The 72089-nt window shown below is 47.9% G+C and overlaps 3 protein-coding genes and 1 pseudogene across 3 annotated transcripts; 2 read left to right on the top strand and 2 right to left on the bottom strand.

The window, feature by feature from the left end:
* Positions 1-14185: 14185 nt before the first annotated feature.
* LOC124684562 lies at positions 14186-15247 on the bottom strand (annotated as a pseudogene).
* Positions 15248-24232: 8985 nt separating this feature from the next.
* On the bottom strand, positions 24233-25324 carry LOC124664716. Its single transcript, XM_047202169.1, has one exon. The coding sequence runs from the start codon at positions 25322-25324 to the stop codon at positions 24275-24277; it is 1050 nt and encodes a 349-aa protein (XP_047058125.1). The 3' UTR covers positions 24233-24274.
* Positions 25325-43152: 17828 nt separating this feature from the next.
* LOC124684563 lies at positions 43153-47283 on the top strand. The gene is made up of 2 exons (XM_047218845.1): positions 43153-44455; positions 46971-47283. The coding sequence occupies exon 1, from the start codon at positions 43198-43200 to the stop codon at positions 44449-44451; it is 1254 nt and encodes a 417-aa protein (XP_047074801.1). The 5' UTR covers positions 43153-43197; the 3' UTR covers positions 44452-44455; positions 46971-47283.
* Positions 47284-69698: 22415 nt separating this feature from the next.
* LOC124684564 lies at positions 69699-70343 on the top strand. The gene has a single exon (XM_047218846.1). It carries the CDS (start codon positions 69758-69760, stop codon positions 70115-70117), a length of 360 nt encoding a protein of 119 aa, XP_047074802.1. The 5' UTR covers positions 69699-69757; the 3' UTR covers positions 70118-70343.
* The last annotated feature ends 1746 nt before the right edge of the window (positions 70344-72089 follow it).

Below are 72089 nucleotides of genomic sequence, written 5' to 3' on the forward strand. Positions count from 1 at the left end.
CATGGGGTGCTCTTCAAAGTAGTGCTTGAGCTTTGTGGCGGCCATGAACACGCCGTAGGTCATTTTCTCGGAAGTGAGGGTAGTTTTGTTTTGAGAGGGAGAGCACCTCGCTCAAGTAGTATACCGGCCTTTGCACGGTTTTTCCTTTCTCTTTTCTTTCTACCACAACCACAACACTCACGACCCGGTTTGTTGCTGCTATGTACAACAGCATGGGTTCCCTTTCCAAAGGCGAAGCCAATACCGGTGCAGTTGCTAGCATTTTCTTTAGTTCTTTGAATGCAGCGTCTGCCTGCGGGGTCCAGACAAATGTATCGGATTTTTTCATCAGAGCATAGAGTGGCAGAGCCTTTTCTCCCAACCTCGCTTATGAACCGGCTTAGCGATGCTAAGCTTCCGGTAAATTTTTGCACATCTTTGAGATCTCGCGGTATAGTCATTCTTTCGATGGCCCGGATTTTTACCGGATTAACCTCTATCCCACGGCTTGACACGAGAAAGCCAAGCAGTTTGCCGGCAGGAACACCGAAAGTGCATTTTGCCGGATTGAGTTTCATCCGGAACCTCCGCAAGTTGTCAAATGTTTGCCTTAGATCATCGATCAAGGTTTCTTTTACCTTAGTTTTTATCATGACATCGTCCACATAGACTTGCACATTTTTTCCAATTTGATCAAACAAACACTTTTGCATACAGCGCTGGTACGTTGCACCAGCGTTGCGCAAACCGAAAGGCATAGTGACATAGCAATAAGCCCCGTGCGGGGTAATGAACGCAGTTTTTATTTGATCTTCCTTTTTCAAGGGAATTTGATGGAAACCGGAATAAGCATCCGGAAAAGACAATAGCTCACAGCCAGCGGTAGAATCGATCACTTGATCAATCCGGGGTAATGGGAAAGGATCTTTTGGGCAAGCCTTGTTCAGGTTTGTGTAGTCGATGCACATGCGCCACACCTTTGGAGCTTTGGGTTCCTCCTCTTTTTTCTTTTCGACCAGCACCGGATTGGCTAGCCACTCGGTATGCAGTACTTCCACGATGAAACCGGCAACTAGCAACTTTGTCACTTCTTCTCCAATGATCTTTCTCCTGTCTTCAGAGAACCGGCGTAAGGGTTGTCGTACCGGCTTCGCATCCTTCCGGACATTCAAAGAGTGCTCAGCCAACTCCCTCGGAACACCTACCAAGTCATCGGTAGACCAGGCAAAGATATTCCGATTCTCACGGAGGAAGTTGACGAGCGCGCTTTCCTATGCCTCACTCAGGCCAGCACCGATACGAACGGTACGCTCAGGGTATGCCAGGTCCAGCACGATGTCCTTTGCCTCCTTGGTGGGCTTGAATGCCGGTGTGCCCAAGTTGCCACTCATTGCTGCTAAGCTCAACTGTGAGGACTGAGCCAGCGCAACCGCAGTTTGCATCCTTCTTTTTTCCTCTGCAATCACCAGCGATTCTGCCAGATTTGATCCGGCGGAAGTGGTTTCCAGCGAGACCCTATAGTTTCCCACCACATTCAAGGGTCCACGAGGTGCCAGCATCTTCATCTTAAGATACGCCGTATGAGTTGAGGCCATGAACGCAGCCAATGCCGGTCTCCCCAGCAGTGCATGGTAAGGACTGTCTAGGTCCACCACCTCGAACAGAAGGTTTTCGACCCGGCAATTATCACGTCCTCCAAACGATACATCCACCCGGACTTTTCCCATGGGCGAACAGGACAATCCCGGAACGATTCCGTGGAACGTTGTGTGAGTTGGCTGGAGCATGTTTTCTGTTATCCCAAGCGTATGCATGGTGTGCCGGTACATGATATTTATGCTGCTCCCATTGTCTATCAGCACTTTACTGAATTTGACTCGAGTCGTTGGCCCATGCATGATCGGGTCCACAATGAGAGCGTAGCCACCCGGATTTGGCATTATCTTAGGGTGATCTTTGAACGACCAGGCAATCTCCTGATCCGACCATAGCATGTATTTTGGTAATGCCGGCATGACCGCGTTCACTTCCATGGAACGACGATGCACGCTTTGCTTGTCAGTTGGCTCAGTAACGAACACAACGCAAGCACATGTCCGGGTCCCGATAAGTATTCCGGCCTAAAGGTGCCGGCGGTGGCGCTTGGCTATTACCTTGTGCCACCCGATGAACTTGTTGTTGTTGCTGCCGGTTCGGCTGAGGCTGTACCGGTAGAGCATTTGCTCCGGTAAGCGGTGGTGGTGGTGGTAGGTAGGTCTTGCGATGGTGGTAGCCACGTAGTACGCCTTGTGCATGCGTTTCATCACTGCACTCTTTCAACATCAAGTCTTTTGGTCCAAGTGCAATCTTTTGTCAAATGGTTCGCAGGCCTTGCGGGATTCGGTGTGTGCCACCGGCACGGCTGATCCATAGCGGATTCCATGGTGTATCTTGTATGTTCTTGCCAATTCATTTTCGCTCACCCGGTTTCTTTTCAACCCATTGTTTTTTAGGACCCGCCCATGGCTGCGATCCGGTTTTTTGCCTCTGGCTTCCGCTGGCGCCGGAATTATCCTGCACCGCGGCTACTTGCTGCGGACCATACCTCCGATCCGGAAAATCTTCCCTTCTTTTGTTGTGCCGGTTGTCCCGGTATTGATCTTGGCGCGGTTGGCTTGTTTGCGCCGGTTCAGCTTGAACCGCCGGTTGCATTGGGTCTCCCAATGCGTAGCTATCTGCCACACGTATCATTTCTGCCAAAGTTGTTGGCATGTTTCTCTGTAGCTTTTGCCATAGCGGTGAACCTCTTCTGCACCCATTGCAAAACCAAGCAATGGCCTGTGCCTCGATTACTCCTTCACAAGAGTTTCTAGTGGAGTTCCACCGGGTCAGGTAATCCCGATCTGTTTCATTGGAGCGCTGCACGCACAGAGCGAGCCTGCTGCGGTCCTGTTTGGCCTCCGGTAGGTGCTCGCTGAAGTTGCTCACAAAAGCTTCCTCAAAGTCCAACCAGCCATTTATGCTTCCCTGCGGCAAGTTGTTAAGCCAAATGCGTGCCGGTCCTACCAGGAAAGATGGTACGATTCTCACGGCCCAGCGCCGGTTTCCTCCGCCTGTTACGGTTCCTCCGCCACCAGCAACATAAACTGCGGTCACGTAGTCCGCAAGCTAGTCTTTCGGCTTAGTGGTGCCATCATATGTTTTTGTGTCACGGGGTAACTGGAAGTTGCGAACCGGTGGTTCCTCTCTCATGATTCGTGGGCCAAAGCACTTTGGGCCCGGAGGACCTTCTGCCTCGATCATTTCAGACAAGTACACCCTATCCAGCCTGTGCCTCGCATCCCGGTCTGGTAGGCATCTTTCTCCTAACCGTGCCGCCAAAGGGTTCTGGTAGGCTGCAATTCTTTCAGTTCCTGAATCAGCTTCATCGTAACGTTCCGGTACCGCGGCTCTTGCCTCGCCGGTACCTTGGCGGAGGCATTTCCTCCTCCACATACGCTGCTCTAGGTACACGATAGTTTTGCCCGCTTTTTTCTCTACCGGCATAATCATTTCCGGCGCAGCCCTTCCCGGCATAACCAAGACCTGCCCCTTGGATTTTTCTACCGGCTTCATGTCGCCCGGCTTGTTGTTTTCCGGCAAGTACCGGATCATACACGATCATTTGCTGCGCATTCACTTCTTTTTCTTTTCTCTTGTCCGGATGGGGGACGATGCCTGCCCATGGGACTTGCTTCCGGCATTCTTTGTCGAACGCACAGATTTTGAAGCCGCAGCTTTGTTTACCTTAGCAAGCTGCTCAGTATTTTGTTCCTGAATCATGTCAAGCAACTCCCTAACACGATCCTGTTGTTTTGCTAGAGCATCTCCGGTAAGTGATTCACACAGCTCTACTGCAGCCCTAGCAGCTTTTATGGATTTATCCGGGCTACTGTACTTAGGTTTCTCTACAATGCTCAAAGATGCAGAGGTACTTTTTCCGGCAAGGATCTCCTTACGCAGATCCTGATCTAGATTGCGAGCTCTAAGCCGGTTTTCCGGTACTCTAGCCGGCTGAGCGCTGACAGAAGCAAAGCCATGGGCAGCGTTATACTCACGTAGGGTTAGGTTCAGCTCGCGCTGCGCCCGGATGATGTCCGCGCTTGCGGAGAGCAGCTTCTGTTGTTGTGCCTCCAGCTCCGCCTGAGCCGCTGCCGGATCGATGTTCTGCGCGATGGGCGTCGCCAGCACGCTCATGGCCGCTTGGAGAGGAGTCTCTGGTGGCGCTGTAGATGCAGCCGCAACTTCCTGGTTTCGCTCGGTCGGCGGCTTGGCCGTGCGCGTGGACTTCGTCTGTCCTGCGCCTTCCGTCGCAGCTCCCTTGCCGGCGTCAGCCGCGCCAACCACCAGCACTTCGACGCTGCCGGCGGCGTGGCCGCTGCGAAGTGCAGACCTTGGCGGGTCCGGAGCCACCAGCACCGGCGAGAGGCACTGGCGCTCACGGACGGTGCCGTAGTAGACGCGGAAGCTCCCGAACTCGATGACGCGGCCGTTCTTGGGGAACTTACCTCCGTTGGCGAAGCAGCCCGTATTGTCGTTGATGAAGTCCATGGAGAAGACGCGGTCGACGAGCGCGGTGACGACACGCTCGTCGGCGATGGTGAGGAGGCCCGCCCGAATATGAACTCCAGCAAGCGCAGCTGCTGGCCCTACAGTGGGCGCCAACTTTCGTCGTGGTGAACAGACAGATGCCATGGGATGGCTTAAGTTTTTTTTTTGAAACCCAAGACTGTGAGGCAAAAAGCCCCATAGTATATTATTATATTAAAGGAAAAAGTCTATGTACAAAGGAAGAAAAAAGAGAGAATGTACAACAGAAGTCACTACTGGAAAAAAGCTCTAAGGCAGAGACCTAATCCAGGAAAGTAACCTATCCTTGTGCTTCACTTTAATCCTATGTTGCAGCAATGATATATCATGAATGAATTTCCCCTTCCACTTAGTGAAAGAGCAGACTTCATCATTGAAGATCCTCCCATTTCTAAGTAACCAGATATTCCAACAGGCCAAAATTATCACTTCCATGAAAAAAGGCTTGGAGAAGCTCTTCCTGGCCCCTGCTAACACTTGTTGCATATCATTATTGCCATTCCATTCAATTTGCAGATAATTCCATATTCTGACACTGAAATTGCATTCAAAGAATAGGTGAATACGATCCTCAAAGACTCTTCCAGGACAGAGAACACAGTGCTCATCCTCTGTAACATGCCAATGTCTTCTTTTGAGCAAATCACGTGTATTTAGTCTATCTGAGATTAAAAGCCAAGCAAACACTTTATGCTTCATAATGCAACATGATTTCCAAAGCCATCTGTACACACTAGGAACTCGTATATGAGCATGGATGTGTTTGTAAAAGCATGCAGAAGTATATTGATCACCCCAAACATATACCCATTTATCCTTTTCCTGTGTCAATGGATTGGACTGCATAATGTGCTTGACCTCTATTAATTCCCGATGTGCCTGTGCAGATAGTGGCCAATAGAACATCAAGTCCAGGTCCTCCTCATTGAACATCCTCACCAAAGAGATATTAGGGAATAATGCATAAGAGAATAACCTAGGATACCTTTGACTCATGGGCAAAGATGATCCATTAACCTTCCAATTGTCTGACCAAAACAGCATAGTATCACCGCACCATGTATTACAGCTGCCACTCCTCCGAAATTATCCACTTGTTTCATAACATCACGCCACCAAAAAGATCCACAGAGCTTCTCCTCATGAGGCACTTTACCCCGATAATGTGCAAACCGAGAGCAGGTCTACCCGGGGAAGATCCTTCTTATTATAGAACTTGTCCAAATATTTGATCATCAAAGCTGCATTCTGTTTCTGAAAGTTTACAATACCCAATCCTCCTTTCAGCTTAGGCTTACATATCATGTCCCAGGCTGCCAGAGACTGCTTGGGCATACCATCCTTATCTCTCCACAGACATTGCCTTAATATTCTGTCCAATTGATTAGTCAAACCAATAGGCAACTGCAAGGAGCAAAGAAAGTGTAGTGGCATGGAAGCCAGAGCAGAGTTGATAAGCTGCAATCTTGCTCCTTGAGACAAAAAGCTAGAACTAGATGTCAATTTCCTTTCCAAACGACAAACCAATGGAGATAGTTCAGTGATAGTAGGTTTGGTAGTTCCTACAGGCAAGCCTAGATAGGTGAAAGGCATTTTCCCTACCTGACACTCAAACACGCTAGCCGACTCGTCGTAGCAAGTCATCCGGCACATTAATTGGCGAGCATACGTGATTTATCAAAATTAATCTTCAGACCAGTTGACATTGAAAATTTCCTCAAAGCATCTTTAACCAACAACAATTGGTCCTTTTCAGCAGGCAAAATCAGCAAAGTATCATCAGCATATTGCACAATGGGAAAATTAGGATCATTAGTAACAATAGGCAAAGACAGACAAACCCTCCCGCACTAAATCATTGAGGACTGAGTCGAAGCAAATCGGAACCAAACGAGATAAAACGAGAGGAGATATTGGATCCCCTTGTCTGACTCCTCTTTTACACTCAAATTGCTTCCCGGGTATACCATTCGATGAGAATGGAAGATGTGCTAGTGGTCAAAATAATCTTAGCCCAACTGATCCATTTATCATTGAAACCTTTATGCTTCATCACTTGAAGTATTGCCTCATGTTCAATGGTGTCAAAAGCCTTAGCAAAATCCAACTTAAGAAGAATGATGGGCTTTTTTGAAGCTTGACATAAGTACAAATACTCAAAAGACCAAGCCAAACAATCTTGGATAGATCTGCCTCTCAAGAACCCATACTGATTTTTGTGAATACATGATAGAATTTTATCTTGTAGTCTGTTAGCAGCCAACTTGGTAAGGAATTTCACACACACACTGGTTAAAGAGATAGGCCTAAAATCATTCACCTGTACTGGCACAGGCTTCTTGGGCACTAAGGTAATGAAAGAACCATTAATATTCTTGGGATGGCTTAAGTTGGGGCTGAATGTGCGCTAGAGGATTCGGGTGAGGGTTTTGGTTATGAGAGGAAGAACTCCGGATGGAATACCGGATGCTTTCCTGAAGAACTTGGCCTTGGCCAGAGGTAGAAGAAGAAGAACACAAGATCTATCTCAGCTAGGAATCTCTCTATTCCATGGAATTAGGTTACAAGCTATCAGACACAAGGTAGGACGTCTCTCAGGTACCCGCGCAAGGGTGTGCTCCCTCTCCTTATATAGGGGAGAGGGTGTCTTCATGAGGGAAGAAACCTAGGAAACCCTAATGGCATCTTTGACTAGACAAACTACTTTACAAAGCCTCTTTGGCTACCGGTGACGCCGGTATGTCTTTAATCAGGAGCGGTGACATCCTCCAGTACCTTTTACGTCATCACCTGCTTTTGGTGTCAGGGCTTCGATTAAAGCTGAAGTGCTTCGCTCATCCTTGTCTTCTAGCTCTTGAGAGAATCTTTGACCAGTCTTGCCGACGTGCTACAGTGCAACTTGTACCGGTAATCCGGTACCTTCTTAGCCTATTCCGGTATACCCCTCCTGGGATACCGGTATAGACTCACTTAGCCAAAAGCTTAGCAGTCCGGAATAACCTTTGAACCGGTATCTTGATAGCTCAAAGCATCCAGCTTGGCATGCCTTTGGCATACCGGGGGTCATCCCCCCAACAAAATCGCTTAGGGTTGATTTTTAATAATTGTTTGAAGTTGCAAAAGGCCATGCCTTGTTATTTTTACCACATTATTTCTACAACGAATTTAGGGTTGAGACCAGTGGGGTTGGTTAGAGCTTTTCACAAGCTTTCCAACAATACCAAATTCACAAAATTTGGCCCAATATATCTTCCTGAAATTAATTTTGAAATTGGAGCCAGTATTGAATTTGTATTAAACTGAAAATCCCAATTTCAAACACTGGGCCTGCGCGGGAAAGCTAAACGGGCCGAAACGATTTAAAAACACGAAAGCCAGCCCAACAGCGCGTCTCGCACGCGTGGGCTGCCTGGCAGGGTGGGCTCCACCTGTCAGCGACCATTAAAACGCGAAACGGTAAGTTCTGTTCTGAGCCGTAGGATTAGACTTGGATCGAACGTCGCACGGCCGTCGTCATCTCCGGCGAGAAGGGCTACTGGTGCGGCGAGGGTGGAGGTTTGGCGGGTTCACCGGAGCTCCGGCGAGGGTCGGCGAGGTGCGCAGTTACGTTGTCATCGACGGCGGTTCGTCTGGTACCGGCGGCGTCGCTGGAGGTGGCGCCAATCGTCTCCTCCTTCTGCGGCGGCTTCACGGGCTCCGATGATGCAATTGGGTGCCTCCGGTGGGCAATGTTGAGGTGGAGAGGGTGGAGGAGGTCGAGTGAGAGGAGGGGAAGCTGATGGTGTGGTGGATTGAGAGAGGGGAGTGCCCCTTTTATAGCGGCGAGGCGAGGTCGTGGTGCTGCGGTGAGGTCAGCCATGGCGACGCGTCTACAGGGGCGCAGAGAGTTGGGCGCTGACGCAGGCGGGTCGGCGACGTCAGGGCGGTCACGTAGCGCTTGATTGTGGGGAAAACGATGCAGTGACGAGGGCAGGCGAGCGTCGTCTCTATCGTGGGTACCGGCGGAGGTCGTCGACGGTATCATCGTCTACAGGGTTCCCGCGGGCCAATGGGCATGTCTGGGCGGTAGCTGGTGGCGTGGCGTTGCTTTGCTGCTGGCGAGCGGAGAGAGCAAGGGGTGGCGTAGGTCAGCGGGGCGACGTCACGCTCTGGCGCGCTCCGGTGCGTGTCCGTGCGCGTCCTGGCGTGCGCGGTGCGTCCATCGGGCGCGCGTGGGCTGGCCGGTCGTGGTGCTCTCTGGCCGACGATGGCGTGTACCAGCAAGTCCAGGAGAGTGAGAGGGATGCGTTTGACACGGCTGTGCACGATGGAGAAGCAAGGAGAGAGGGGTGCCATGTGTGTGTGCCATGCCATGCACGGCATGGTTGAATGGTGACGATGGCATGTACTAGCTCGTGTCTCTGGTGCTTGGCAAGATGTAGGGGGTACATGAGAGTACATTTGATGACCTATGGTCGATGGTTTAGGCAACAAACCACTGGACAAAGGCATGTCTGGAGTTGGCAGCAAAGTGCACACTAGGTGTTCGGTCAAATGGCCGCAAGAAGGAAATTTTCAAATTTTGAAATGAATTTTGGTGAAGTTGATTTGAATAATAAATGAGACACAATGGTGGTGGTGGGGTGCAAAATGGAGTTGGTTTGCAAAAAATCAAAATGGGCACAATCTTGAATCTGCTTTGAAGTTCCAACTTTGCTTGAGCATAACTTTGAATCTAGCAAGAATTTGCAGGCGTGGTTTTGACCAAAGTTGTTCATATTGATGAGGTCTTGGATGAGGTGCAAAGAGTTGGTATTGTTTGATTTACAAATCTCTTAATACAGAGGCTCAAAGTGGGCATCATGATATAAATGGCAGATTTGACCATTATCTCATGTGAGCTCATTTTGAATTCAAATTTGATTTGATTTGAGTTTCTTTGATTCAAATGGTGTTCTTAAGGGTTTACTAACATTCTCCAACCAATGGCACAAGCCAAATTGTCCTAGGTTAAGTATTTTCAAAAATGGCCATAAACCATATGTAAGGTTTTTTTTGAAATTTTCCATTTTCTTTCTTTTCTTTTCCTTTGCTCCACTTTGTGATCTCAAAAGATCAAAGGTAGGGTTTTAGTAATATGCATAAGTACACAAACAATCCTCATGGCAAAGTCACACAAATAATGCACCATTACTATGCATAGCACTATATGCAAATAAAAGTTTTTGTTAGGTCTAAAATTTGAAATTTGGAAACCACCTTTCTCATTGATTTGAAATTTGGGATGTTACAGCGACGACTAGGTTCCAGGTCACGGGCGGAATTCTCCGTCGTGGGTCGTTGGTCCTCTCACGCGTGAGTTTTGGGAATATAGCAAGTGCCACCAGACTTTGCAAATTTACCAAGTGGGAGTGCAAATATAGAAAGCTAGCTATAATTTTGTGTGAGGGGACCACTTATACAAAGGCTGTTGGAGCTACATTTGTGAGCTGAATTGCTATATTTTCAATTTTTAGCAATTCTAGGAAAATATACAAAGGCTCTTGGAGATGTGCAGATGACAGGTCTGAATTGTGTGATGCAGCAGAACCGCAGAAGATAAGACACGTCTTTCCTCCTCTACAGGATTTCAGAAGATTACTGTTAGTACTGTCCAGACAAAGCCTCTTTCAGAAGCACTGTGTTGCCATAAGCATCTTGCACTACATTACTGTGCTGACAAGCATCAATCGTACTAGGGATCCCATCATACCATTGGTTAGGCCCGCCCATGACAACGTTGATTGGTGATGGAAAAGAAAGCTCGTCCTGACAAATCGACGGCTCAACGGAATAGTGGCGACAAAGGAGGTTGCGGATAGGCTTCTCTCACTTGCCAAACGTAGGGAGGAACGCAGGGTGCTTCTTCATGTCATGGTGCGCGTATGGCCACGTGAGGTGGTATGATTGCTGCATATGCCATACTAGAGAGACCAAACAACCACATTCGGCGTCCTGTGCCACTGTGCTTTGACGACGGGTTGTGGGGGCATTGTGGCCAAGATGGAAGGAATCGATGAGAGCTCTCTCGCGCCGGCGCCACCCCTCGCCAATCCGCCGGCGGGTTGCCCCAACTTCGCCGTTTCTCCACCCAGCAGCCTATATTTCGCCGTCCGTCGTACCCTCTGCCTATTTTCCGCCGCCGGACAGCTCCCTCGCGTCGCTCCTTATCGACACGCCCGGCAGGTGTTCGTCCAGCTGCCTAGCCGGATGCTGGCAAAAGTGGTCAAATTCGTCGAATTATGCATGAAATTTTTCATCCAGGGATGTTTTTCTCTAAAAAACGGCAAACCTCGGGTGTGCCTACCGGGGAGACGGCTTGAACTTCGGCGCTCCCCGGGCCAAAGTTTCGTCCAATCCAGCACTAAATAGCGCCGGATTTCATCCCGGGGAGTCCCAACGGCTGGGATGCTCTAATGGCGGTGTGTAACAGACTAGTAACAACACCATACATCAACTACACCACCCAGCCTCGTTTCGAAAGGCCAATGTCCGATCTTTTTTTTTTTGAGGGTAAGCATAGCGCTTTATTAACTCAATACATTGTTATTGATACAAAGACCATCTGGAGGCTCTAGCAGCCAGACCTGACGTCCCACATTGCTCGCCGAAGCAGAGCGCGCTAGCCTATGAGCTTCAGTGTTCGAAGCTCGATTTTCATGCCTAACTGACACCCTCTCAAAGAGTGTCATGGTTTCCTTTATTTCTTGTAAAACCGAACTGTAGATTCCAGCAAATGGCCTAGACAGGTCTTGCACCACCGCTAAACAGTCTGTCGCCACCGTGATCCTCTGCAGGTGTAGATCCTGGGCTAGAGCCAGTGCTTCCCTGCACGCCATAGATTCGAGCACTGCCGGGTTCGTGATGCCTTCTATGGTCAGGCTGGAGGCCCCCAAGAAAACGCCATTTGCATCACGGCAGACCACCCCCACTGCCCCGCTTGGGCGCGACTTCGCCAAGGCTGCGTCGACGTTGAGCTTGGCACAACCCTCCACCGGTGGAATCCACCGTCTATGCCGAGGGTCAGGAGCCACGGCGGTCATCGGTGGTCGTTTCGCCAAGACAGAAAGATCCTGGAGATAACGTTGGATAAAAAGGTGAGTCGACAACGGACTCTGATACTCACCCTCATGGACCATCTTGCGCCGAGCATACCAGATGGCCCATAGAGTAACTGCAACTCTCGCAAAGTCGTCTCGCGATAGAGTCTTCATCACAACAAATAACCAGTGCTTCGCTGAAGGTTCCTCGAGCATACTGACGTGCTCCGTGACCTCTTCATCGGCTAAGGCCCAGACTGATCTCGCAACGGCGCAACTCAGCAGAGAGTGCCTCCACGAGTCCTCCTCACCGCAAATGGAGCAAGTGCTCGTAGGTGACATGTTCCTGTGGCAGCGGACATCTCCAGTCGGTAGTGACTGTTGTGCTAGCCTCCACAGAAAAAACCCGCAGCTTTGATGGTACTTGGACTTTCCACAGGCGTTGCCAATTCTTTCCATCTGTAACCGCATCTAAATTCCCTGGTCGCCCAAGCAGCCAGTCCTCACGTCTTCGCTTGGTAAGAACCAGCATGCGATATACCGATCGCACAGAAGAAGGCCATTCTTCTCATAATGCCATGCCCAGAAGTCACTTAGCCATTGTGTGCTTAGGGGTATGGATCTAATAATCTCCGCATCCATGGGAAGGAAGTATTCATCAATCACTGATGCCTTCCATGTAACACTCGATGCGTCTATGAGCGAGGACACCCTCATGGGCGGATTACTCTTCAGACATGCCAATGGGCGGAGCATAAAATCTCTAGGCAACCAGTTTTGATTCCACACATGTGTATCCTCGCCAGTTCCAATACGTCTGATCAACCCTTGTTTCATCACATCACGCCCCTCCACCAAAGCTCTCCACACATGGGAGGGGGAAGAGCCTAGCTGGGCGTCGAGGAGCTCCCCATTCGGGTAGTAGACAGCCTTGAGCACCCTAGAGCTGAGCGCTTCAGGGTTTTGCAAGATTCTCCAAGCTTGGTGCGCAAGCATAGCAAGATTTAACAACTCGATGTCGCGGAAACCGATACCGCCGAGAAAATTCGGAGAGCACATCGTCTCCCAAGAGTCCCAACTCGGTTTTCTGTTGCCATCTTTGCTACCCCACCAGAAATGTCCGGTCTTTATTAAGGACAAAAGAGAGTTACATGCAAAATAGAAGCTCCGCACCTGGCCTCGTTTCCAACGACATGGAGGAGCTGCACGGTTCTCACTGGTCATCCGTTGGGCCAGGCCCAACCGGGCAAAGGACGTCTATCTGGGTAGGGCGTAGAACTCGCTTGAACGGAGAGATAGGAGGTCCCGTCTCGTCATCTATGGGGTCACCCTATGCAACGCTTATGGCAAGCAATACAACATCGGAATGTCAGCGCAAATAAGACATGCACTAGTGGTTCATTCGGTCGTCCATCCTAGAATCGTCTGATCATCGTACTTAACAATGTCTTGTTTGGATAGTTGCCAACTTTTTGGCTTGCCAATGCTTCACTACCAACTCTAGTTCATTTTTTTAGCCAATGTTGGTCAACTTGTGGGAAAGGAATAGCTCAACCTAGATATGGCTAGCCAAAAAAAATTGTAGGGCAATTTTGGGAAAAAACCAAACACACCCTTAAATACTTTATCCAGCCTTCAAAACCCTTCTCATCTGAACTCATAATGATGTATCGTATGAGCTAACTTAGGAGAAATTGTGAGCACATGTCTTCATTAATGATTCAGAACATGAACACATAACACCTAAATTCTGATCCATTAATAGGCGGAGGTAAGTGCCACACATATTGCTCGCAATAGGCGATATGTATAGTGTTTGCGCTCATAGTCGAAATTCGACGTGGGGAAACACTGTTCGCATTTGTGGATTTTAATTTTTCGAGAAACCTGAAGAGGGCATGAAGCTCCTACCATTAATATATCTATATAAGGAGCTTAGTTTGCATGAAAAATTAGACATAAAAACCATATAGTGCCCTATTTAGAAGGGGGGAAAGGGTTGAAAAAACCACACAAACAACGAAACCTAGTAGCCGTAACATATTTCTACACTGTTGTCTCCCCCGGTCCTTTAGTTGCAAGTACTCTCCCCTTTCACAATTACCTCCTGTTTTAGCTTTAGTCAAAGTCAAAATTTGGAAAGTTTGACCAAATATTTAGGAAGAAATATAAACATCTACAATATAAAATTTATCGTATTACACTTTTCATGAATTATATTTTAAAATTATATACATTTTATAGTATGAATGTTGATATTTTTCCTTCTATTCTAGGTCAAACTTAACATATTCTAACTTTGACTAAATTCAGAACCGGGGTAATTTGACGGGAGGGGTACATCACATAGTGCATCACAATGCTAGGGATTACTCAATCGGCAGATAATGGTATCATGATAACAAACTTTTTTTCTTGTTGGTTTTGGTTGCTTATCATGCATGTCGCTCGATATCATGATATCAAACTTATTCATAAATTATTAAATTTACCTCAGCACCGATCACTTCAAGTAACAGCACAAACACCTAGGTCCCACTGGACGATGCTCCACCTTACATTATTGTCACGACCACATAATCGAAATGAAACATGGAGCTAGAGATCGAGCCACTCGGTCGGGATCTAACCAATCATTCGGTTCACTTGACGCGGCGGCACAGGGTAACGCCGTCGGCGATGGGGAGGACGCAGGCCTCGACGCGGTCGTCGGCCGCAACGGCAGCGTTGAACTCCACCATGTAGTCCCGCACCACGCGGTCGTACTCGGAGCTGCCCGGCGTGTCGCGGGGCATCGCCACGGAGCCGCCCCAGAGCGTGTTGTCGTAGGCGATGGTGCCGCCGACGCGCACCAGCCGCAGCAGACGCTCGTGGTACCCGCCGTACTGCAGCTTGTCTGCGTCGGCGTACGCGAAGTCGAACGTGCCGCCTCCGTCTTCGTCGTCCAGGATCCCGTCGAGCACGGCGAGCCCGTCGCCCTCGCGGAAGTCCACCTTGTGCGCCACGCCGGCCTTCTCGATCACCGGCCGGCCCAGCTCGTAGTACTCGCTGTTCACGTCGATGGCCACCACCTAAGCACGCACACGTCGTGTTTGATCTCAGTATCTGCAGTATCAAGCATGCATCGATGCTGTACCGAGGTGAACGAAATAGACCTTGCCATCGGCGGGGAGGGCAAGAGCGGTGGAGAGCAGCGAGTAGCCGGTGAAGACGCCGACCTCGATGGTGTTCCTGGCGCCGATCATCTTGAGCAGGACGGAGAAGAACTGCATCTGGTCCGGGGACGATCCCATGAAAGACCTAGCCAGCAACAACACGCAACGTAAGCAGATTCCAGAGGGTTGTTACCAGTGATCATATGCAGAAGGTACCGTACGTACATGGGATGCTGCTGTGTGATGAGGCGGAGCTCGCGCACGCGCTCGTGCTCCCGGGGTACACCGTCGTCTCCAGCACGTACTGCATACGCACGCAGATTAATTAATCTCAGACTCATCAAAGACACCAGACCCACAATTTGAAGAGCTCATGTGCATCATACGTACCTCCAGGATCGAGTCGTCGGCGAGGAGAGTGTTGCTGTCCGGCCGGTACGTCGCCATGGATCTCTCTCTCTCTCTCTCTCTCTCTCTCTCTCTAGCGTAGTGTGAGTGTGTGTCTGCTATCTATGGTTCTACACTATGTACATCTATTGGCTTGTCTCTTTACATGTGCGGTGCGAATTCGACGAGGGTTCACATAATCGATCCCATCGCTGGGACAATCAGCTAGGTAGCTTCATGCTGAAGCCCAATAAATGGTTGGTGATGTAATCGTAACAAATGAAGCGGGGAAATCCAGTTTACTGATTTCGAACTCTTAGAGCATCCCCACTCGTTGACGCTCCCCACGTCCAAATCCGGCGAAATTTTCGTCCGGATTGGACGAAAATTTGGCCTGGGGGCAGTATATTTCCAGTCGTGTGCTCCCCAAGCGGCGTTTCTCGGGGAAAAAGAGGATGGCCCGGGGAGTCCGGACGAAAGAGGAGACACGTGGGCTTGGGCGATTGGTTTTGCTCCATCCGGAGTCCCCGAGCGCTCCCTGGGGGGCCGGGGATGGCGTGGGATCGCCGGATGAATTTAGGCCCAAATCCGGATGAAAACGAGAACCTGGGGGCGCGACGGGGCCGTTTTTCGCCGTCCGGATGTAAAAAACGGCTCGTGGGGGGCTTCTCGGGGAGACGAGCGGAGATGCTCTTACAGTTTCTGTGTACCTCATGTGTTACTAGCAACGGATGCCCTTCTGTAGATCGTAGGTGATAGCATCGCCAAAAATCACGCCATGCCAACATCCTCCACGCTTTCGCCAGCAGCAACTGGCCACTGCCACATCTGGCGAAAAAAAAAACACCACAAAATCAACCGCATCGGTTTCAGCAGCTCTAGGGAGCAGAGTCCAGGGGCGTCCTCTCTGCAGCTGATGGAAAATTCGGCAACCGGTGGCTGAGTTGCAGGGAAGTTGTTTTCTTTTTTTTTGAAACGAGGGCAAAAGCTTTGCCCATTTCATTGATTAAGCAAGGAGTTTACAAGAAAACAAAAGACTATTATTACAAAAGAGTATTACTCTCCCGGCATCAAATGGCCCAAATGTTTCGCACCGGCAAGAACCCAAAGACGTGCCTCTTTTATGACCCTATCGAAGATGATTTGTAGCGGTGCTTGCTTGTTCTTGAAGACCCTATCGTTTCGCTCATTCCAAACCTCCCAAATGATGAGCATAAAAAGCGTGGCTAGCCCTCTTCGGCCATTACCCGAGGTCGATATATTCCACCATTCCGGAAAAGAGAGGTCCGCCCAATTGATTGTGCGTAGCGTATGAAGGCCCAACCACTCCTTAGCTTTGTTCCATAACCGCAAGGTGAAGCGGCAATGCACGAAAAGGTGGTCGGCGGACTCGATGCAACATTTGCAAAGGGGGCACAGATCACAATTTGGCCATCCGCGCTTGGCCAAACGGTCGGCCGTCCAAATCCTATTTTGGTAAACAAGCCAAATAAAAACTTGATCTTGGGAGGGGCCCAATTCTTCCAAACCGACTTGTGGAGAGTTGAGATAGTGGACCCGAGGAATTGCACCTCATAAGCGGATTTGGTATTGTATTGCCCATCTTCAGTGAGCCTCCACGAGATATCATCCTCGATGTTGTCAACGAGATTGAAATTTTGTATGAGGTTCCAAAGCTTCATGAATTGGGATAGGTGGTCGAGGGAAAAGTCATGGTTGAAGACAATCTTTTGCACCCATGCACTATCATGCAAGGCTTGCGCAACCTTCCAATTTTTTCTCTTAGAAGAGGCAAAGATCAATGGCGCAACGTCGATTGGCCTTTTTCCCTCAAGCCATGGAGCATGCCAAAAGGGGGTCTTTTTCCCATTTCCAACCGTGATGCAAGTGGCGGTATAGAATAAATCCATGTCTTGTTCCATGCAAGGGTTCCCGGATCCCCTCCAAATTTTGTTGGGGTCCTTCCACTCTAGCCATGGCCACCGGAGGCGAAGAGCCGTCGCAAATTTGTCGGTGTGCAAAATGCCAAGGCCCCCATATTCTTAGGCCGACAAACCATTTTCCAATTCACCTTGCACTTTGCCCCCGTGGTGTGGTCCTTCCCGGCCCAAAGGAACGTACGCTCGATCTTGTTGATGAAGGTGATAGTGCTTGTCGGGATAGATAGCGGGGTAAGGTAGTAAATCGCTTGAGAGGCAATGACGGACTTGACAAGAGCGGCCCGTCCGGCCGTGGTGATGTATTTCCCATTCCAAGTGGGTAGCTTCCCGGCACATTTATCCTCAAGGTGTTGGATGTCTCCCCTCTTGAGGCACCTAACCGTAAGGGGGAGCTCAAGTTTTCGAATTTTGAAAGTCCTAGGCCTCTTAGGGCCACTATCATCGGCGAGAAGAAGGGGGCAATGGTCCGAAAGCGAAGAGGAAAGGGCGTAGAGGACATGATTGCCAAAGCGAAGATCCCAATCCTCATTGCAATAGCAAGCATTGAGCTTGCATAAAGTTGGGCTCACCCTCTCATTTGACCACGTGAAACGACGGTTTTGCAAATGGATCTCATTGAGCTCACAGTTTTGGATGGCATCCCTAAAACGAAGCATGCGACTGCGGTTGACATTGCCTTTGCTCTTGTCTCTTGCCCTCCTGATTTGGTTGAAGTCACCAAGAACAAGCCACCGCACCCCTTGGGGGGTTTGAGGGAAATGAGCTCGGCGAAGAATTGGTCTTTTAAAGTGCTATCCGTGGGTCCGTAGACGGTAGTAATCTTGAAGTCTCCCTCCTCCACAGGGTTCAGCAAATGGACATCCGCGGACAAACAAAAGTCATAGAGGGCCACATTGTCTATGGCGACGACTGATTCATCCCAAAGAAGAAGAATACCACCCCAGGTACCGTTCGTCGGCTTTTCGGCAAAACCTCTCAAACGATTCCCTCCAATGTAAAAGGCATCGAAGCTCGAGATAGAGCTTAGCTTGGTTTCTTGCAAGCACACCAAGTGACAAGAAGAATTTGCGATGGTCCCGTGTATGGTATCTTTACTATCTTGGTCATTCATGCCTCTCACATTCCATCCCATAATGTTTACAGGTTGTTCTAACATTTGACACGCAGGGTCCCAGCAGGCAAACGAGCAAGGTGACAACACAGACCAGTCCATAGATAGATAACGGTGGCACAAACTAACAGAAGGAAAGACATCACAAGCAGCTGCATCAACAACAAGCAGCCAAGACAAACACACACCACCCAGGCTGAAATCCAGCCAAGATGAAACTACCAGGCAGGTTGCATCTGCCAGACAACACATGCAACGACAACAGAGAATACGGTTGTTTTGCTAACATCGAAACTAGGCTGACTCTAACACATGATCAGCAGCAGTCAGGCATCCACGGAGATGCCATCTACGTCATTAGCATGATCGAGAGCCGCTGCACCACCATAAGCCAGCATCGCGGCGTCGTTGGCCTCGTCTTCCTCAGAGCCCACCTTGAACATGGCCATCATTGCGCTGAGCACGTCGTCGCCACTCCTCCCCTTGAAGAGATGTGCAAACTCCGCCATGGCTCTCTCCGTAATTTCTTCCCCGTCCTTGACGATCCCTAGGCCTCTGCACACCATTGCTTCCGCCAACTTTGCCACCGGAGCCCCTGCCTCTTTTGCTTGTTGTGGGCAGGAGCCTTCCTCAGAGAGAAACCCACTGTCCTGGTGATATCCTTGCCCGCAAGGGTCTTCCTCCTGTCCACCGGGCGCGCCGGCGGTGAAGACATCGGCGGGCGAGAGCAGCGCGGGCTGCACGGCGACGAACAGCGGAGCCATTGGCCCGGAACCAGCAGCAGCGGACAACTCAGGGGAAGCTGCCACCGTGCGTGCCGTCCGCGGAGTGGGCTCACGCATGCGTGCCGGTGATCCATCGCAGGTGAGCGTCGGCGTGCGAGGTTCCGGTGAAGCCTCAAAGCCCGGGGGCCTGGAGGTAGGGCTGACGTCGATGAGGACCTCCGACGCGAGCATCGCCAGCGCCAGCCTAGCGTCGTCCGAGGACGGCGGCCAAGGCGAGAGCAGGAGTGCCGCGCCCACCTCAGGGGACAGGACCAGCAGCATGTCCTGGCCCGAGCCCTTGGTAGTCGGTGACGACGGGATGACGGAGGTTGGGGACGACGGCGGGTCCGGCGTTGTAGGCGGTGTCATCGCAGCGCGCGAGCGGCCCTGGTGGCCCGAGGCGAGGCCGAGCGAGCCCTGGACCTTCCCAGGCGGCGTGATGGCCCTTGGAAGACCGCGTCGAGGGCGTCTCCATCGCCCAAGCCAAAACCCCAGCTTCTGGGCATGCCAAGCCCCTCGTCCGCCAGCGTGGAGACGCGCAGCCCATCCTGCTGTACCTCAGCCTCAGAGTGCACCCTGCCCGTGTCCGCCAGCACGAGCGACAGCACCGGGACCTGCTCTATCATTGCAGGCGAACCAGCATCAACCATTACCTTGGTGGGCAGCAACAGCTGCTGATGGCCACCGTCCCTGCGTCTGCCCCCCTCGCGATGAGAGGAGCGCTCGCGATGTCTACCCGCCCTGGCCTCCATCTCTGGCCCTTGGACCAGCTCCACGCGACAGGCTTCTCCGCAGCGTTTCACGCCACCCGCGTGCGCCATCACGACCGTGGCGGCGATCATCATCGTCCTCGTCCCTTCGTCCACCTCCTCTGCCGTTGCCGCCCTCCAGGAGCCTCTCCGACCTGTCGCGCATGAGGCGCTCACCATCAACCACGCCCCACCTCCATGAGAACTTACCGGGCATGGGCGCCTCCTCCACCGTCTTGTCCTCGAGGATGTCGAGGTACACGATGCACCTCCGCTGCAGACCGCGACGCCCAGGCTCCGGCGCCACATTGCTAGGCCCAGGCAGAGTAACCCAGCGCACCCGAGGCACGAGGCCAGGGTGCTCGACCCATGCCCAGAGGCACAACGCCTTGGTGTACTTCTTCAGCTTGCATGCGTCCTCGACGTAGTCCAGAGAGCATGCCCGCCCAATCACCTGCTGCACGGACACATTGTCGTTCCACAGGTACAGAGGAACATTCTCGACACAGAGGCGCACGTGCTGGCGCAGGTCGACGTTGTCCGCGTTGTCCTCCAGTATCCATGGCCTGACCTGGATCGCGTGACCCTCGAAGGAGAAATCATGGCGAGCGACAGCGTCGGCGCGGTGGTGCGGGAAGATGAAGCGGACGAGGAACGGCTCCATGAAGTGTTCCGTGATGGTCACAGCCTCGTCCAGCACGCCGAAGGTGCTGCAGATGGCCTTCTTCAAGATCGCCTTGGCGGCCCGCTCCGGCTCGCGGACAAACCTCGCGTACGCCAAGGTGGACAGCAGGGTCGTCGCCTCCGCGCTCATCTCCGGGGTGACATGGATCACCACGAAGTCCTCCGCCGGCCTTGGAATGTCTTCGAGGCGCGACATGGTTGGCGCCGGAGCGGCGTCGAGTGGCCGAGCTTGGCCTTGGGGAGCTGGAGCAGGTGCAGTAGGTCGGGGCGCGACAGCACGCCGAGCAGCGGACGAAGCAGGGAAAGGGGAGGCGGTTGGCGAGGGGGCTGGTTCCCAGGGATGGTGGCAGCCAAGCACGTGGTGGCCTGAGCGGAAGCAGCGGCGGCACTTTACAGGTTCCCTGCACTCATTACCTCTGTGCCCCAGCCTGCCCTTGTATAGGCAGTGGAAGTAGCGAGGTCCCTGGAGTCAGGCTGGCGGAGGAGGCCGTTGGCCGCCATTGAATGCCCCAGGCCTTGATGGCAAAGCCGGGCGGCGCGGCTGCGGCTGAGGCGACAGCCATCCCTCTCGCCGACTGTGGCGTGCGTGGCCACTCTCCTCGAGCCCCGCGCGGTGCAGGGAAGTTGTGGAGTTGCGTGCGTCCGGGCGGTGCTGCAGTGTAGGGCGTCGCGGGTGTTGGCGTTCAGGCGTCCAGGTCGGCCTCGCTTCTCAGCGCCTCCCGTGCAGGCTATCACAGAGCTGTTGTGGGATGGAGGTCGAACGGGTCGGCAGTAGGGCGCGGCGAGAGTGTTGCGACCGCAGTAGGGCGTTGGTGGTGGGAATGTGGGATCCTAGGAGGGCAGCGGCGGCGAGCAGCGGCGATGAGTTGTCTCGGGTGAACGGTTTATGTTTTCTTTTCGAGGCAATAACACTCGACATACAACAACTTGCGCGGTGAGTGCAAATTAGTACAAGAACTTACAAAATGGGGTGAACCGGTACATCAACTTGTAATCCATGTGCAAAACTGGTCCAAAACGTCACGGTGATTACACGTGGCACTGTTTTATTTGCACGAAACCCCCAAAGTTTGATAGAAATCAGGGCGAGTACCTAAGGTACTCAGATCCCTTTTTCGTCCCGTCGGTGGCCTCCGTTGCCTCCATCATCTGCGTGCAGTGCCGGAGCGCACCCACGGGCGGCGGCCAGGGCAGAGCAGCACCAGGGAGACGCCCGTGCCGAATTCGTGTGTGGTTTTAGCGCCCGTGGCTGGGTTGGGTCGTGGGTCACCGCTTCTCTTTCGGCTGCAACGGGTTTATGCATGTAGCGTGGCGGCAAAACTGAAAGAAGGTAGCGCGGGTTAGCAGCGATTCTTGTGACGCGCGCAAGACACGCTTGTCTGGCTGCACCAAGCACCATGTAAGCTTTCTGTGAGGGAACAAATTAGTCAGCTGAAACGGTGATCCTCTTGCGGGTCGCTGGCATCACAGATGAGATTGCGCTGCGCACGCCATCCAGAGTGTGGGAGCACAGCCTCAATCCGTCGGCCGGCAGCCAGGCATGGCACGCTAGCGCGTGCCAAATTTAGGCGGCTTGCGATGTTGGAGAGCATGGCCGTGATCATCTTAATTATGCTCCTGCGTGAGCGTGCATGCATCGCTTTCCGATGAACATGCATGAGCTGGTTTGTGTATGTGAAGGTAGCTCCGCTGCCGGCCGTTACCGCTGAACATATAGGAAGCTAACCAAATTGAGCGTGTGTATGAGTGTATCTGCTGATGGGGTTTAGCAAACCAGTCTGCTCTATTTTTGTGCTGCATCTGGGATTTAGAAAGGTGGATACCGACCAATTGACAAGAAGCATGGCAGGTCAGCCAGGACTAGGTCGGCTACCGAGCCTTCTGTCACGGGCAAGGCGACGGAGGAGTGATCCCCAGCTACACGGGGTGAAGCGGCAGCGGCGGTCATCGGGTCAACGGCCAAGTCTACGAGTTGGCAGCCAACAACGGTGCGAAATAGGAGCATGGTCTAGCAGATGGTGGCAGGCTCATGTCCGCGGCGGTATGTAGACCTTTAACCTCGCGAAGAAAGTGAAAACAACGGATGCCACAACGAGATAAAAAAAAGTCACCACGCGCAGAAGGTTGAATCAATGGAGGCGACCGACATGCAGGATAAAAAGTGGTCTACAACTTACCCCGATTTCTGTCAAATATTGGATGTTTCGTGCAAATAAAACAGCGCCACGTGTAATCACCATAACGTTTTGGACCAGTTTTGCACATGGATTACAAGTTGATGTACCGGTTCACCCCATTTTGCAAGTTCTTGTACTAATGTGCACGGGGCGCAAGTTGTTGTACGTCCGGTGTCATTATCTCTTTCTTTTGTTTAGGGGAGGGTGAACGGTTTGTGTTCGGAAAACCTGGGTTAGTGGGGAAAACAAGTGATTACCACGGTGGGAGTTGTCCGCCTCCGTTAAACATGGATTAACTCTGAAGCGTTGGATATGCTGCTTGTACGGTCACGATTTGTTGGATGAAACTCTCTGGATCTTTTATTAGTAGTGTTGATGTTGATGTTGACTAGTACCCTTGTGAAAGACCCTCACTGTTGGTGTTGCAACCGGCGAGAACTTTGTTGCCCTTGGGGCTCATGTACCGGTGTTGTGTTATTTCTAGGTAAGGTGGTGGGGTATGTCATTCTTCATTTAGGACGCTATTACTTCTCATCCTGGTTTAGGACAGTGCTTCGGTGACTTTGCCAGCCTCCAAAGTCAGTGACTTTGAGTCACTTACATGTGGGGTTAAGTGAGGTCCACATAATAAAGGGTCCACATGTCAGTCACCCAAAGTCACTGGAAAGTCAGCCTGACAAAGTCACCGAAGCTCAATCCCCTGATTTATAGGTCTCGCGGTATTTTTAGGTCATAAATCTGACCAACATAATACAAGCATACTCACTCTATGCTAAGATATAGTGCTAATAAGATTTTTTGAAAGTCAACCAGTGTGAACTTGAACCAAGTTTATACAAAAAAGTATTAAAATCTAGAACATCAAATCAATACTATTTGATTCATCTTATATGCAAAAATATATATAATTAGCTACTTTCTAGTGGTATAATTTTTATATTATGTAATTTAAATTATGTTAACGAAATTAACAATTTAGGGATGTGCACGTGCCTATGTGCTATCTTACGTCCGTGTCTTTGCTATAAATTAGGCGCCTCATTTTATTAAGTCTAAGTTAATTTCTTAGCCATTTGATCTTTTTCGTGATCCGTGCTAATACGGGAAATGCGAGTGGAACTGATTTTTTAGTCGCGCACGAGTTGCAGGCTTGCAGCTCATATTTTCTTAGTTACCCAACAGTTGTAACTAATATTTTTTTCAGTTGCATATATAGTTTGCAACTGATATTTTGTTTGGTTGTATATGGCTTGTAACTGATATTTTTACAATTGCGCATATTTGCAACTTGTAATTTTTTCCGATTGCACACAGACTGTAATTGATATTTTGTCAGTTGCGTGCTAGTTGCAACTGATATTTTCTCAGTTTCGTATAATTTTTCAACTAATATTTTCTCAGTTACATACGGGATCATATTTTATTGGTTGTGCATGGTTTCAGTTTACGTATGCAAATTAAATAGCTAAGAAATCAACTTAGACTTAATAAAATTCAAAATCAGGAGCTGCTCCCGATAAAAAGAAGCTTCCACTCGTGTTCGCGAAACAACATGAAAAGAAAAACATGGTTTGGTTGCTGTACAAAGATTCACAAATCACATCACATCACAAAGCACTCTGAAACGGTAAAGCCTACCAAAATCATCCTAAAACTGATTGCCTAATCCTGCACAGCCACCACCGGCGGCGCAGCCCGATCGCCTAGCCTCTCCAAGCTCTCTGTTCCCTCTGTTTCTCCCGCTTCGATAGCTTCCAACACCTCCCTCAGCACGCGCTCCTCGTCCACGGACAGCTCCTCCATGGCCTCCTCCAGCTGCGCCACCAGCTCCGGATCAAACACCGCGCGTCGCTCTCCATGTTCCTCGGACTCAGACGGCACTGCCGCTACTTTTCCAAACTTGGGCGTGGCGTAGGAGCCCGGCGAGAAGATCTGCCCTCCGCCGAGCAGCCAGTCCCTCAGGCTGCCGGACTTGCTGAAGTCGAAGCCCGCCGGCGCCGGCGCGCTCAGCTCCCCGAGCTGCCTCGCCCGCGCCCGCCTCTTCGCGCCGCGGGCCTCTCCTTGTCCGGGCGTCGCGCTGGTCGCCGTGGCCACTGCGTCTTGCTCCGAGGAGCTGCTCTCCGGGAGCCGCGGTGGCAAAACCGACACATCTGGTTCGAGAGCTAGTGCTGCTGAAGGCTCCGGTTGCTCCGGCGAGCTGCTCTGCTGTGGCGTCGGCGACCCCGATGCGTCCGGTTCGGACGCTAGTACTGTCCTTTTCTCCGGTTGCTCCGGCGAGCTGCACCGCGTCACCATCGCGTCGAACTCTTCCAAGGTGCGGAAGCTCCTCGCGCTCCCGCCGGCGCCATCCGACAAGCACCGAGGCGAAATTTTCGCGCCTTCCTTCCGGTCATCCCGCCGTTCGCGTTCTTCATCTTCTTCTTCGGCGGTGTTGTATTCTTCCTCCTCCAGCCCGGCTAGAAGATCAGACACGTTGATCGTCTCGATCTTGGACGCCGCCGCCGCCGGCGCTCTGCTCTGGTCGGAGGCGTCGGCCTTGCTCCTCCTGGCGGCGGCGCTGGAGGTGCGGAGGAGGGCGAGGAACTGGTCGCCGCTGCTCTTGGAGTTGGAGAGGATGATGTCCTCGACCAGGCCGCTCCTCTGGAACCCCCGGTTGGCCTTCTCCTGGAGGCTCCCCGACCTCGTCAGGATCTTGGAGGAGATGCACCCCATCGATCGATACCTTCCGCTCCAACCAGCCTGAATCACAACGAAACACACTATACTTAACTCCAGATGATCTGAAAGCTTATTCTTCTCTCAATTCCGACAACCTAACGATCTGATCGAACCAGAAAGGGGAGTATAAACAAGAATTGAGAAGCTTCGTTACCTGATGGAACTGGCTCGTCACAAAGAAGCTTCGCGGTGTCAGGAACAGATTAGCACTACTCGCTCTTAATTAAGTAGTAGTAGTACCAGAGCAACACATGCAGAGCGGCGTGGCAAGATCCAATCACGGCCGACTGATTGTCACAGAATTAGAAATACTACAACCGAGATCGACGGAGGATTCCAAATCCAAATAGAAGCTGCCGGCTAGCTCTAGCTCTCGTGGGTTTTCGAGTCAACAAATGTTTGTTTAACTCAACGGATCAAGAATTGTGGTGGCTAATGGAATGGACCTATCGGCGCCACGCCACCAACCCCTGTTTGAAACTTTGAACACCGGGCCGGATGTTGGTACTGCCGTGGCGAGTCCCTACCCTTTGGTTTAGCGATTATTTGCAGAATTGGCACGCAGGAGCTTGTCTGAAGGTTCCTCCATGGTGGCATTATTGGGGTTTATGGCTGAATAGCGGGTAGTGCTCGACGTGCCAGTGGGTTTTATGCCGCCGAGTCAGCAGTAGGCTGCGCGAGGAGGAGAAAAGTTGGGCGTGCCGCGAGAGAACGGGGAAAGGTCTCCCGCGTGGCGGGAGCGCCAACTGTGACCTGACATCAGCCGTTCGTTGCTCCTTCAACGGTGCAGGATCTGATGGAGTTGTTGGAGGTTAAGCTGCGGGCCCAATAAAACCCAGGCGAGGCGGCCGGCCATATGCACGTGTCGCGGCCGTCACTCAATTGTGACCCCAAGTTTGGTGGTCTTTCCTCTAAAAAAAAGTTTAGTGAGGAATTTGCTTTTTTTTACTATCAACACCATATATTTATATTAAATAGTATAAGGTAGAGAAACAAACGAGCTGATTTCAACTATTACAAAACAAATTCTAAACGAAACGAGCAAAATTTGAAAGTCTTGAAACTCTTTCATCTTTAGTTACACAATCTTACTTTTCTGAAAGCAGCCGGTGATAAACACCAAACCATAAACTTGTAAATATCAACGAAATATTCTCCCGAAATTTTAATTTAAGACGCAATGACAAGGCTACGTGCATGTGAGTCGTTAAAGTAATCAAGCAGCATCGGCAAGAGTATCAACATCAATATGCCAGGAAAATTAACCGAACATCTTGATCGACGTCGTTGGAGAGCTGAGAATACGAATCATCATTGCCGAGGACGTAGCAGCCGGGACAAATATTTCGAGGGCAATTTTCCTCGCGACAACCTTGAGGAAAGAACGAAAACTGATCCAACGAAGCAAAATCTGAAGGCCCATACCTAGAGAATTGTAATCGGACCAAGAGATGAAGATCACTTATTGTAAACAATGTCATTTCCATGGAGGTGGAGATTAAGAAGAAGATGACAATGAAACTCAAATCAAATCTAATATGAAAGCACTAATTTTATTAGAGCATCTCCAATAGAAAGCGCTATAATAGCGCGCACTAAAAGACGTTTACAGCGTTGTTTTAGGCTTTGGCGTGCACGCTAAAACCTGGTGCTCCACCGGATGCTCTAATTTTCAGGCGCGACAAAACAACGCTCCACCGAGCGCTGCGTTTTACAGCGCGCTCTACCGCACAAACACAAATCTCACAAGCATCTATTCACATGAAAATCAAACACACACAAATAAAATCAACAACAAATAGTTCAATTGTTATTACAACACAAATAACATCAACAATGAATAGTTCAAATGAATAAAATAGCTACGAATCAACTTGTTGTGCCCCTCAATGCGCTCCCTCCACAAGTTCCGACGACCAAACACGGAACCACCATGCTTCGGCTGCTTTGCGCGCATAGCAAAAATCATCAATATATTTTCTTCCTCTTCTAAATCCATCTCCTCATCAGACGAATCATACGAGGAGCTCGTCTACGAATGGTAAAAATCCTAATTGTAGGCATCGAAATCATCTCTAGAAACAATGGAAAATCGATTTGGCCGGACGCCATATACCTGCGCGCGACTCATGTTGAATCAGCGACGGCACAGTTGAACGCTCGCTTGATTGGAGCAGCGCCGACAAGCAAGGGGCGGCGGCGGCGCGGTTGACGCCCGCTTGATTAGAGCAACGCCGGCGAGGAAGGGGTGGCGGAGGCACGGTTGCCGCCCGTCGATTGGAGCAACACCGGCGCGCCAAAAAAAGCTCGTGGAGTACCAGCGCACGCTGATCTACGCCGGCGAGCAAGGCAGCAGCGGAACCGGCATGGAATAGGGGCGGCCACGGCGCCGGAGTGGGAGGCAGAAATGGGGATGCGGCGCGAGGCAAATTTTTAGGGGTTCGTTGGTCACACGCGCTCGTTGTGGCTTTTCATGCACGCTGAAATGCAGGCGGCATATTTGGTGCGCGCGATTCTGCAAAATAGCGTGCGCGGAAAAATATTTCAAACGCGCACGATTTTAGCGCATATGTTGGAGAGGCCAAAACGCACCTCATAACCCCCAAGTGCAGGGGATCACCGTAGTACAATTAGATAAGTATTTAAGTGTAGAACCTACGAGGAGCTGAAGGTAAACTATCTATTCTCTAAAGCCCTATAACCCACTTATATGGCCTTCTATGCAAAGCTAGGAGATATGGTGTGTGTGCGTATAGTTTTTTTACTAGAAACTATAAGTGCTGAAATTAAAATGTAAGAAGTAAAACTAGTGCAAGAATAAGTAAAGTGCAATAAAGTAAAATGCAATGAGATGAAGTGAAGTGGAGTAACTCGTGAGAGCAAGTGTTATTGCAAATTGCTATTTCATTTGTGTGATTGTCATAATTAGTGAAGCTCATTGTATTCTTTTTAGTGCTTCTTTTAGGGAGAAGCCATAGATAGGTGTAGCCATACACAAGTGCAAGTACACCCCTAGTGATTGATAATAAGGCCATCGGAATGTGAAAGCATGATGGTGCTCCGGTGATGGTGCCAGACAATCTTGGTGGTGGTTGTTGTGGAAGCGGTTGGGAAACCCCAAGAGGAAGGTGTGATGAGCACAACAGTAAGTTTTTCCTCAGTAAGAAACCAATGGTTAATCAACCAGTAGGAGAAAGGCGTGACTTCTGAAGGTGTTGCTAGCTGACTAGTGACAGGACGCACTACCGGCGTCAGCAACAACGTGAAACCTGCACACAACACAACCAAAGTACTTTGCCCCATCTTACAGTGAGGTTGTCAATCTCACCGGTTTGCTGAACACGAAGGATTAGACGTATCGAGTGGAAAGAGATGTTTGTAGTAATTAAAGAGAACAATGCTTGCAGAAAGTAAACATGACAGGATTGCAGTAGATGAATTTATCAGTGTAAAGGAAAGGACCGGGGTCCACAGTTAGAGGTGTCTCTCCATAAAGATAAATAGCATGCTGGGTGAACAAATTACACCTAGGCAATTGACCGAATATCGACCATACATGGAAAGATGATTACTATGAGATTCATTTGGGCATTACAACATAATACATAGACCGTAATCCAACTACGTCTATGACTAATAATCCACCTTCCGGTTATCGTCCGAACCCCTTTCAGTATTAAGTTGCAAGCAACAGATTATCGCATTAAGCAATGTGTGTAAATTAAACAATAGAATTACCCTTGGATAAAACATTGTTGTTTTTCTCCCTAGTAGCAACAAAGAAATCTACAATCTTAGAAGTTACTGTCACTCTCCCAGATTACTAGAGGCATGAACCTACTATCGAGCATAAATACCCCCTCTTGGAGTCACAAACATCTACTTGGCCAGAGTATCTACTAACAACGGAGAGCATGCAAGATCACAATAACATATGACATGAATATATAATCGATCTCAACATAGTATACAATATTCATCGGATCCCAGCAAACACAACATGTAGGTTTACATAAAGATGATCTTGATCATGTAGGGCATCTCACAAGATCTAAACATGAGACACAAATTGGAGAAGGCAACCATCTAGCTACTGCTATGGATCCATAGTCCAGGGATGAACTACCCATGCATCACTTCAGAGGCGGGCATGGCGATGTAGATGCCTCCGGTGATGATTTCCCCCTCCGGCAGGGTGCCGGGAAAAAGCTTCAGAACCCTCCCGAGATGGGTTCTGCAATGGCGACCGCGACGGAACTTTTTGTGGATGGAGGCTAGGGCTAGGCCGCGCTTAGGGCAGGTGTGGCCGCCCTGCTACCCCCCTTCGACTCCCCTCTGGACTCTGTCTTCCTTACGGTAAAATGTTGACTACGTCTTTTGTTTCATCCAATTTCGAGAATATTTCCTGTACAACTTTTCTGAAATACCAAAACAACAGAAAATAGGGAATTGGCACTATGGCATCTTGTTAATAGGTTAGTCCTGGAAAGTGTATAAAAGTGCAACGAAGTATGAACAAAACATATATGAATTGGTGTAAAACAAGCATGGAGCATCAAAAATTATAGATACGTTTGAGACGTATCAAGCATCCCCAAGCTTAACTCCTGCTCGTCCTCGAGTAGGTAAGTGTCGTTGCCTAATCGACGGAACCTCGGAGGAGGGATCCTCACGAGGGGGAGAAGAAGTAGGGGCCATAGGGCGGAGTGCACACGGGACGGTGGTACGCGAGTTACCCAGCTTCGGAACACCTGCACGATGACAGGGCCTACGGCAGATGACTCAAGGCGTATTTGCATGAGCAAGAGGCGGAGGTGATGTTGATAGGCAAAGCAAGCATGCCTTCAAGAGTTAATTGGGAGAGAGAGGCAGGAGAGAGAGATATCGAGCGAGAGGCTGGTTTGGAGACACATGAGTTTTTATTTTTTATTAAGATGTTGGTTTTGACATCTCAACTAGCTTGGGCTTGAGGTCTAGTTCAAAAACAAATTCGGTTGGTTGTTTCTTCTTTCCATGTCGGCGATTTTCCAATTAAGCCAAAAAGGATGAAAAGTGAACTATTGAGAGTTCAAGGTCCGTTCTAAACTGTGGCTCTCCATGGGAAGCTTGATACCTTGCACCACACACCAACACTCAACACTATGTCCGGTCTAGATGCACAAAGGTAAAGCAAGGATCCAATCATGGAGCGATATACCTTTTGATCCACCTCTTTACCATTGGGATCAAGTGCAAGATGACATTTGGTAACCATAGGATTGGCCACACCCTTCAATTCGGTCATCTTGAACCTCTTGAGCATGTCTTGGAGATATTTTGCTTGATTGATGAAGGTTCCTTCTCTCAATTGCTTGATCTCAAAACCAAGGAAGAACTTCATCTCTCCCATCATAGACATCTCAAACCTATCGGTCATAAGCTTTGAAAATTCATCATTGAAAGCTTTGTTAGTAGAGCCAAAGATAATATCATCAACATATAATTGGCAAACGAAAAGCTCCCCATTAACCCTCTTAGTAAAAAGAGTGGGATCGATTATCCCAACATCAAACCCACGGTCTACCAACAATTCTTTAAGGTGCTCGTACCAAGCTCTAGGAGCTTGTTTGAGACCATAAAGTGCTTTATCAAGCTTGTAGACATGGTTAGGAAAGTTGAGATCCTCAAACCCCGGGGTTGCTTAACATAAACCTCTTCATGCAAAGGACCATTAAGAAATGCACTTTTAACATCCATTTGTTGTAACTTAAAGTTATGATGCGATGCATAAGCAAGAAGGATACAGATGGACTCAAGGCGAGCCACGGGAGCATAGGTCTCCCCAAAGTCAATTCCTTCAACTTGAGATAAACCTTGAGCCACCAATCTTGCCTTGTTCCTCACAACATTTCCAAACTCATCTTGCTTGTTCTTGAATATCCATTTAGTGCCTATAACATTGCGGCACTCCTTTGGCTTCTCTACTAAGGTCCATACTTTGTTGCGCTTGAAGTTGTTGAGTTCTTCGTGCATAGCTTCCAACCAATCCGAATCTTCAAGGGCTTCAAACACTTTCTTGGGTTCCACTAAGGAGATATAAGCATGATGATTGCTAAAGTTAGCCAATTGCCTTCTTGTGGAAACCTTTGCCCTTACATCACCAAGAACCTTGTCATGTGTGTGTTCAAGACGCTCAAGTTGCCTTTCTCTTCTTGCTAGACGACGGGCCTCGATCTCCTCCTTGGTTCTTTTAGGCCTTGGAGGTGTCACTTGATCAACTTGATCATTTTGGTCCCCGTCTTAACCTTCAATTGGAGCTTCCTCAATTTCTTGAGAATGCTCAACCTCATGTGCTTGATCTTGGACAATGTTTGGTGAAGAGCAAATATCGAATGGTTGATCTTGTCCTTGATCTTGTTCATGAGAGGGAGGGTTTTCTTCTTGTTCTTGGGTTGGTGCATCATTAGCTTCAAGAGATGGGGTTTTTTGATGTTGAGAGGATGAGGGCTCCACCGTGGTAGAGCATAGTTCTTCCCGAGACGCCACACCGTGTCCCTCAATGGGGCGGAAAAATCCCACACCCATTCTTACTATGGCATCTTGAGGTATTTCATCACCTCGCACATACATCAACTTGCCCCACTTGGGAGCCATCATTTTCTTCGAACTTCACACTACAAGATTCAATGATAATCCCGGAGGATACATCAAAGATTCTATAAGTGTGAGATTCGGCACCGTAACCAACAAATATACCCTCCAAAGCTTTAGGAGAGAATTTAGACAAACGAACTCCTTTGATTTTGTAGAAGCACTTACAACCGAACACCTTGAAGTATGAGATATTAGGCTTGTTGCCGGTGAGTATTTCATATGGAGTCTTGTTCAAGCCCTTGCGGAGATAGAGCCGGTTAGAAGAATGGCAAGCGGTGGAGATGGCTTCGGCCCAAAAGTTATAGCGGGATTTATACTCCGCCATCATAGATCTTGCCATATCCATAAGAGTCCGGTTCTTCCTCTCCGCAACACCATTTTGTTGAGGGGTGTAAGCAATGGAATATTGATGACGAATCCCCTCATCACTAAGAAAATCATTGAGTGTGTAGTTCTTGAACTCGGAGCCGTTGTCACTTCTTATTGCCATAATGAGGAGGTTGTGTTGGCGTTGCACCTCGGTAGCAAAGTCAATGAATATTTGTTGAGTCTCATCTTCCGACTTGAGAAAGTAGACCCAAGTGTATCTTGAGTAATCATCAACAATCACCAAGAAATTTTTCTTCGCACCAAGACTTGCATGAGTAACTGGACCAAAGAGATCCACATGAAGGAGCTCCAAGATCCTCTTGGAAGAGATGATAGTCCTGCTTGGATGCGGAGAGTCATGCATTTTGCCTTCAACACAAGCCCTACAAACACGATCTTTGGCAAAAGAGACATTTTCCATTAGTCCCACAATATGGTTTCCCTTGTGAAGACTTTGCAAAGTTCTCATGTTGACATGGGCTAGGCGGCGATGCCACAACCAACCCACATCCGCCTTTCCGAATAGGCACATCGCACTTGAAGTGGTGGTCCCCGAAAAGTCCACCACATACAAGTTATGTTCGCGATACCCAACGAAAGCGACTTTTAGAGTCTTGCTCCACAAGAGGACCACAATATCATTATCAATAAAGACGGCGAAACCCATCTTGCCAAGGGCGGAAACGGAAAGCAAATTGTAACCAAGGGTTTTGACAAGCATGACATCCACAAGTGTTATGTTGTGTGCAACCACAACCTTGCCAAAACCCATTACCTCGGATGTAGAATTATCGCCAAAGGAGACGGTGATATTGTTTATGTTGGGTCTGAACTCCTTGACAAGGTTCTTGCCGCCAGTCATATGACTTGTACATCCACTATCAAGTACCCATTTTGAACCTCCGGCGGCATAGTCCTACATGAGATCAATTCTTGGATTTAGGTACCCATTTCTCAATGGGTCCTCTTTTGTTAGCAACAAGGGTCTTTGGGACCCAAATAGACCAAGCAACATAACCATCATATGGGCCAACATATTTAGCATAAACATCACCATAATAATCTTTAAATAGAACATAGTGAGGGTTAGCATTTCCCGCATTATCATCATTAATGGTGTTGCCCTTAGGGGCTTCACCATTGGTGATAGCTTTCTTCTTCTCTTGTGCGGGCTTGGCCTTTTGCTTGTTTGCCTTCTTCGCCTTGGCATTGTAACCTAGGCCCTCCCTCCCATTGTTTGATCTTTGCTTACTTGAAAAGATCATCCAAAGAGAGTTTACTTTGGGGAGAGGAGGCCTTAGCAAGTTCATCCTTCAACCTAGCATTTTCCTCAATAATATTTGCATGATCACAAGAAGGGGTAGAGGAACTAGGCACATCATATGAAGCAAGCCTAATTTGAAGTTGCTCATTTGACTTGGATAGGAGAGAGTATTCACTCTTCAAAGCTTTGTGAGCTTTGTCTAGTTCATCTAGATCCTTCACAAGTTTCTCATGATCAACACCAAATTGGGCCTTTTCCTTTTAAGCAATTTAGTCTTATCCCTAGCATGATCTCTAGCTTTAGTGAGCTTGTTAATTTCATCTTGAGGCTCTTCAAGATTTTCTAGCCTCTCCTCAAGAGAAGCTATAGTTTCTTGACTTTCCTCAAGAGCATTTTTAAGAGCATGGATTTCAAGAGTCTTCTCTCTCTATTTGACCCTTTTTCTCAAGCATATCATTTTGTTGAGCTAAACGAGCCATGAGATTTGAAACATGCTTGTTGTTGATACCTTGTAGGTTAAACATGAATTCATCAAATTCTAGCATTTCTTGTTTCACTTTTAGACTAGCATCATCAACCCCTAGATCACTAGATATGTTAGGCATAGAGGGGCTAGGAGATGATACCTCGGAGGATTTGGCCATGAGACAACTTTCCTCCTCCACATGAATGATCTCATTGGGGGATTCACTTGGTGATGAAGAGTTAGTGGAGAGGGAGGCAAGAGCTACCAATCCATTAGAGGTTGCATCTTCTTCATCATCACCATCATCATCTCCGGAGGAGTATTCTTCTTGAGTTGATAGCACAATAGATGTGTCCAAGGAGGACTTTGCCATGAAGCAATGTGCATTCTTGATATGAGGATTCTCATTGGGGGATTCAAAGAGAGATGAAGAGGGAATGTTGGTAGTGACAATGGCGGCCACTTCCTTTGAGCTTTCTCCTTCATCATCACTAGAGCTTACAACTTCATCGGAAGAATATTCTTCCCTAGTCACTAGCACAACTCTTGGGGGCTTCTTGCCCTTCTTGGTCTTGTTGTTGTAGAACTTCTTGTTGGGGGCTTTTGAATATTTGCCCTTTGATTCTTTGCTCTTGTCCTTGGGAATGAGCCTTCCATTATGTAGCTCTCTATTCTCATAGGGGCATTCGGAAATGAAGTGGCGCTTGTCATCATAATTGTAGCATGATCTTGTCTTTGGACCAAAGCTAGTGAACCCACTTTTGTGGTTTCTCTTGATGTTGTCTTCCTTGGCCTTGGAGGGATCAACCCAAAATGACTTTGCATGGAAGGCCATGTGATCATGATAGTGGCATTCCAAATCTTCCGGATAGGTCATACACCAAGATGCCCTATATTGTTCTTGAGGGTACACTTCTTCAACGGGGTTGACCACCAAGGCAAGATTGTTCCCTTTTGCCATACCAATGGCACGATTGCGAGAATCATGAGAGTTTTGCTCGAGCACCTTGAGGGCTTGCATCTCGTGCACGGCATCTTGAGATGAGAGAGAGGAATAGCATTCTCTCCCAACAAGGGTCTTGACATCAATGGGTACAAACGGCATCATGCATTCAATGTACTTCTCCTTGATCCAAGAGTCATTGATGTGGGTGGCACCACTAAGACGGAAGGCATCGGCAACGATGAGGAGTCTTCCATACATGACTTGATGATCTTCATCCGGTAGCCTCATGAATCCTTCGGCTTGATTCCGAAGAGCATTATACTTGTTCCTTCTCGTGCTCTCACTTCCAATGCAACTAGCGGCCAAACCATCCCAAGCTTCCTTGGCGGTGGTGTAGTTCCGAACACGAGGAAGCTCTTGTGTCCCCACACTAGTTTGAATCATGTGCAAGGCGGTGTTGTTGAGTTGACTATCAACCGCTTCTCTTCTAGTCAACTTGTCGGGGTTGTATGGCTTGAAGCCTTCCAAGATGATTCTCCAAAGTTCATTGGAGGCACTTCAAACATGAGAGCGAAACTCAAATTGCCAAGTATCGAAATTCTCAACGGAAAACTTAGGTGGGTCGCCTCGAATGTTCAAATGGGAATGTGGAACCGGTATATCGGGAGATAGAAAAGGTGGAGCTACTCGATTGTAGCTCTCACCTCCACTAGTTCCACTAGGAGATGCAATGGGAGATTTGATAGTGTTTAAGTTATCACCTTCCACGGGTTTGGTAGAGGAGGGTAGTGCCAAAGCACCTCCCCCTTCTAACACACCCGTGTCCTTTACCTCTAAGACGGGAGCCTTAGGAGGGACCGGAGTCAAAAGCTCGGAAATCAATTTTCTCATGCTTTCCATTTGAGCGTCCATGGAGGATCTCAACGAATTGATGTCCTCCATGGTGACCACCTTACCGGCCTCTACCGGAGGCACATCGTCCGGCATACTCTTAGGCGGTTAAGCCCGAAATAAGAGCCGAGGCTCTGATACCAATTGAAAGGATCGTATGCCGCACCTAGAGGGGGGGGTGAATAGGTGCTAACCAATTTTTAGTTCTTTTTCAATTTAGGTTTGACACAAAGGTAAATTCTCTAGATATGCAACTAAGTGAATTTACCTATATGACAAGGTTATCAACTAAGCAAGATATAGCTACGCAATATATAGGAGATAGAGTGGGATAGAGGTAACCGAGAGTGTAGCACGCGTTGACACGGAGATGATTCCCGTAGTTCCTTCCTTTGCAAGAAGGTACGTCTACGTTTGGAGGAGTGTGGTTGCTACGCAAGCCAAACCAACAGCCACGAAGGCTTCACTCGGATCTCCTGTGAGCAACGCCACGAAGGCCTAGCCCACTTCCACTAAGGGATTTCCTCGAGGCGGAAACCGGGCCTTTACAAGGTTCTTGGGGCATACATCCACAACTGAATTGGAGGCTCCCAAATCTGTAACAATACAACAATCAACAACAACACATCAACACAAATCAACTAGAGAACCAAATAGGAACACTAGCATGAGATCCCTCAAACAAATGAGGGAGAAATGAAAAACGCTTCGGTGAGGATGTAGATCGGTGGCTTCTCCTTCGAATCTCCAAAGATCAAGAGATTTGGTTGGGGGGGGAAGGAGATCTTGCAAATCTTGTGTTTCTTGAGGTGGCTCTAATGGAGGTGGCTTGGCAGAATTCTTGAGCAATGATTGAGCAAGCAACCAAGGTAGAAGAAGGGGGTATTTATACCTCCCCTCAAAATCGAGCCGTTGCAGCTTCCAGGGGCCGGATATTCCGGCCTAAGTAAGGGCCGGATAATCCGCCCCCGGATAATCCGGCCTTCGGGACAAAGCTCGTGACATTATCCGGCCAAATGTCCGGCCCCTAACCAGAGAAGCAAATCTTCGGGTCCTTAGCCAAAATCGAGGGGCCGGATATTTCCAAAATATCCGGCCCGGATATTCCGGCCTGGTACAATACGGGACAATATCCGGGCAAAAATCCGGCCACAGTGTCTGCGCTGCTTTTCCCATGAGACTTAGCCAAAAACAGAGGGCCGGATATTTCAACAATATCCGGCCAGATTATCCGACCTGGCCAACTTTTTCCGATTACTTTTGACAGACGATCAAATCCAACACACATGAATAAATATCTATGTAATCCCTGTACCACTTAAACAAACATTAGTGTATCACATACATTGACATCAAACACTCAAAACATAATATGAGAGATGTTCTTTCAGGTTGTCAATCTCACCGGCTTGCTGAAAACAAAGGATTAAGCGTATCGAGTGGAAGATGGTGTTTGTTTGCAAAGAACAGTAAAGAACAATGATTGCAGTGAAATGTATTCAGATGTAAAAGAATGGACCGGGGTCCACGAGTTCACTAGAGGTGTCTCTCCAATAAGATAACTAACATGCTTTGGGTGAACAAATTACGGGCGGGCAATTGACAAATAAAGATTCAATACATATCAATGATGATTACTATGTGATTTAATCGGGGCATTACGACAAAGTACATAGACCGCTATCCGAGCATGCATCTATGCCTAAATAATCCACCTTCGAGGTTATCATCCGAACCCCTTCCAGTATTAAGTTGTAAACAACGAGATAATTGCATTAAGTATGGTGCGTAATGTAATCAACACAAATATCCTTAGACAAAGCATTAATGTTTTATCCCTAGTAGCAACGAGCACATCCACAACCTTAGAACCTACTCGTCACGATCCCGCATTCAATGGAGGCATGAACCCACTATCGAGCATAATTACTCCCTCTTGGAGTTACAAGTATCAACTTGGCCGAGCCTCTATTAGCAACGGAGAGCATGCAAGAACATAAACAACACATATATGATAGATTGATAATCAACTTGACATAGTATTCTATATTCATCGGATCCCGCCAAACACAACATGTAGCATTACAAATAGATGATTTTGATCATGTTAGGCAGCTCACAAGATCTAAACAATGATAGCACAAGCGGAGAAGACAACCATCTAGCTACTGCTATGGACCCATAGTCCAAGGATGAACTACTCACGCATCAATCCGGAGGCGGGCATGATGATGTAGAGCCCCTCCGGTGATGATTCCCCTCTCCGGTAGGGTGCCGAGAGCGATCTCCTGAATCCCCGAGATGGGATTCGCGACGGCGGCGTCTCCGGAAGGTTTCCCGTATCGTGGCTCTCGGTACGGGGGTTTCGCGACGAAGGCTATTTGTAGGCGGAAGGGTAGGTCGGGGGCGACGCGAGGGGCCCACACACTAGGCCGGCGCGGCCGGGGCTTGGGCCGCGCCGCCTCGGTGTGTGGCCGCCTCGTCGCCCCACTTCGTTTCCCTTTCGGTCTTCCGGAAGCTTCGTGGAAAAATAGGACCCCGGGCGTTGATTTCGTCCAATTCCGAGAATATTTCCTTACTAGGATTTCGAAACCAAAAACAAGCAGAAACAGAATCGGCGCTTCGGCATCTTGTTAATAGGTTAGTGCCGGAAAATGTATAATAATGTTGTAAAGTATGTATAAAACATTCAAGTATTGTCATAAAAGTAGCATGGAACATAAGAAATTATAGATACGTTTGAGACGTATCACAAGTCTGTAAACCTCCGACAATTCGCGATTCACAGCAAAGGCAACCAACACTGCCGGCATGATTTGATGGAATGGCCACCATCCTTGTGGACATAAAATGTGTTCTCATCGAGAACAAGAAAATGGCAGACGAGGCCGTTTGTGCGTGATGGTGCTCCGGTGATGGTGCCAGACAATCTTGGTGGTGGTTGTTGTGGAAGCGATTGGGAAACCCCAAGAGGAAGGTGTGATGAGCACATCAGCAATTTTCCCTGAGTAAGAAACCAAGGTTTAATCGACCTGTAGGAGGTGTTGCTAGCTGACTATTGGCAGGGAGCACTACCGGCATCAGCAACAACGTGGAACCTGCACACAACGCAACCAAAATACTTTGCCCCAACTTACAGTGAGGTTGTCAATCTCACCGGTTTGCTGAACACAAAGGATTAGACGCATTGAGTAGAAAAAGAAGTTTGTAGTAATTAAAGAGAACAGAGTTTTGTAGTAAGTAACAGAGCAGAATTACAGTGGTTGAATTTATTAGTGTAAAGTAAAGGACCGGGGTCCACAGTTCACTAGAGGTGTCTCTCCATAAAGATAAATAACATGTTGGGTGAACAAATTACAACTGGGCAACTGAGAGAATATCGACCATACATGACAAGATGATTACAATGAGATTCGTTTGGGCATTACAACATAATACGTAGACCGTAATGCAACTGCGTCTATGACTAATAATCCACCTTCTGGTTATCGTCCGAACCCCTTACAGTATTAAATTCCAAGCAATTGATTATCGCATTAAGTAATGTGTGTAAAGTAAACAATATAATTACCCTTGGATAAAACATTGTTGTTTTCTCCCTAGTAGCAACAACACTTCTACAATCTTAGAAGTTATTGTCACTCTTCCAGAAAACTAGAGGCATGAACCTACTATCGAGCATAAATACCCCCTCTTGGAGTCACAAACATCTACTTGGCTAGAGTATCTAGTAGCAACGGAGAGCATGCCAGATCAAAAATAACATATGACAAGAATATATAATCGACCTCAACATAGTTTTCAATATTCATCGGATCCCATCAAACACAACATGTAGCATTACATAAGGATGATTTTGATCATGTAGGGCAGCTCACAAGATCTAAACATGAGGCACAAATTAGAGAAGACAACCATCTAGCTACTGCTATGGATCCATAGTCCAGGGATGAACTACTCACGCATCACTTCAGAGGCGGGCATGGCGATGTAGATGCCTCCGGTGATGATTTCCCCCTCCGGCAAGGTGCCGGGAAGAGCTTCAGAACCCTCCCGAGATGGGTTTTGCAATGGCGGCCGCGACGGAACTTTTCGTGGATGGAGTCTCGGGTATTCAGGATTTTCCTGAGATCATGATTAAATAGGTGGAGGGGCGATGTCGGTGGAGGCGAGGGTGGCCCACGCCACCCCTAGGCGCGGGCCAGGGTCAGGCCGCGCCTAGGGCTGGCGTGGTCGCCTTGCTGTCCCCCTTCGACTCCCCTCTAGACTCTATCTTCGTTACGGAAAAATATTGACTTTGGCTTTTGTTTCGTCCAATACCGAGAATATTTCCTGTACAACTTTTATGAATACAAAACAACATAAAACAGGGATCTTGCTCTGTGGCATCTTGTTAATAGGTTAGTGCCGGAAAATGTATAAAAGTGCAACGAAGTATGAGCAAAGCATATATAAATGAAAAAAGTCCACTTTTGGTCCTTGAGTTTTAGTGAAAGTTCACTTTTGGTCCTAGACTTTTTGTTTGGTTCAAAACGACCCTTAAACTCTAAGAATGGTTCACTTTTAGTCCTTACCACAGTTGAGCTAGGCAATTATATGCCACTAGTGGCAGATGACTCAAGGCGACGCTGCATGAGCAAGAGGCAGGACGATGTTGATAGGCAAAGCAAGCATGCCTTCAAGTTAATTGGGAGAGAGAGACAGAGAGAGATATATCGAGCGAGAGACTGGTTTGGAGACACATGAGTTTTTATTTTTTTTATTAAGATGTTGGTTTTGACATCTCAACTAGCTTGGGCTTGGTCTAGTTCAAAAACAAATTCAGTTGGTTGATTGTTTCTTCTTTCCATGTCAGCGATTTTCTCAATTAAACCAAAAAAGGATGAAAAGTGAACTATTCCGAGAGTTCAAGGTCCGTTCTAAACTAAAGATAAATTTTAGGATGAAAAGTGAACTTCCTCAAAAGTTCAAGGACGAGAAGTGGACTTTCTTCTATATAAATTAGTGTAAAACAAGCATGGAGTATCAAAAATTATAGATACATATGAGACATATCAGCGGTCTGATGGATGACGAAACTGAACTTTGGGGTGGATCATGATCATAGTTCTCACACATGAAAAATTTCATGCCAAATTGATCTGAAAAATCCTCCACCTGCTTAACCTTTGCAAGACGGTCGTACCAATACCGCTCCGCTGTCACACCCTACGGCAAACTTGCAGCCTTAGCCTTCGTCAGTCTAGACTCCTGGTCAGAGCACGACACACTCATGGTAGCTAAGCGTGAGACGATAGGAAAAAGAAGGGTAGAAGAACCTGTGCAGCGAAGTGTGTCGATCCCTACTTTTTATAGGAAAAATTCTGAGAGCGTGGCGGGAAAATATGGCGGGAGAGCGGTGGCGGGAAAGAGGGAAAATATGGCAGAACATATGGCGGGAAAGCGGTGGCGGCAAAAGAATGACGCGAGAACTGTCCGGAGATATCACTCCTACTAACCCTAAACCAAAACCATGCAGATCATCAGGTCGAACAGTAGCAGGACGATCGGTCTGTAGCTAACCAATTGGTCTATGGACCAACTAGTGCCCCAGATGGCCGACTGCCGGTCGGTTTTCTAAACTCCAATCACCATCTACTGACCGACCGAGTCACACTTTTGAAATTTATTGAAAACCCATGCTATTCCTAGAAATAAATAATTAATGGCGAACGCTACGCGTCGAGCGGCGGATCTGGGGGCAAAAATCGGTCGTCCTCCACGCCGTCCCATGACGATCCGACGGGCAGAATCAGTCGCATTTGGAAATTTACATTATAGCCCCCGGTTTCTGGAGAATCAACCCGCAGTACTATATTTCTCAGATAATAGTTCAAATGCAGTTTTACATTTGCCACCCTTCTTTTTCTGGAAACCAACCTGCAGTATCTCCCTAATGTGAAGAGTATTACAACAAAAATCATCTCTCCGCGTACAAAAAATATATACTATTACAACAAAAAGTCGCAACATTTTAAAAAGTAATGTCACAATAAAGTGGTTAAACCAACAAATTGTTTTGTTGGAGATTAATTTACAACAAAAGTAGCCATTATTATTAACAAAAACCGGAGACTATTACAATAAAAATCCATATGTTTGCAAAAAAAGAAGAAAATATTAATTTGTTACATATTAAATTACAACAAAAATCACCAATTTTTTTTACAAAAAGTCACAACTGATTACAAAAAAAATCAACATGTTTGCAAAAATGATGCAAAGTGGTCAAGCGATATTTAATTTGCTACAGATTGAATTACAACAAAAATCACCTACTATTTTATTCAAAGTCACAAATGGTTACAACAACAAAAATCACTTTATTAGAATCAACAAAAAAATAAAAAATGTTGTCTCTTTACAACAATTGTTAACAACAAATTCTACAAAAAATACGGATTGTTTACAACAAATAGTTCATCATCTCGCTCATGTGTTTTACAGCGAAATCATTATTGGGAAAAAAAGCAGGCCCATTAAGCCGATGCGGGAGCCAGGCCGGACTACCGTCGCCGGATCGTAAGCATTTTCCATAATTAATTCGTATTAATAAAAAAATCGCCAATCTAGCCGGGGTAACCTGGACAAGGATTTTATGCACATGGGAGTCAGTGCTCCCTTCACTTTTGAATTTTTGAAAATTTCAGATTCTCATATTTCTCTGCTTTCAAGAATTATGACATTAAATATGTAGATAGATGTGTATACGAGGATTGGAATCAAAAAAGTCCCGTCAAAAAATACGTTATATTTTGGGAGATGCAAAAAAGATAAATTTCTCACAGTAGACTGTCAAAATATACGTACAATTGTACTACTATTTATAGTCAGAAATTTGTCTTTTTTGTATTTTCCAAAATACAAAGTATTTTTTAATGGGACTTTTTTGACTACACTCCTCGTGTCTAAATCTATCTACATATTTAATGCCATAATTTTTGAAAACATAAAAGAGCGAGATTTTGAAAATTTTCAAAAATCCAAAAGTCCAATGAAAACATGTGCTCATGTGCACATGGCACTTTCCCTGGAAAAGAAAATAAAAAGAGCAGCACGCCTATCACGTGCGCTCGTATCGTCAAGGCCCATTTCGGCAGTAGACAAAAAGAAAGAATGAAAAAACCCGTGTCCAGCGGCACACAGCCGACGCCGACGCCGACGCATCCCCTTCTAGTTCATCCTCGTCAAGGGTTCCCGGCGGCGAACGAAATACGCCGCCCTCCGACGCCCGGATCCTCCGGCGACCGGGCTACGAAATGGCCACGGAGCTGCCGGAGATCCCGGGCCACCTCCTGGCCGAGATATTCCTCCGCCTGCCGGCCCCAGAGGACCTCGCCCGCACCTCCGCCGCCTGCGTCGCCTTCCGCCGCCTCGTCACCGACGGCCCCTTCCTCCGCCGCTTCCGCCGCCTCCACGCCCCGACCCTCCTCGCCTTCCTCGACCTCGAGGGCTTCCACCCCGCGCTCCCGCCCCACCCCTCCGCGCCCGCCGCCGCCGCGCTCGCCGCCGCCGGCGCCGACTTCGCCTTCTCCTTCCTGCCGCCCCACTGCGCCTGGATCATCCAAGAAATCCGCGACGGCCGCGTCCTCCTCGCCCGCGACCACGGCGAAGACGAGCGCCCCCCGGTCTTCAAGGAGCTCGTGGTCTGCGACCCCTTGCACCGCCGGTACGTCACGCTGCCCCCGCTCCCCGACGCCCTAGCCGCTTCGGTACTGTTTCACCCGGCACCCGTGACGCGCATGCCCTGGTGCGAGCCCTGCCTCGCGCCCCTCGGCGACGACGACGAGACAGAATTCACAGTCATCTGCGTGGTGCACTGCGAAACCAAGCTGGCCACCTTCGTCTTCTCCTCGGCCACGGGGCAGTGGCTCCCCTCGGCGAGCAAGCGCTGGAGCGAGCTGTTCCGCGGCAGGCGCGAGTCGGCCGCGGATGCGTCGGTGCGGGAGCCTACTTCATCCAATTCCCCGCTGGACCCGACGTTCCTCAGACGCCACTACGCGTACGGCTGCTTCTACTGGGAGTCCACCATGGCCAAACGGAAAGACCTGCTCGTCCTCGACACCCGAACGATGGAGTTCTCGATCACCGACCTGCCATCCAAGGGGTGGGGTACGCTTGGAGTGGCCATTCTGGAGGCGGGGGAAGGCAACCTTGGGTTGTTCGGCATACGCGACCAACCGGCTGGTGGCAAACCTGATCTATGCTACACCGTTAGACAGAACAAGGGCGAGAGTTCCGGTCAGTGGCAGATGGTGAGGACAATCACGCTAGGTTCTGGGTGTCTGCATTATATCAAAGCTTCAACAGAGAGGTACTTTCTCCTCGTAAGCGCCGATGCCCCACGGTGGCTAGGCTCGTCTTTCAAGATGCCAGACTTGGAATACTTCTCCATGGATGTCAAGGAATTGCAGCTTCAGAAGGTTTCTGTGAAACCTTTCGGGGCTGCCTTGTCTAGGACGCGCATATATACCAACTTCCCCCCATCGCTGCTGTCTTCACCAACAATATGAAATGGTAAACTTTCATCCTAGTTATGTCCTGCCCCTCATAGTTATCACACAACTTGTCTAATGCTTGGTAGTTCATTATTGCAATTGACCGTTCTTGTTTACACGATTTACTAATGGTTATTTTTATTGTGGTTGTGGGAAAGCTAATCAAGCGGGGGAGCATAATTGTGATTCTTTAGACATAAAGTTGTGTGATAACTACGAAGTTAGTACTTACATTGCCATTTCAAAAATATGCCACTTTTCTTGTTTACACAATTACCTAGGTTTTCCTGAGATCATGCTTTCCCACAGCCACAAGAAAAATAACCGTTAGGTAATTGTGTAAACAAGAACATAATCAACTTTATGCCACTTTTAGTTAGTACTTACATTGCCATTTCAAAAATATTTGGTAAAGTAACATCAGTAGTACAATAATTTGTATGCATGAAATAAATCTGCCTAGTAGCGCTTTCGCAAATAACAACCTTATTCACTGCTCTTAATAGCAAGAGTAGCGTGCTCACAAGCTGTTTGATTTGAATCAGCCTCATAATATCAGTTACAGGTTGATACCCTAATAGATTTCCCTCCATGACTTAAGTTAGATTTTATTCTGTGAAACACACCTAAGCTAGAAGTTTGTTATACTACTACGTAATATACAAAGTTCTGCAACACTAGATTACCAATTTAGCATGATTTAAAGATTTCCTGAGCTCCTTTCGTTTTATGTACATGCCTCTGTCTGGCTGTGTTCCAACTTGCATTGCAAATTACAGTGCTAGACACATAAAAGTGTTACTTTGCAGTCACATGTTTCAATTCCAGTTGAGATCAACATCACATATTGGCTAATGCTATTCTTGTAATGCTTGTGATACTGTTATATCTAGCACAACACAAAACCTATATAACACATCGCTTTTAGCTCGTAAGCTCTTGAATGTGTAGAATATCCTATACATTAAAATTTTACCCATTTTTCCCATCATTATTGTTGTCTTCACCAATAATATGAAGCTGTAGACTTTCTAATCCGTCCTTCGTCCTAGTTTTGTCCTTCCCTTCAATTTATCATACAACTTGTTTAATTTTTTGATAGTTGGGAAATTAATCAAGCTCGGGAACATAGTTGTGGCGTTTTCTCTTATTTGTTCCAATTCACATTTTAAGAGTCATATAAGAGAGATGACCTTCCACATAGCTCATGCATCCACTACTATTGTAGGTTTCATGTAATCTTAAAATACTAGGTCACGGTAATTGTTGTCAAGGAATAGTTCTATGGTCAATGTAATGGAGAATGAATGCAAGTATAAATCCAATTTACCTTTGGAGTGTATTAGGATAGTTTGAACATTTTACCTGCCTCTTTTCTTGGTATGCCAATGCGTGCCATTAATATCTGTAGGGTGATAGAGGGCATGCAACAGACACTTGTCTATCCTCGATGGTTCATTCTTGCACTTGGTCATTCTTACTTGGATGATTTTGTATCAGTTATTTTTCTTGTGCTTGTGGGAAAGTTGGTCAAGCTTTGGAAGATAGTTGTGGTTCGTTGTCTTGTTTGTTCCAGCTCCCGTTTTAAGAGTCATACAAGAGAAAACATCTTTCACATAGCTCATGCATCCACTGCTATTGTAGGTTTCATGTAACCATAAAAATACCGGGTCACAATAATTGTTGTCAAGGAATAGTTCGATGGTCAAGGTAATGGGGAATGAATGCAAGTATAAATCCAATTTACCTTTGGAGTGTTTTACCTCGGGAAAGAAAATCATTACAGTCAAGCATGACCCATGTCCAATTTCACTTTACAAATATAAGGAGCCATATTTGGTCATTTTCAAGTATATCAGGTTTTCCCCTCATGATGTTTTGAAACAAAACTGCCTAACTGGTCACAACTAACAGCATGAGCGAGTCACTGCTCTGTATAGAAAAATCTATGATTTGTTGATTGTGACTAACCAAGAGTCCAAGAACCCTCTTATGTATTTCCTGTAAGTTAGAAGTGTTTTTCTTTGAAACCCCCTTCTGATGTATCTCCTTCGGTAACCGAAGATAGAAGTGTTTTCTTCTTTCTGATGCATCTCTGTTAGTGACGTAAGTTCGAAGCTTTTTTTCTTTGAAGATAACCTAAGATAGAAGTTCGTTAATAGTGCTTGGTAATATATGAAGTCTCCCTAAAAATGGAAATGTATGAAGCCCTCAACAGGAAACTAGCAATTTAGCACTACCTAATATTTCCAGGACTTATTTCTGTTTGTTTATTGCTTTGCATGCACCTGTCTGCTGTTTTCCAACTTGCATTGCAAAATAAAGTGCTAAACATGGAAAAGCAAGTCTTTGCAGTCACATATTTAAAAATCCAGTTGGGATCAGTATCACCAGTGGAACAAATGCTATTCTGCTAGTGCTTATCTAGCCCAATATAAGACCTCTATAGCGTGTTCCTTGTGAACTCTTGAATCTTTGTAGAAATTGTTCCCATAATTCTTTCTGGTGTCTGAACTTCTGTATTGTTTCTTCAGGTTCGACGGAGCCGTGATGTGATCAGCATTGTCAACTCAAAGCAACTCTTAGTTTTGGGAGCGTGGAGTTCTCTCAGAACTGATCACCTCGCATGCAAAACGACCCAATCTACACTGCTCCACTGTGCGGTGGTCATGTCTATGGTTTCGGTCAATTAGTGTGACAACGTTGTGGATGTTCCTTGCCTAAGAGTCTGCAAACTTAACTGTATGCTTCAGTTGGCAGTGCTCATGTCTATGTCGTTCTTCCTATCATGCTTAAGAGTGTGACATGAAGTTAACTGTCCCTGTCTATCGAGGATACATTGTGTGATTTCTTCTCTACCCTCCATGTCTACACAGATCACATCCAGGATACCATGATCGTGTGGAGGATGCAATTGTGGTTGTCAGAGCTGGGCGTTGCATTGGCAGCGGCGCCTCTCATAGGTAGAGCGATTGCTACATAGTGTGAAGCTTGCCAGCGGTAGCAATGGCGTGGTAGTGCCAGTGTGTCGGGGAGGTCTTCTCTGCCGCCTCGAACTCTTGATGTCCTAGACGAGCGTGAGGCGCACTCGAACTCTTGATGTCCTAGACGAGCGTGAGGCGCACACCGTGCCTCGCGGTAGATCCTATGCTCTTCTCCTCTAGCTCGTGATTTGCAGATTGGCCAACAGCTACAACAGTAGTATACTCTAATCTAGGTTTCTGCTCTCTCCCACCTCGGCATAACAGTACAACACACCGAACACCTGGTGTGTAACAGCTCGTTCTCCCCTTCAGGAAGCAGCTAGAGGCGTACTTAGAACATCTCTAGCAGAGCCCGAGCCTGTAAACACGTGAACTGAAAATTCGAAGTTCAGTTCATCGAACTCGTGTTTACGGGTTGGAAAATCGTTGGCATAAAAGAACCCGTAACCGAACTGAAGAAAACCTAAATTACTTAGTACACCTAACCGCGCTATCTAGTTTGAAGCAAAATGCGGCCAAATTGGCCTCTGCGCGCGGCGGTGCCGGTGGTGGTGGAGCGTCGAGGCGGACGACGGCGTCGACGCTGGTGAGGAGCTTCACTCCTCGTCGTCAAGCTCGACTATCTCGAGCTTTACACGGCGGATGCGCTCCTCGCTGCGAGCCGTCTCGTACTCACGCACTTGGCGGACAGTGTCGGCCTCCTCCCGGCGGAAGCGAGCGCGGGCCTCCGCCTCCGTGATGGCTGCCACCTGCGCGATGACGGCGTCCTCCTTGTCGGAGTCGTGGACGTAGTCGCCCGCGGAGAACGTCGGCTCCCGCGCGGGAACGAGATCCTCCTCGTTGGAGCTGTCGTAGACGGGGGGCCGCGGTCGGCGACTCTAGCCGCCTGACGACGAGCCCTCGCCTCCATTGGCGTACCTCGCGAGATTCCCTGGGGGCGTGAGCCCTCCGACCGGTTCCACTTCCGGCGTTCCGCGTCGGTGCGGAACACGGGGGGCCGCGGCGGCGAGTCCCCGCCACCCAATTCCGCGATGCGCCCTGCTGAGCCACCACAGGAGGCCATCGCGCCACGGAGGGGGGGGGGAGTGGTGGCTGCTGCGAGCTGGATTGCTCGCCAGAGCAGAAGCAGGCGGCAGCGGAGGGAGTGGAAGGGGCGGAGGGGAGTAGGGTTTGGAAACCGAACTCCCCTCCGCGGCCCTTTTAATACGGGGCGGCCGCCGAGTTTCTCGGGGCCCCGAACTCGTTTTATGGGCCAGGCCGAGAGTTCGAGCTCCGTTCTGGCCCAATTTCAGTCTGAACCCGTTTTTTCGCCGGATATTTTCGGTTTCGACCAGTTTTACGGTTGCTGTTAGAGATGCTCTTACCGGGTCGACGACGACGGCCACTCTACAAGCCGGTACCTGTACCGGGTTGACGGCGACGGCCACACTCTGCAAGCCAGTAGCTGCAGTCCTGAGTTGCCACGGCTATAGAGGCGACGGGAGGATGCGAGCAGGGGCGGGCCCAGCTCAAGTCATGGGTATTCAGATGAATACCCATTAATTTTGGTAAAAGATTTTGTATATATATAGTGTATGCATGAGGTACTTAGGGTATTCAGCTCACATGCACAGTATGTGTGCTCCTCAGGCCGAATGGTCTCCTCTGATCTAAACCCAACAACGATTGCCGGTGTCGTTTATGGAAGCACATGACCCAACATGTCATGCAGGCTTGTTCAGAAGATAATTTAATCCCTTAATCTAATTTTTCCGGTCTCCAAACGATATTTAATGAAAATATAATCTATAAACCTTAACTTGCAAAAGACACTATTATTATGAATACCCAATGTCGAAATCCTGCGCCCGCCCCTGGATGCGAGCACACCAGAACGACGGGTACTGAGGAACTGGCAGCCGCCGCCGCTCTCACCACGACTCCACGAGCTCCATGGGGCTGCAATCGCAGTATGACGCCGGAGGCGCGCGGGAAAGGAAAGAACGAAATTAATGCTCCAGCTTGGTCAGACATGGCGCCTCAAGCTTCGCCGTTGCGCGTGATATATATTTATAAAAACTTACCATCTGCGGTTAGTCTTGGTGCCGGTTACGCTTCCAGAAACTCTTTTCCGGTTTGAGTTTGGCTCGGTTAGTTGGCTAGCACTTGGGCACCGTGGGAAGACATAAAACACTACGGAATCGCTATCCTGCAAAACACTGTCGCCGCAGCTAGCAGGTCTTGCCGGGCGCAGTAACCATGGATCACACGCAAACCTTGCCGGAGGACGTGCTCGCCAGCATCCTCGGCCTCCTCCTGCCGCGTGACCTCGCCGCCTCCCGCTGCGTGCGCAAGGCGTGGCTCGCCGTCGTCGACTCCCATCGGCTGTTGCTCCCGCACATCCTCCCGCACTCGGTGTGCGGCCTCTTCTTCAACTACGTCGACTACCATCGCCCGCACTTCTTTGCCCGCCCCTCAGCGCAGCCCGCGATTAATGGCAACCTCAACTTTTTACCACATCATCACCATCATTTCAACACAATCTTGGATCACTGCAACGGCCTCTTGTTATGCATTGATGCACCGAGCACGCGCTGTGTGGTTAACCCTGCCACGAGACAGTGGGATAATCTGCCTTGGAAGTATGAGAATGCTAACCCGCATCTTGTGTTTGACCCCACCGCCTCACCGTACTACGAGGTGTTCTCGATTCCGCGAGTGCCTAACAAAATAGTCCCAAACTCATCGCCACAGGTGCCTCAAAGGCTCGCAAAATCTGGCAGCCTCAAACAACCCTCAAGGTCACATGATGTTGAAAATGGATCCACAGAATCATCATCGAAAGAGTACAAACAAAAGAGTGACATATTGCTGTGTTTTGAGTCATCGTTGATTGACACCAGAGGGGAGAACGAGGATCCAACATCAGATTTGATGGAATGGCCACCATATTTATGGGGGTTAAATGTATTCTCATCTAACACAAGGCAATGGCAGACGAGGTCGTTTCTCCGTGAATGTGGGGCTGCAGGGACAATGGCTGATGCACGACTAGATCTATTGGAGCCTAGACCTTCTTGTTGGGGAAAATACGGGGGACCGAGGCGGCGCTACAGTGCTTATTGGAAAGGATCACTCTACGTGCATTGCCATGGCGCTTTCGTCGTGAGGTATAAAGACCGAAGCACATCTTTGCAAAATATTTTTCAAATTATTCTACTTGTAGTGTTTCGCCTCTATGTGGATGTTTTTACAAGCATCACATCACTGGAGCATTGGCATTGATGCTATTTTTTCTTGAATTAATTAATATTTGTGCAGGTTATCTTTGTCAGATTGCAAATACCAAGTAATACAAGCCCCCATAGATACCAAGAAAACCAACTATCCCCAATTTCTTGGGAGATCGGAAATGGGGGTGTACCTTGCAACGCTACACGATAACTATCAACTTCGGGTATGGACCCTCACTGAATCAACCAGGTGGACACACTGGGTGTTGAAGCACCATGTTGATCTTGAGCCATTGACAATGGTAGATTTACACGACATCAGGGTTTTTGAAAACACTTGGACCATAGGTGATGATGATAATATTCGTTATTATGATTATAATTTTGATAATGATGATGATGAGGAGGAGGAAGAGGGGGAGGAGGAGGACGACGACGACGATGAGGAGGAGGTGGAGGAGGACGGCGAGGAGGAGGAAGAAGAGGAGGAGGAGGGGGAGGAGGTAACGAGCGAGGATAGCGACTGGAACTCCGACGATGACAATATCCTGAATATTGAGGATTATGGTACTTGCGACGGCACCATCACCTTCCTTGGGTTTCACCCGTACAAAGAGGTTGTTTTTCTTGGATTAAGATCGTTGGTAGGAGTGGCCTATCATCTGAAAAGCTTGAAAGTTCAATATCTAGGTAAAATGCGCGCAAAGGATTACCACAACTTACCTACAGGTGGTATACATGAATGTTTTGCGTATACCCCTTGCATGACTGGGAAGCTTCTTAAGCATGCCTCAGGGTCCTACGGACAATAAATATTTTGGCAATAGTTTAAGGAACGACGCCCTGATGTTTAGCTCCTCATATTATTTTTTTGCCATCGTCTCTTTGAAACTTTTCCTGGTTTGCTATGTCGATATCATGTACTATGCATTATTAATTAATGTTTGTTCTTGTTAGTTTTTCTACTATTTGAAAATTTACTTAAGTCGGTTGTGGATTCAGATTTAGATTGATGGACGTCCATGGGTGGTGAATTGCAATGGTTTTGCACTGTTACACAAATACAAGACTAAGATTTGTCAAACAATTCACTTAATACTTCCAAATTTTAAAAGTTGCGGAAAGCTATGGGCCGAACATGCCCGCATTTGCAAGCTAGCGTGACGACGAAGGTAAGTTGCCAAGCTATTTTTGTTGCTGTTGTGGGCCTGAAAATTTATATTTTTTCGCATAAAAATACCTCCGTTGGTGACACATCGGGTGGCTGCCACACCCGTCGTGCTCAATTCCGCACGTTCACGCGATATGCACGTCCAAAGGTGAGGCGGAATATCATTTTTGAATGCACAAGTACCAATTTGCACTACGTAAAGAATCAATGACGAGGATCAATGATTTATGACCTGTTTCCGTTAATTGGAAAAACAATTTTCACTTGGAAAATATTTCCATCGCTCGAAATTCACTATATGAAGAAAAAACGTCATATCATACGTTCAGTATCAGTATCCACTGTGGTCTCACAATACAATAAGATCCTTTTATGTATGTATATGTATGTTAAACATGTTTTTGGCATACACATCTACGAGCTTTTGTTTTAATTGTTTCTCTCTAAAAGTAATCTAGGATCATTTGTTTTTCTTTCTACTCTGACTGGAGCATTTTGAACACGTTTTTCTCAGCATTTTGAGCACTTTTCTGGACGAGTGGACGACGGGCAGGGAGCCAAAGATTGGCCCGTTGCCCAATATTCTGACCGCCGAAGGCCCATTTCGGTAGCACGGAGCACACTCGTCCTAGTCCACAATGGGCAGTAGCTGCTCACTCCCAACTCCTCGAGGGTTTCCGGCAGCTGTCTCCTCCGGTGGCCAGTTCTTCCGCCGCTGCCACCGGCGTACAGCTACCGTTCTCCACTCCTCCACCCCACCGGCCACCTCCTCGGCGCGCCGTCAGAGCGGTCCCGAGATAAAGGCGACGACTCTGACGGAGATCACCGACCACGTCCTGGCCGAGATCTTCCTCCGGCTTCCCGCCGCAGAAGACCTCGCTCGCGCCTCCGCAACATGCGTCTCCTTCCACCGGGTAATCGTAGACACCGACGGATCATTCCTCCGCCGCCGCCACGACCCGCCCCTCCTCGCCTTTTTCGACCACGACGGTTTCCACCATGCCCTCCCGCCTCACCCCTCCGTGCCCGCCGCTCGCGCGCTCGCCGCCGCAGCTGACTTCTCCTTCTCCTTCCCACCAAACAACCGAAACTGGTACATTCAGGACATCTGTGACGACCTCTTTCTCCTCGTCCACCCCGTCGAGGGCGAGCTGCCCCAGGTCTCCATGGAGCTCGTGGTGTGCGACCCCTTGCACCGCAAGCACGTCCCGCTCCCCACAATTCCTGACGACATAGTCGCTTTTGTGGCGCACCCTGGTACACCCTGGTGCGAGGCTTTCATCGTTCCCCTGGAAGAAGAGGCGGAAGCGGCTTTCACTGTGATATGGATGGTACATTTCGATACTAGGTTGGCGGTCTTGGTCTTCTCTTCGAGCACTAGACAGTGGCAAGCTGCTGTTAGGATTGATCTCCACCACACCAGAGCCCAACGGCCCTGGCACGACCCCTTGACCTCGTCCGCGCCCTGATCGGGGGCGCCCAACCGTTCACTGGTTGGTGGGCCCCTGTCGCCTGTGCTACATATAGAGTGGTGGGGGCGGTGGCACTCGAGACGAGGTTGACTGGAACTGCCACTCGCCCCACCAACACACCTACTGATCTAGGTTCAGCACAGTGCCGACGGGAAGCACCATCACCGCCGCCACTACCTCACCCACGCCACCGCCGTCGCCACAATGTTGACACCCGTAGAATCCTCCTCACATGGAGAAGGTACACTTTCCCCTCTCCCATCTCTCCGTTTTCTCTCTCAGATGCCAAGTTAAACTATATAGATACATAGTTCTACCGATTACATCTACCCTAGTGGATCCTAGGGATTCAACATTGGTATCAGAGCGTCTAGTGCTAGATCATAATCGGTAGAAAAGAAAGAAAAAGGCTAGATCGACCCGAACACCGAACCCAAACCCTAACCGATGTGCTAGTGGATCCATTGGATCCCATATATATTTGCCTTGGGGGACCAAGATGGTGCTATAGTACGGTGGCAAGGATCGCTCTACGTACATTGCCATGGTGCATTTGTTGCAAGGTATATACCGTAGCACATCTTTGCGAAATCATTTTTTTTAATTCTTGCAATAATAGTGATTCTCTTGCATGTGAATATTTCTAAAAGCAATGCATACTATAGCTTTGTCACCGATAACATTTTTTTCTTGGATGAATCATCATTTGTGCAGGTTCTCGCTATCATAGTTCACTTACAAAGTAATAAAATGAGCCGATAGATACAAAGAAAACTAAATATGCGCAGTTCCTTGGGAAATCAGAAAAAGGGGTGTACCTTGCAAAAGTTCATGATAGCTATCGGCTTCAAGTTTGGACCCTCAAGGAATCAAGTGGACACATAGATTGGGTCTTGAAGCACCATGTTGATCTTGAGCCAGTGGTGGTATGGTTGGACGACATCCAGGTTTCTGAGAAAACCTGGGCCATAGTGGATGATGATGATGTTTGCCATTATGATGATGAAGTGGAAAGTGTAGAGGTAGAAGTGAAGGTAGAAGAACAAGAAGATGAAGATGATGATAAAGTTGGATACGGAGTACACCAAGAAAACAATGAAACAATTACGAGCGAGGTTTGTGAATGGAATTCCGACGATGACAATGTTCTGAATATTGAAGATTATGATCATTGCTACAACGAAATATCCTTCCTTGGTTTTCACCCCTACAAAGAGGTCATTTTTCTGGGATTAACACAATTGGTAGCAGTAGCTTATCACTTGAAAAGCTCGAAAGTTCTGGGTGAAATGCGCCCAAGGGATTATCATCGATCACCTACAAATGGCATATACGAAGCACTTCCGTACACCCCTTGCATGATTGGAGAGTTTCTTGAGCATGATTGAGAGGGCCCTCATGGACATTAGTGTTATGGCAACAATTTAAGGATGTCACCCTGATGTTTGGGCCCTTGCTTTTATTTTTGGCCATCGTCTCTTTGAATCTGTTCATGTTTTGTTATGTGGATATCATGTGGTGGCAGATTTCACTTGTGTAGGTGCTATTTTTGATATTTCTATTGTGTCAAGTTCATTAGGTTTCCATTGTTGCTGGTGAACTGCAGTCAATTTTGGGTATGCAATTAGATTGTAGTACATTCCGATACCAATTTTGTTGCTTTCATTACTGAATTGTGTGATTTGTACACGTGGTTGGTTTTGAGTATGAAAATTAATTGATAGCTTGAGGACCAAAATAATATATCATGTATCTTTGCATGTTTGGGTGTTGTTTCATTGAAGAGTAGTACTACATCAGCCATAAAGAGCTACATGTAGCTCGGCCTTCAAAACGCCACACTCGAATGTAATGTCCTTAGGCTGGTCATAGTGCATAGTAACTTCAACTAGTAACATGCACATGACACTAGTTTATGTTACTACCCTCATAGTGCATAGTAACATCAAGTTAGTACTCCATTAATTAGCTTGTAGACTCATTGTGCCTTGAAAAGTGTGATGTTACAGTAACTAGCTATGTTACTCTATCCTCCTCTCTCATCATTAACTCAGTGCCACATAAGCAAATTTGCTGAGTTGGCTCCTAAGTTACTACTGAAGTTACTTGCACTATGAGTAGTCTTATTTGTAGTGTGTCCCTATTTGTGTGTATAGATTTATTACTCCCTCTGTACTTTAATATGAGTTATAAGTCATCTAGAAGTATATCATCGGAAAGTTCTTTTAAATGTGCATCGGATAATATATTTTTAGATAACATAAAACTCATATTTAGTTGATTAATTTATTAGTCAACTAAATACATATTTAACAATGTATTTTATTTCTTTCTTAAAATAGAAAAATCTGAAAATGCTTAGCTTGATAGGAAGTTTGGTGTAACCTTGCATCTCAAATTAATTTATTCGAATACATACAAATCTAGATAAATACAAGCCATCAATTCGCTTAGTACGGAGTAAATACGTGAGAGAAGAAAATAAAAAATGAAATCTAGATAAGCCATGTATATGAAGAGCCCCAGTCTCATTCACAGAAAGATCCACCGAGGTGCATGGTAGTACGTACACGTCACGCACTATGGAATAAATGACATGTTAAAACGGGATAGTCAAACATTGAAATAAGCAAATGGGGTTATCATAATCTACATGATGTCAAACAGAGCCCAAGGATTGGTTTGCGACTTTACGTTTGATGAATTGTGTTGTCATGACCTTGTTCTGATAGTTTGCAAAACCATATAGGCAACAAAAGATTAAAAAATGTTTATTAAACAAATGAAAAGCATGGGAAAAGTAAGTTAAACAAATGGAATTACCTTATTTGATCGCATGAGAAATAGAGACTAAGCTGTCCAACTTCGTATTTCCACATTTTAATTCTATTTTAAAACAAATGCACAAGCACCTAATATGCATTGGATAAACAATATTATGAGGATCATTGACTTAAGAGTTGAATTATTTTATCGATCATGGACAAAAGGTCCCGTTGACTCTAGTTTTTTTTTTTTACAAAAATGACCGCCGATATTCTTGGACAAAATACTAAACAATCATATGGTGCATGTACATCTAGCGTTCATGCTGGCCTGACACTAAAATAAGGAAATTTATTTTTCTAGATACACATGCACCCGGGGCTACTTGTAGTACGACTGATGATCAAGAAGTGTTTCCAGGCATACACATCTGTGAGCTTTTGTTTCAATTTTTCCCTCATAAAATAATCTTTTATTTTTCCTTCTCCTGTGACTAGACCATTGTGAACTGAATGTGAACACCTTCTTTTTTCTCAGCACTAGTACAAATGCCCGTGCGTTGCCACGGGTCCTCAAATTTTATTTCTCAGTGCACATATGTAATTCACAACTCAGTGTGAAAATTCAAAATAAATCAAGAATATCATAATGTACTCAAAATAAATCAAGAATATCATAATGTACTGATGTATGATAATACTGAACGTAATAACAAAACTGCATTGTTGTGCATCTACGTGGTTTCAAGTTCTAGATCTTCTTGTTACTTTCCACGGTGCAGGTTAGGCACATTCAAACCAAAATAATTTCTTGCTGCATACCAGAAGAGTTTGGCATGCTCACAGTGTATTAAAGCATGGTACAAATCTTCTTAATGAACACAGAAATGACAAAAACTAAAATGTCATGCGTGTGTCTCCTTTTCAATTCACCAAAGCAAGACAATATATTGTTCACTACTCAGCCACCAAAATTTGAGAATTTTGGGCATCACGTAAATCTTCCATAGAGCTTTCCAAATATCCAACTAAACCAGGGTGCAAAACAATGTATCCTCGCTAGTTCTCGGTAAGTAGAACACTGAAAACAATCCAGATTTATCCCCCAGCCACGTTGTACCACACCTTCGATTGCGACGTCGGTTTATTCGTGACAGCTGCTTGCTTGGTAGAACAACTCTTTACGTTTTGGAGGCCTCTGTGAGACAAAAACAATAGATGGCTCTGTCGATTATACAAACTAAAATGAACCTGAAACCCAGGAAAAACGAGACATGAACTGAAATCATATTAACGGGAACATATGCTGGTTGCTAGCCTAGGCAATTGGCACTTGCCATTCTGTTAATTAAATACGGCAATTGATGCTTCTTGGTCCTGAACAAATAAGTAATTTGATGCAGTTAATTCCACCTACAAGTAACCTATTGCTGAAGGGTACCAACGCACATAGATAAGAACTCAACAATACAGGGTAGATAAATGCATACCACAAAAAATGTGGAGATTACTAACACTTCTACAGCGGTAGTGGAGGAACACATCATGTGCTTAAAGTAGTTTAAAGGTTACTCACATAGGCGTAAATAACCATGTTAGAGTCAAAACAACATGATGAGAAACAAACTGGAGACAAATATCAATTGGTGAAAGCTCCATCTCACAGTTTATATATTGACTATCAATATAGTAAAAAGATATACCAGTGGACATTGTCACATTCTGGGGCCTATGGGGCATCAAGAGAAAATGCAAAAAACCAGAGGACCAGCAAGTTCTATTGCAGAATGCAGATTGATTTCCGTGGGCCTGAGCAGTCTATTAGTTAACATAAAATTAGTTATTATAACCAAAAGTCTTCTCAAGTTCTTAAACTCCCAGCTCTGTCGCTTCTTTGACTGACTGCTCTAGATCTAGATGGTGTGTTATCCACCATCAAAATAACAGTATAATAGAGTTTTGTCCACACTACAAATCAAATAAACAGTCATTCACCATTCACCAGAAGAACTCATCAATGCAAACTAACATCATGATCATTATTATTCATTCTATGACTGCAACCATAGCTTCCATCCTCGCTACCTTGCAATATAACAACAGTCTGGAAAGTTCACAAAATAAAAGAGTGAAGCCCATAATGCTGAGTGATGACTATGGTACTATCCTACTACCGGGTCGAGAAAAATATATTGACAATCTGCAGAGTTTACAAAATAAAAGAGTGAGGTCCATAATGATGAGTGATGACTATGGTCAAGCCATAACTTACCAGTATGGAAACTCAATGGCTGAAATTTGTATAAACTGAAATGGATAGAGTTGTTATCCCAGTAATGATCTACTTAACTACTATACAGTACGTGTAGGTGTTTCAAAATGAGTGTACCTTTTTTGTTTATCCAGTTATCAAAAGCTTATTCCGAGGTACAATTTCAAACTGGCAACCTATGCATTACAGTAAGCTAAGCTAATGTTATGATTCAAGTATATTGACAGAGAGGATGGGGGTCAGTGAGTTTGGTGAGAGACCTTCTTTGAGTTGTTATCTGAACTGATGAAGTTTGCATAAACAGAGATACCTAATTGACCATAAGGTTAACTGAATCAGAAGTCCACATGCTGATGCTAAGACTAAGAGCTTCTTGTCTTCTAAATGTAGAAAAATAAGTTACCTTGCGGAAGCATGTAATGAGTGAAACTGTTGCAGTAATCCACTCCTTCATGGTTCACTTTCTAAGTTGTATAATTTGGTTCAACTGTACATCACCAACTCCATTGATAAATGAAACTTCTGTTTTGCAAATTAGCAAACTGCTGCAGCAAGAAGGATCTGGCCACATATTTGGGAAAATCGCCGAGCAAGATATCGAAAACCAGTATGCATCAAACCCCATTTTCTTCGTTATGTCCATATATTCAAAATCAGCATAGGTTCCTACATTATGAACTGCACAGATTCAACACGGACAAATAAAAAATAGCATTGAGGATTTTGCCTGAAAGATGAATTTGTGAAAAAACAACTAAAACAACAGCTCACCAACTCACCGGCCTGCAACTCAACAACAACAGTTGCACAACTGCATTGTCAAAGATAATTTCCTGAATTTGCCAAAATTCTTTGTTGGGAGTGAAGAGTAAAAATTACTCTGAATGTAGTTTTTAACATCCGTACAGTGCACCTAGTATAGGCGCTCATGGTGGGTTGAGAATTATGCCTAGAACTATAATCATCATGTAAGACTCAATCTTGATGAAGATCTACAATGCTTAGACAATCCCCAAAAATTGCAATCGTCTCATCCTTGGCAATATGTAAGATAAAATCACTGTCCTTTCGTTGCACGCAGTACCCTGTGAAGAGGTACTTGGCAGTCACGCAGTACCCTCGAGACCAGCGACGTCGTTCCACTGCGAAACTTGGCAGGCACGCGGTAGCCTCTAGATTCCTGAATTTGCCAAGATCCAGCACAATGCATTAGCGCAAGAGGAGTGTGGCAGTTGAGGCTGCGCAAGACGGTTCCCTTCTTCGACGCCATGCCGATAGAGCGGGGATTGCAGTGCGTGGCCAGGTGGGCATTGACAAATCACAGAAATCGTATAATATCAAGTGTATTCATGTAGGTAGGTGAGCACATCAAAGACTCTAGCCATCCAAGTAGGCATTCATTCATTCATTCATCGAAATAGGAACATAGGGAATTACGGAGAGGGATACCAAACCTCCCTGCGTGGGAGGACCTGTGTTTCTTCCTTGATGGATAATCAAGGTGGCTGAGAGGTGGATTGAATCCTCCTTATCTAGTTTGGATTCATCGAGTCCTTCCTGCCTATCCTGGGCTCCCAGTAAAGAGGTGCTCCATCGTGGGTAGCTGATCTCGGGTTCCCGGCCGGGGATGAGTATGACGACTTTGTAGTGCAGTCGGTCGCGGGGGTGCAGGCGTGCGGGCGAGGGGAACGGTGGGCGTGCGGGCGGCCGAGGGGATCGACGGGCGTGCGTGGGCAGCTGGCGTAGCAGGGGTGGATTCAGGGTGACGTGCTGTGGACATGAATCAGAGTGCTGCAGAGCATTGACGGCGGATCTTGATGCCGGCGGACCATTTAGAATTGATGCAGTTTGGCTCGCTGGGCGGCCACGAGTAAAAGGGGCATCAGGAGTGGGCATCGAAGCCCTCAAGGTTTCCATGGTGGGCGCAACAAGAGATCTGGTAGATGGCCCGGATGGTGGAGGCGACGCAGTTGATGAGGGAGGCGCATCAGCGGGCGGCGTGCAGATGAGAGGGGATCGATGAGCATGGGGCGGCGTGCGGTCGGCAGGAACTGTGACCGGAGAGCTTAGTCTCGACGTCCACCACCACAGAGCAGCGCACCCCTCTCCATCTTCACGTCCGTCCTTTCGTCTGTGTCTCAACCGCGGAGGAACGTGCCCGACTCACCCCCTCCTCTGCTCAGCCAGGCGGCCGGCGACCAGCCACCGAATGTGTGGATCTGAGGGTGGCGGCTGGCGGACTGGAGGTCCTCCGAGTTTCGCAGGATTTGGAAGCGGGAGAAGGCGGAGGGTGGTCGGCGGCTTGGGTCGTGGAATCCGCGAAGGGGGAGGACGATGACGAGTTGAGGAGCTAGGGTTTCGGGTGTTGGATTCTGTTCCAGATAGCTGGGCTTGGGCCCATGCAGGTGGACATAATGCTCGACGAAGTACAGATTTGGTGGGAGGGTAAAAATGTCTTATTAAATTATGCTTGACGAAACTTTTGACCGGAGGAAACAGAACCAGTTCCTCCTTTTTAGAGATAGAGATAGAGATTTTGAGCACTTCACTGTGGACATGTTTTTTTTTCTTCTATCCACTTTACTGTGGAGGAGTGAACGACGGACAGAGAGCAGAAGATTGGCCCATTACACATCTGACCGCCCAAGGCCCATTTTGACAGCACGGAGCACACTCATTCTCCCAGCTCCCAGCTCCACTAGGCAGCTCACTCATCTCCTCCAGGGTTTCCGGCGGCTGCAGCTCTTCCGCCGCCGCCGGCATCTAGCTCCCGTTCACTCTCTCCACGCCAATGGCTACCTCCAGCGCGCGCCGTTGGAGTGGTCGCAGGAAAGCGGCGACGACTCTGACGGAGATCCCCGACCACCTCCTTGCGGAGATCTTCCTCCGTCTGCCGGCCGCAGAAGACCTCGCCCGCGCCTCCGCCGCCTGCGTCACCTTCCGCCGGATCGTCGTCGACACCGACGGATCCGTCCTCCGCCGCTTCCGCCGCCTCCACGACCCGCCCCTCCTCGCCTTTTACGACATCGCCGGCTTCCACCACGCCCTCCCGCCTCACCCCTCCGCGCCCGCCGCCCGCGCGCTCGCGGAGGCCGCCGACTTCTCCTTCTCCTTCTTCCCCAACCACGGCAGCTGGGCCGTTCAGGACATCCGCGACGGACGCGTCCTCCTCATCCGCCCCGGCGAGGGCCTGCTGCCCCAGGTCTCCATGGAGCTTGCGGTGTGCGACCCCTTGCACCGGGGGTACGTCCTGCTTCACCCAGTACCTGACGACTTGCTCGCTTCGGTGGCGCACGCGGCCACGGAATACAATCCCTGGTGCGAGGCTTTCCTCGTTCCCCTGGAAGAAGAGGCGGATGCTGCATTTGGTGTGATATGGATGGTACATTTCAGTACTAGGTTGGCTGCTTTGGTCTTCTCTTCAATCAGTGGACAGTGGCAAGCTGCTGCATCCAAGCAATGGAGTGATTTGTTTCTTGAACGTGGCGAGTCGAACATGGTGTCATCGCCGATCGACCGCGACTATCACGGGCGCCATTACGCTTATGGATGCTTCTACTGGGAGTCCGCTCAGATAGAGAGGAAAGAGCTGCTTGTGTTTGACACCCGGAGTATGGAGTTCTCCATTTCTGACCTCCCACCTGGAGAATGTTTAAGGTGTGCGTCAGGTCTAGCCATTGTGGAGGCAGGGGAAGGCAGGATTGGACTGTTCGGTATACTTAATGAATTTTTAGCTAGAAAGTTTGATCTCTGTTATTACATCAAGGGAAACGCAGGTGAGAGTTCTAGCAAGTGGCAGCTAGAGAAGACTGTGTCACTTTGTTCTGCATTCCGGTATGATATCAAAGCTGCAACTGGGACGTACCTGCTCCTAGGAATGATTCGATCCCTGCTACACACGCTAGAATGGGAATATATCTCAGTTGATGTCAAGACGTTGCGGCTTGAGAGGGTTTGTAGTAATTCTTCTAAGCATTCCTATTCCACCAAGTGGATATATACCAACTTCCCGCCATCCTTGTCTTCACCGAAAATATAAAGTGGTAAATTTTCTATGTCCACTTGACAGTTCCAGCTTTGTCTAATGCGTAACAGTTAATTATTATGATTGGCAATTCTTGTTTATACGATTTAGCGCTAGTTGTTTTCTTGCGCTTGTGGGTAAGCTAATCAAGCTTGGGAACATAATTGTGATTTGCTGCTTCATTTGTTCCAGTCGCTGTTTGGAGGGAATCTGAGAAAACTTCTTTCACATCGCTTATGTATCCATAACTTAAATGATGTATATCACAACAATTATTTTCGATGAATACTTTATGTTCAAGGTGCTGAAGGAATAATAATATAGATCCAGTTTACTCTTTTGGTTGTTTCGCTCACCTCAAGAAAATTCCTTTCATCCAAGCGTGGTTCATCTTGTCCGCCTTTTCTTTTATACATATAAATATGCCAAAAAGAAAGCTTTATTTTAGGCCTTTAGTCATCTTAACATCTATATTCCACGTGGTTTTGAAATGAATCTGCATAATTGGTAATGTCACAAATTAGAGGCCGACTTAATGCTCTGTATAGCAAGAGTAGCTTGTGCTCACAAGCTGTTTGATTTGAATCAGCCTCGTAAGGCCAGTTATAGGGTGGGCACCCAGTCTTTATTTCATTTCCTTTTTAAGATATGTTGAACATTTCACCCGCCTCTTTCCGAGTCTCCCAGTACATGCCAAATATAAGCATTAATCTTTGTAGGATGGTAGAGAGCACAGACAGTTTGTCAGTTGTGGCTGCCAAGACCACCTGATTTGTTTTTCATTCGGTGGTATAAGTTCTATGTTTTTTTTTACTTCAAACCGACCTAAGTTAGAGGTCCTGCCACATGGAGCTGCCACTTTGGCATGGTCCGAGTTTTCTGGAGTTATTTTCGTATGCTTACGTGTCTCCATATGGCTTTGTGTTCCAACTTGCATTGTTAGATACAGTGCTAAACGAGTAAAAGTGTGTACTTGCAGTTACTTGTTTCAAATTCAGTTGAGATCAATAATTCAATATTATCAGTGGGACATATGCTACTCTGTTTCTGCTTGTAATATTGTTGATACTATGTAGCCCTCGATAATTTGTTCCATTTAGCTCAAACTGTTGTGTAAAATCTGTGATGAAAATTCTTATATGAATTGTCCCCCTTCTCGGCCCTAAGATTTTTGTTTTCGAAATAACAACGGAGAAAAAATTATAGATGTAAAGATGACTCAAAGTCCAAAAAGAAAAATCTCCGTCAGACACAGATTGTCGCCCTGAAGATTTTTTTTTCCTTTTGGAGTCATATCTCTGTCAGACGGTGGAGAGCACACACCGACACACAGTTTGTTGATAGTGGCTGCCGAGACCCATGATTCAAATTTTTTCCTTCAGTATTTTTTTTAGATTGACCTAGGTTAGAACTTTGTCACTTGTTAGACTCATTTATTTATGTCCACATGCCTCTGCCTGGCTGTGTATTCCAACTTGCATTGCAAAAACACTGCGAAATTAATAAAATTCAGTTACATATCGCAAATTCAGTTCAGCTCAAAATTATTTCCAGCGGGACAAATGCTATTCTACTTCTGCCTGTAATACTACCATGTGCTACTCAGTGTCTATAGTCTGTTCCATTTGGCTTGTAAATGTGAACTATTGAATGAGCTGAAAATTCTACTGTATCGTCTGAATATTAATCCCTTGTCCTGTTTGCACAGATTCGATGGAGCCATATCCAGATCAGTACCTCCCATCCTCGGAGTTCCAAGCTTTTTTGTGTGTGATTCCAACAGCGTGGACTTGGCACGGATGCCATCGCATTGACTACAAGGCTACAATGCGTCATAGCTAATCTACAGTTGGCGACTCACATGTGGGTGCCCATGAATTGTGTCCGCATTGTTCTTTCTTTCATGAGCTCTACTCGTGTCTTCGGTCGGTGCAGTGTAACCGATATCGGTCATGTGGCTGCTGTCCCAGCCTAATCAATCTAGGACGTGAACACTGAAACTCGGTTCTGAACAGCGTTTCGGCAGAGGCTTGGCACTTGTGCGTGGCAGTCTTGTAGTAATGAATTGAAGGGTCTGGTTGGCCGGACTTATCGGAGATATGTTGTGTTGTGCCTAGCTGGGATTGGACTTCATCAGTTCATGGTGCGACGTGAGTTGTTCATGGGGGCAGAAAGGAAGGAAGGTATTGTTAGATTGCTATTCATATCACGTAATGGCTTTGCGATGGACCGTTTGTTAGTTTATTATAACTAGATTATCTCTGGAGGTATGCTTTGGTGATCATGGAATCGATCCTTATCCCTCCTGGCCGCCGTAGCCGATGGATGGGCCTGAGCGCGTAGCATTCCACTCACAAGTTGCAATGCAGTTTCACTGACCAAATCAAGCACCCACAAGGCAGAAATGCCACTTGCAATGCAGTTTTATGTAAAGACTTAGAGAAGACTTATGTAAGTTTCAGGTGACGAAAAAAGATCAGTTCGTCTGATGCAGATTAGCAGTTACACTCTGTCCGGCTGCTCGTCTGACTGGGCGGCGTCACCGTCGCCGCTGCGGCAAAGGAAGACGCCGATCGCCGCCTTTCGTCTGACCGTCGGCCGTTGTGGTTAAAGCAGACGCCGATCGTCCGTCCGTCCAGTCCGCCGTACCAAACATTTCTTTCGGAGTAGCATCGGGTTCGGCTCGCGTTCACATTGATTTGTACACACACATGCCCACCGTCTCAGCTGGGTGCCTTTTGGAGCAACGGAGGAACGCGGTCGCTCCCTGTCCTTTTTGGCTTTTTATCATGTCAGTTCCGTGTGAGCGTGAGTATCAGATGTTATTAGCCTCGGAAGAGAGAAAGTATCGGATGTTTGACACTGGACGTGATCTCTCCCGTATCGTATCTATCATATTCATATCGCTGAGAGAGGGGTTGTGCTGAGGAGCAGGCAGGTACTTGTAGGACTAATTAACAAGGTTTATGCACTTAGTCGCGTGGCTTTCAGTCAATCATGCTAAGCAAGAGAAGAATGATGGTAAATATGAATGAAGAAAACCAATAGAATTCGGATAAAGGTTCCAAACCAACACCTTTTGATTTTCTTACTTAACCACGACTATTGCAGCGCCCATAATGGCCAAAGATTAGCTACTACTCCCTCTATTCCGATTTAATGAACTTCAATCCAAACTATTATCTTCTCATTGTCTTGTCTCCCTCACGTCAATTTAAACGGAATGGAGGGAGTAGTTTATATCGCCACATTACACTCACTTAACATCGAATCTAACATATTGAATCTAGAACAACAAGGATGTTGATACGAGTGGCGAAGTTAGGGGAGGTAGGGGCCATGCCATTGTACAACAGGACATCTTTTAGAGCTAAGTATGATTTTGACAAGTTTTTTGTAGTGCAAATTTGCCTTCTTGCACCCCATCCTCCCAACTGATGATTAACATGTTTGGCCCTTGTTAACCTATAATCATGTCTCCTCCCCTAGGTGATACCGAACATGGTAACGAGGAGGGGGTGAACCCCATTGGCATGGAACCGATGGACACAATACCAATGATCACAACAATGGGGAGCACAATATTGTGGACCACGATGGTGTTCAAGAAGGCGATGCCGAGCATGGAAACATAGATAAGTAAGCTCTTGATTGCTTGTTGTTATGTTTTATTGCACACGAGTAGTAGCTCTTGATTTACTCGCGCTCGAGCCACATGTTCAATCTCGGTCCATCCCAACTACCTGTCCCGTTTACTAGTTTTGTATAGTTGTCGGCCGGATCAAGACGAATTTTTGTTGAGTGGGAGGGCATCATCAATTGTAGGATCACAGATGATTATTATCTAATCAAAGAATTTCAGATTGAGATTTCGCATGTTTGTAGATTTTATCATTGTCTACATCTAGGTTAATTCAGATTTTTTTAAACTTAAAACTATGATTTCAAATTTTTAAAAATAAAGGGATACATATAGCTCGTCCCCGTTTGCAATTTTCGGGTGAATTACATCTATCTATTGTGCTAGACTTGTATTGGAGTACTCTCGTTTCAAAATATAAGCCTTTTTTTAATAAAGTGCCCATATGCCATGGCATGGAATGGCATTTGTTTACTATTCCATCAAAATAAACTGGACACATTCTTTTTATAAAGCTAGCCGTAGTTGCCCATATGCCTCGCGCTAGCTGGAAATACAACGACTAGTGCTAGCACAGATACCGTTAACGGCGGCCCATGCGTGCGAGACAGCTTGCACTCTGTCTGCACAGCGACCGACCGTTGCCATGCCTTGTTCGGCTCCTCTCTCTGTGCCTATAAAAGAGGTCGCTCCTCTCCAGAGAAAAAATTACGAGACACAACACCATATGCGCCTACCACTCGGTTCCAGAGCTTTGCGCCGCCGCTCAAGACTTCTCCATCCCGTCTACCGGCGTGCACCGCTGGACGGGACAGCAGGCCTCCGGAACCCCGTCTCTTGTGATCCTGTACGGGAGAGGCGATAAGGTTTTTGGGGAGCGCTCTAGCGCGGCTAGCCGGCTTCGACATCGACACGGAGGCCGACGACTACTTCCCCAACGACGACTTCTTCCCCGACATCAGCAACCTCTTCAACGACATGGCTCTCAACGGCGACAACGTCAACGCTGGTTCCTCTTCTGCACCGTATGTCTTCTTCTCTTCCTTTTGTGAGATCATGATGCTCTTCCTTATCTTAGCAACACATTCAGGCTCGTTATCAGGAAACATATTGCTCTTATCAATCAGTTTAGATTTGTTGATCCTTTACTCTATGGTGATTTGCATGACTAGTTTAATCTCAAACTTATTAGTCATGTTTTATCCACTGTTTTCTTTGATTAAATTATGGGGAAAATTGCTAATATATCCAACATTTTCATCCCAGAAACTTCACAGTTCTGAACAAAACAAACATTCAACAGTACAAAGTACAAATAAGTGGTTTGAACAAAACACAATACAAACACTCCGGCCGCACGCACGAGCTCGACCTTCCGCGCCGCTATGGCCCCGAAGCGAGAGTTCGAGCCGTCCGCCAACGATCACGAGGCCGGCAGCAGTCGGCGAACTGCGCCGGCGGCGTTCGACATGGGGCCGCTGGCTCCCATCCGCGACCAGATCTACGTCACCGTACCGGTGGCGCAGATGTTCTGGGAGGCTGGCGTCCCCACGGCAGGCACCTGAGCCTAGATCAGGTTCCGGTGCCGCCGATCACTGGCTCCAGCCGCGCCTGCATTGCCGAGATTCGGCGGCGCCGCGCGCAGCTGCCGGCGGACCTCCGGGAGGACCCCGCCTACGGCGACACAAGTCCCAACTGGGACTTGTGGTTCGAGGTGGAGCACGATGCGCGCCGGCGCACGTGCTTCACCTCGGCGACGGCGAGGCCTCGCCCGCAGCCGCCTCACGCGCAGCCGCGCACGCCTGCTAGGCGGGCTGGCCGCCGCCCCGACAGCCTCTATATCGACGAGCCCGCGGCGGCCTCTACATCGACGAGCCCGCGGCGGCCTCTACATCGATGAGCCCGCGGCGGCGCCATCGCAAGCGCCACAGGCCTAGCCCCAGGAGGAGGACGACCCCGAGCTGCAGGCCGCGCTGGCGGCGTCCCGCGAGCTCAACGACCTCGAGGAGCTAGCCAAATGGCCGCACCTCGCCTCCGCGCTGCGCGCCTCCGCGCTGGAGGAGATGGCCGGGAAGGCCCAAGAGGACGCCGAGGCCGAGGCGTGGACGTTCCTCGCCATGGCGCGCCGGCAGGAGGAGGCCACGCGCCAGGCCGCGCTCTGGGGGAGGAGGAGCGCCAGGCCACGCTCCGACACGAGGCGGAGCTGCAGGCCGCTGCGGCGGCGGCGACGACGGAAGGAGGTGGCGCGGCCGGCGCGCTGCGCGCAGGCCGGCGAGCCCTCCGGACCCCCACTCCGTCTAGGAAAGGGCGCAGTGGTCGCCCTGGCCGGAGTCACTGGTGCCCTCCGGCGTGTCCAGCCAGAACAGCGCGTCGCTGCCGGGGGCGTCGTCCTCATCGACGGCGATGACAACGAGTACTACTGGAGATTTGTTTTTGTTTTCCTTTTTAATATTTATTTTCTTTTTATTTTGACATTTGTTGTGCGTTCGACGTGTTGGGCGCAGCGTGCGAACCAAACGGACACGCGGACGCGGGCCACTATCCGGGTGTCCACGCGGTCGTCCAAACAGCCCAAAACGGACGGTCCAGCGCGTCCATTTGGTCGCACCGTTCGAGATGCCCTGACCCGCGCGTGCCCGTTTTGGTCTGTAGGTCTGTATCTGGATGTTGTTTTTGCCTTGGGGAGCTATGGTGCGTTGGATCCTTGCTTGGCGGTGGATGGAAGGCTGCGAGGCACATCGTGACATGCCATTTGCATGTCACCTGATCTGCGTCCAGTTTATATCGCCACATTACACTCAGTTAACATCGAATCTAAAGTATTGAATCTAGAACAACAATGATGTTGATACGAGTGGCGAAGTTATGGGGTTCAAGAAGGCGATGCCGAGCATGGAAACATAGATAAGTAAGCTCTTGATTGCTTACTTGTTATGTTTTATTGCACACGAGTAGTATCTCTTGATTTACTCGCGCTCGAGCCACATGTTCAATCTCGGTCCATCCCAACTACCTGTCCCGTTTACTAGTTTTGTCTAGTTGTCGGATCAAGACGAATTTTTGTTGAGTGGGAGGGCATCATCAATTGTAGAATCATAGATGATTATTATCTAATCAAAGAATTTCAGATTGAGATTTCGCAGGTTTGTAGATTTTATCATTGTCTTCATCTAGAATTTTTATTCAGATTTTTTTAAACTTAAAACTATGATTTCAAATTTTTTAAAAATAAAGGGATACATATAGCTCAGCCTCCGTTTGCAATTTTCGGGTGAATTACATCTATCTATTGTGCTAGACTTGTATTGGAGTACTCTCCTTTCAAAATATAAGCCTTTTTTTTATAAAGCTAGCGTAGTTGTCCATATGCCTCGCGCTAGCTGAAAATACAACGACTAGTGCTAGCACAGTTACCGTTAACGGCGGCCCATGCGTGCGAGACAGCTTGCATCTTTGCAAAGCGACCGACCGTTGCCATCGTCCAGCTTGCGCGCGCGAGGACCGACCGTTAACGGCTCCCTCACGCTAAATCCCCATACTACCCCCGACGTCGACCCGCACGCGCGCCCGACGACGGCGCTGCTTGCTTTGCTTCGCTCCGCGCCGCCTGCGCGTCTCCTCCGCTTCACGCCGCCGTCGTCACTGTCCTTATCCGTCTTTTTCCATCTCTCCCTATTTAGCCCGACCTGCCCCCGTCGTCTCCACGCAGCTCAGCCATACACACCTCCACAAACACAGCCACATCGCCAGTACACACCACCAGCTTCTTGTACCTTCAACTATGGACGCGGAGTCGTCGACGTCGGCCTACTCGCCCCCGACCCTGCGCCACAAGCTGCGGACCACCGTGTGCGGCTGCTTCGGCTCGCCCGGCAGCAGCGACGGCGAGAGGCCGCAGACCTGCGGCGGCGGCGGCGGCGGCGGCAGGGCCAAGTGGAGGAGACGGGTGGCCGCCACGGGCGAGTTCAGGTACGACCCGCTCAGCTACGCGCTCAACTTCGACGACGGCGGCAGCGACGACAGCGACGAGGGCGCCGACGCCGCCGCGGCCGCGTTCCGGTACCGGGACTTCAGCTCCCGCCTGCCGAGCTCGCCGAAGCCGGCAGCCGCCCGCAGGCTCACCGCCGTCGCCATCGCTTGAGTCGGACCGAACTGCAGCGACCTGTTTTCTGTAACTCTGATTTGTCTCTCTGATTTGATTCCCTTCTCTAAGCGAGATTGACGCCCTTACTTACAGATGTAACTCTAAGCAATTCATTTTACGAGCAATTTATATAGCCAGAGGAGTATAGCAGCAGCAAACCGAAATGGTTCCCCGTGTAATCGACCACTAATATACAGAGGAAGAATTGAGGCCTTGATTGTCACAGAAATTTTGTCTCCGTTATGTCTGAAACTTTTCATCTCTGTTCGTTTCGATTAACTGAAGCACTTCATTAGAATCTGCTGGGGTTTCTGGTTCGGGAGGCCCTGTGCTGATTACGGTTCATTCAGAGTTGATCCGAGCTTTGATTGCGCTGCAGTGCGGCGACTGGCGACAAAGAAAATAATTTGTTTTACCGAGCTGCAAGTCACTCTGTACTCTGAACTTCTGAAGCAAAGCTCTTTCCAATTTGGTTCTCGCGGAGGAGTAGAGCTAGGGAACTGATGAGAGTGAACGCACCGCAGAACTTCGGAAAAGGCGCGCGTGGGTGTGGGAATCCGATGCCGGAGAGTGCGGCCGAGTCCGTGTAAGTGGAGCTAGCCGTTTTGGCCGTCGCCCCAAAAGGTCACCTCTCTGCTAGCTGTCGGCAAGGAACAGACAAAGGGAGTTCTCACCATCGCAACAGCTAGCTTCGTTGACTGTACAAGTGTGTGCAGGGGCTACCGTATATTGTTACGGCTCGGAAGAGGTGAAGCTTTCGCGCCAAATTGTTGTTCGTCTTTTAAACCTTTACCCACTAGGAATCGAAGCAAGTGGTGCAGAGAAACCATGCTAAAACACAGGTATTAGTGCAGCTAGCATGAATCAGTTAACATGTAATGCCGAAAACCGTCTTATTTGAAATTGCATGCTCTAGTCTGATGGAATTTATATTCAACACCTCCCCTTACGTCTAGGTCGGTGAGTCTTTTTTCTTTTAGATCTCGTACGGACGGCCTTAGACGTAAATCATGTGAATTTCTTTTATGGATGTCGTAAATATTTATTTTTAATACTGCGTTGGCTAGGATTTTAACATAGGACCTGGTAGCTCTCATACCATGTGAAAATTGCATGATTTAGTCAGTTCAACCAAAAAATTAATCTAACGGAAGAGATGTTATCACCAGAATTCGACCAAGCCAGAGGTGGGCCGCATTCTAGATGGACTTGAAGATATATGCGTGGAGAGATACGTAAATCGGCCTTGTGTATCAAGTTTGGGCTAGTTAGCCCGTGTATCTTTATATAGTAGGTTACGTAGAAGTTAGAATCTATCTTGTGCACGGTTTAGTGCACGCCCACATTAGAGAGTCCCCTGGACTATAAATATGTACCTAGGGTTTATGGAATAAACAACAACCAACGTTCAACACAAACCAATCTCGGCGCATCGCCAACCCCTTCGTCTCAAGGGTTTCTCCGGTAAGCACCATGCTGCCTAGATCGCATCTTGCGATCTAGGCGACGCAAGCTGCCCATGTTGTTCATGCGTTGCTCGTCATCGAAGCCTTTTTGATGGCGAGCAACGTAGTTATCATAGATGTGTTAGGGTTAGCATTGTTCTTAGTATCATATGTCTGTCGTAGTGCAACCCTTGCGCATCTAGCCGTCCTTGTACCTCATCATGGGTGCAGGGGCGGCACCCCGCTTGATCGTTATTTAGTAGATCTGATCCGTTACGATTGCTCCTTGATTTATCAGGGATTAGTTTAATATCTGCAATAGTTAGGCCTTACAAAGGGTTGGAGGATCCAGCGGCGTGTAGGGTGTAGTTTGCTGGCCCTAGACGGGATGTTCCGAGGATCAACCTCGTGTTGGTTTTTAGGCCTTGTCTAGGGTTGGCTTACGATCACCGTGCGCGAGCGCGAGGCCCAATCGTGAGTAGGATGATCCGATTATGCGGTGAAAACCCTAGATCGTCGTGGAT

This window comes from Lolium rigidum, chromosome 1, assembly GCF_022539505.1.
Source record: "Lolium rigidum isolate FL_2022 chromosome 1, APGP_CSIRO_Lrig_0.1, whole genome shotgun sequence".
Lineage (NCBI taxonomy): Eukaryota > Viridiplantae > Streptophyta > Magnoliopsida > Poales > Poaceae > Lolium > Lolium rigidum.

What these genes read in the sequence shown, in the direction of transcription:
- LOC124664716 (XM_047202169.1), bottom strand. Translation starts at nt 25,324, where the DNA reads ATGGGGTGCATCTCCTCCAAGATCCTGACGAGGTCGGGGAGCCTCCAG.
- LOC124684563 (XM_047218845.1), top strand. Translation starts at nt 43,198, where the DNA reads ATGGCCACGGAGCTGCCGGAGATCCCGGGCCACCTCCTGGCCGAGATA.
- LOC124684564 (XM_047218846.1), top strand. Translation starts at nt 69,758, where the DNA reads ATGGACGCGGAGTCGTCGACGTCGGCCTACTCGCCCCCGACCCTGCGC.